General features: G+C 44.4%; 1 long non-coding RNA gene across 1 annotated transcript; it reads left to right on the top strand.

Moving 5' to 3' along the window:
* Positions 1-20,383: 20,383 nt before the first annotated feature.
* LOC308578638 lies at positions 20,384-26,335 on the top strand. Its single transcript, XR_014004056.1, has 3 exons — positions 20,384-20,601; positions 20,821-23,495; positions 24,550-26,335. It is a non-coding gene; the product is annotated as an uncharacterized lncRNA (long non-coding RNA).
* The last annotated feature ends 35,313 nt before the right edge of the window (positions 26,336-61,648 follow it).

Genomic DNA, 61,648 nt, shown 5'->3' with positions numbered 1-61,648 from the left:
TGTGGATAGATGGATAATAAAAACGTTTTAAAAGGGCTCAAATTGTCAACTGCGTGGAGCTAAAAGCATGTCATTTGTCAACAGTGATGACATGGCTACTAACCAATTGGCTCACAACAGTGAATCAGACACACTCCAAAATGTAAGAGGCATGCTAATTCAGAGGCGGGGGGTAGTTGGGGGAAGATATTTACATCTCTTGCAACAATGGACTGTGTATTTATTCAGCAATAAGGCCCCCATCTGCACTCAGAACCAGAGGACAACCCAGGAGTCTGGTGCAAGGAGCATAGCTCAGTGATACATCCATTGCTTTGCTTGCAGAAGGGTGCAGGTTCAATCCATGACATGTCCAGGTTGGCTTGGGAGAGACTCCTGCCTGAGTTACTGCCTGACAGTGTAGACAATACTGAGCTAGCGGGACCAATGGTCTGACTCATTATAAGGCAGCTTCCTGAGTCCATCTCCTCACTTCCACAGTCCCAGGGAAACTGGCAGCTCCTTCTGGCAGGGACAGGGTGGGAAGAAAGCTCCCTGTAGAAACATAGGCACATAGGAAGCTGCTGCCTTATACTGAGTCAGAGCAATAGTCAGTCTAAATCAACATTGTCTATACAGGCTCTCTAATAATTTGGACAAGGCTATCTCCCAGTGTGACTGGGAGCTGCTAGGGATTGAACCTGGGACCTTGTGCATGCAAAACTGATGCCCTACCACTGAGCTACAGCCCTTCTTCTAAAGGGAAAGGGTATTTTCTCCACCAAAATCCTCTGGCCCATGAATGAGTCCATGCATCTCCTAGATCTAGATTTCTTCTTCTAGCTGCTGCCTGGAAAGCACTTTTTTTTTTAAAGACTTTTTGTAGAAAGTGATGAATCAATGTAAGTAACACCACAGCAGCAGCAGCAGCAGCAGCAGCAGCAACAACAACAACAACAACAACAACAACAACAACAACAACAACAACCTGCCTGACCAGCAGGTCTTCCCTCTCTTTCTCTCTGGGGCGGCTGTTTATAGGCACTTTGCTGCATGAGCGACAGAGGAAGGAGCCACGGTGGCTGGAGTCTGAGAGGTCCTTTGTTTCCACATTTCAGCTCCTTCCGATGGTGCTAAACTCTGCTCTCTGGCGCATAAATCTACTCTCCAACACATTTCTCTCTCCTGCCCTCTGACACTCATAGTTCCCTCCTCTCGCATCTCTAACTTGCAGGCCTAATAATAACTTGTCAGTCCGTGGGCTCTTCCGGCTTTAAGTTCTGCCACTGAGCCAGAGGTGAGATAACTGACACATGGACTTGCTTCCTTTGCAGTCAGTCACACGCAGCTACAGCCTTGTGGGAGACCAGTTGGGCCCCGCTAGATTGCATTTGACCACTAGAGATGCTCAAGGAAGAGGCTTGGACAACTTCTGCATGTAGCCAAGGCACAGAAGGGGCCAATGTGTCTATTCCAGTTCTCTCAGTTTCTCATTTCCCCCATCATGTGTTCTCCACATTTCCACATCAGTTTGTGATTTTTTTTAAGTCCTCATGAAAATTCATCAGCACCTTAGTGTGAATTTCTACTAATACGTTTGTATGCAATTTTGCCTCATATACACATTTTTGCAAATTGATTTTACTAATAACATGATTTTGGGAGGAGGGATATGCTCTTTTCACCAGTAGATGCATTTTAATGTAAACTTTACCCCAATGCATACAATTTTGTACATACCAGTTGGTTGGAGAACTGCACTGTGAAATTCAGAGAAAAGGCATTTTTGAATGATGGCCGTGTTTTGGTTCACATTTTGTTTTGGCAAGTGCACATTAGGAAAGTTCACATTTATATGCTAATTGAATCAAAATTCTCCATCCTCCTTAAGCCAGACTGGTGGTGTCTATGGACCACTGAGAGATAGGGCTGCCACCTTTGTTCTGGCAAAATACAGAACAGGATGGGATTGGGGGCGATTTTTTTTCTACCTGGTGCTGAAACAACTTCAAAGCAGTCCATTACAGGCTAACAGGATGGTCCCGCTCAAATTTGACACACACACACACACTTTGTAAATCTGTCTGTGCTTTGCTACTCAGAGTTTTAAATACATGGGGAGGGCAAGCCTTGTGGGGATTCTCCTCCACTCTCATCTCTCAAATATCATGCAGATAACTATGTTCAGAAGTGGGGCTTCTGGGTTACAATGACACAGAAACGCTTGTTTCTAGAGCCCCAGAACCTGGTACTCTCTGAGAGACGAGGCCTGGCACTACCCAGGCTGCAGTTCTGCAGATGCGAACTAGAAGCAACAACATGAAAGCCTTGCCCTGGTTTGCTCCTCCTTGGGGGTGGGATGAAGAGATTGAGCGAGGAGAAAAATGGAAAGAAAAGAAGCAAGAGGCAGTTTCTCCAGCCAAGCCAGCAATGCCTTCCCTGTAGGAGTGAGGACGGGCATTTGGAGAGGATAGTGTCCTGTACCGAAGCATTTTACAGTGAAATATGGGATGATTCCTTATTATATGGGACAGGTGGCTGCCTCCCCTGCCTTCCAGCAAGATCAGCACAGCGGGGAGGGGGGAGGGGAGAAAGAGTAACCTGGCTCCATCCATCAGTCATTGAAGGGGCAGCTGTGAGCTTGTGCTGCCCCTTCACGCCAGAAAAAAAAGCCCCACTTTGCTTCATGTTATGGTTCCCCTGGGACTGCAAAGCTGAAGGAGAACACACTCTGGCCTCTGGCGTTGGTCAATGGACCCAGTGCCCATCACTACTGTGATGGACAAACCATCCAGCCACCATCTTGGAGACCATTAGGCAGTCATGGCAAGGAGGAGAAACAGCCAATCAAGAGAGAGAGAGAGAGAGTATGGTAAAGAGAGAATCTGACAAATAGGACCTGACTACAGAAGTAGTTGTGGGACGCGAGTGGCGCTGTGGGTTAAACCACAGAGCCTAGGACTTGTTGATCAGAAGGTTGGTGGTTCGAATTCCCACGACGGGGTGAGCTCCCGTTCGGTCCCAGCTCCTGCCAACCTAGCAGTTCGAAAGCATGTCAAAGTGCAAGTAGATAAATAGGTACCACTCTGGCGGGAAGGTAAACAGCATTTCTGTGTGCCTCTCTGGTTCGCCAGAAGCGGCTTAGTCATGCTGGCCACATGACCCGGAAGCTGTATGCCGGCTCCCTTGGCCAATAAAGCGAGATGAGCGCCGCAACCCCAGAGTCAGCCACGACTGGACCTAATGGTCAGGGGTCCCTTTACCTTTACCTTACAGAAGTAGTTAGGTGTGCTTAAGCCTTCATCAGGCAGAACAAACCTGTTTAATTTCCTCAGGTGGAGGAAAAAGCCCTAGAAAGGGGCTAAAGTTGCTTTTACAGGAGGAGAAAAATCAAACAGCCATTCTAGGAGGGGATAGCTTTAGCAGAAAAAGTTTTCTGGAGAATTGCAAGTAAAGTTTGTGTTTAAACCTGAAGCAATCTTTCTGACAGAAAACAAGGACTGTGCCTTTAATAGTGGAGGACTTCAACTTTATTTTTCTTTGAATGTTTGCTAATAAAAATAGAATCTTCAATTCCGTTGTGTATCATCTTTAATTTAATTCAATTCATATCAACTTAAGGAAATAAGTTATTGCAGGAATCCCAGATGTCAAGTGCCCTTACTGTGGGTTTCTATTACGCACCACCCGCATATAGAAAGTCCATTAATTCCTGGTATCTATAGATAGGGAGTGACCAAGGTTATACCATCCCACACTCGGTCACGGTGCCCTGTTCCCATCTTCACTGAGGGAGTATGTAGCAGCTGCTTCCCTTGACGTCCATGGAGGGAACAAAAGCTCTGCAGAGGAAAGACTGTATGTCCCCCTCCATTGGACAAAGAAGGAGCAGCCTCTTTTAGCCCAAGGACATAGCTCAGTGGTAAACAAATTGTTTTGCACACTGAAGGTTCATCCCACAGCATCTCTAGGTAGGCTTAGAATCTTGCCTGCCTCAGCCCCTGGTGAGTCACTGCCAGTCCATGTTCTATTATGCACTGAGCAATGGTTATGGAAAAGCCATAGCTCAGTGGGACAGCATTTGGTTTGCATGCAGAGATCCCAGGTTCAATCTCTGGCATTTTTGGGTGTAGGGATCTGAACTTCCCTTGCCTGAAACTCTGGAGACCTGCTGCTAGTAGACAATACAAAGCCAGACATCCTGATTCAAGATAAGACAGCTTCCTATGCTCCTACCAGAGAGCTTGTTTATCCCTTCCCCACCAGAAAGATGACAAGGAACCAATGGACAGTTGCCCTGGGACTACAGAGCTGAAAGGTAGAATGCTCTAGGCCAGGGGAGCAAGGTCCTCCAGGAGGCTACTGTCCCCTGCTTCCTAGGAAGAATATCAAGGCAAGGAGGAGACACATAAATCAGCCAAAGAAGGAGCACCTGCAGGAAGCTCCCCCCCCCCAAAAAAAAATAATGCTTATAAGAACTTTATAACTTGGAACTGGGGTGCAGTTTATTGTGGACTCAGCATCAAAGATTAAGCTGTGCATGTCTAAGTACATATCCTCAGTCTCAACCCCAATAATAATCATCAGCCTAAGTACTCAGAGTGTGTTGCAGATGTTTTAGCAGTATAGTGGTACCTCAGGTTAAGTACTTAATTCGTTCTGGAGGTCCGTTCTTAACCTGAAACTGTTCTTAACCTGAAGCACCACTTTAGCTAATGGGGCCTCCCGCTGCTGCCGCACCGCTGGAGCATGATTTCTGTTCTCATCCTGAAGCAAAGTTCTTAACCCGAGGTACTATTTCTGGGTTAGCGGAGTCTGTAACCTGAAGCGTATGTAACCTGAAGCGTATGTAACCCGAGGTACCACTGTAATCCTTATAATAGTCTTGTAAGGTAGACTAATATCGTCACCTCCATACTACAGGTGGCGGCCCAGGCTCCAAGAAATAATATTTAAACACACATTTCATATGGATTCTGTTTTTTTAAACAAAATGTTGAAACAGGACAGGATGGATATCAATCCCTGTTGTCTTCAGGTAGAGCTAAGAAAGACCCCTGCCTCAATCCCCAGAGAGGCACTGATAGGCTGGATCTAGACACATCAAAAAAGTTCTTCAGGAAAACGCATTGTAAACTTCATAATGGGAAATCACATTGACAAAAGACAGGACTCTACAGCGCCATCTGGTGTCTCAGTGTTACAACACATATAAAATGCTTTTTCTTTACTAATGTAGCTGAGTCCATAGTCAGTGTCAACAACACTGAGGTAGACGGACCAATGGTGTGCCTTGGGGGCAAGCAGCTTCTTGTGTTCCTGTCAAATAATGAATGAACACATACACAGTTGACATGGACCTGGGGAAAAGTGGGGTGCTGCAGGGTTCTGTCCTTGGCCTGTTGTTATTATGAAATCTTGTCAGAAGCTCTGGGGGTGGGGCAGAACCTTCCCATTGTGCCTCAGGCAGCAAAAAGGGATGGGCCACCCCTGTCCCTAGTCACTGTTAAGGAGCATTTGTGCTTCTGGAAGTTCATGGAACTCTGAACCTTTTAATTGGAAATAAGGCTAATCAAACCAGGGAACTTTCGCATGCAAAATTGGTATTCTGCCCCACAGCTACAGCTCCTCTCTGTCATTCCTTACAGCACAATCCTTGGTATTAAGAAGTAACAGTTGTGCAGAAGAGGGAATTTCAGTCATTGCAACCAGTTGTTGTGCAGGGCTAAGAGAAACTGCACCTCCCAAAATTATATTTTCTTCCACAACACACACTGGAAAGAGGTGCTTGATCAAAAAGGGTGTTTGATCTGAAGTTCTGCATGCTTCCCTGAGCTCCTGACAGGGGTGTCTTGCTGCTCTGCAGGCCTAGGTCCAGACTAGCAGCCAGGAGACTGTAATCATCTGGCCGCTGCTGCAGCTCCCCTGCAGCTATTTTCTTGCCTTATTAGACAGGGATTGTCTACCTTCCAGGAACAGCGGGGTTGTTAATGGGTTTATCAGGCGGAGGTTAGACTAAGCAAATTACCCTTCTATCCCTGAGCCAGCTTGAGTGCAATGGATTGCCATGGTGGATGGCGGGGTAGGGGGGGAGAGAAGAGGGAGGGAGAAGAGGGTGAGACTGCTTTTGTGGCCAGCCAGAGAGAGCTGTGCCTAAAGGGAGTCTGCTTCCACTGTGTATCGACCAGCTGTCAGGCCTTTAAGAACCACACTCCTTCCAGAGTTGGGATTCAAGGAGCCTGCATCAACCCAGGCTACTCACTGCATTTAAACACAGGGTGTTTAATCTCTTCTTCCAAATATGATGTCCCTCAGATCCCAGAAATTGGTGGGGAGACTCTTCTTCTATAATATTCCCAATGCTTTGTCTCAGTCCTGAGTGTATCATAGCTGAAGTTTTAAATCATTGCAAGGATAGCTCTTTTAAATTATGTAAAGTGATTTCAAGAAGTGCTCGTGTTAACAACAACAGTGACCCTCCCACCACATTCACAAAGAGCTGCACATGCCATGTGCTTATGTGTGAATTCCCCTATTGACTTGGAACTACAGCTGTGCACAAATGGCTTCTCAAAATACTCCATCTCATTTATGAGCGGAGAGGAAGAGGACACAATTTCACTGATTTTTTTTCTGGCCTATGGGCAGGGACGGGGGCTGAGCATTTCATAGTTTCTTGAGATTGGGGCTCTCCACTAGCAATGTCAGCAGCACAGATTATCTGTGCTGGTAAGGTAAAGGTAAAGGTACCCCTGCCCGAACGGGCCAGTCTTGACAGACTCTGGGGTTTGTGCGCCCATCTCACATCTATTGGCCGGGGGCCAGCGCTGTCCGGAGACACTTCCGGGTCACGTGGCCAGCGTGACAAAGCTGCATCTGGCGAGCCAGCGCAGCACACGGAACGCCGTTTACCTTCCCGCTGGTAAGCGGTACCTATTTATCTACTTGCACCCGGGGGTGCTTTCGAACTGCTAGGTTGGCAGGCGCTGGGACCGAGCAGCGGGAGCGCACCCCGCCGCGGGGATTCGAACCGCCGACCTTTCGATCGGCAAGCCCTAGGCGCTGAGGCTTTAGCCCACAGCGCCACCCGCGTCCCTATCTGTGCTGGTAGCCTCCACCAATTTGCATCCTCCACAAAAGAAAGGTCATTGCCCAGTGGTGGAGCATCTGCTTTGCATGCAGAAGGTCCTTGGTTCAATCCCCAGCATTTCCAGGTAGGGCTTGGAGAAAGCCCCACTGTTAACCCCAAAGAGTTGCTGCTAGTCAATGTGAGATGAGCTCTCCTTGGTCTTCAATGGTGGGTCACGTGGACTCCTCTCAAGGTCACAGCCTGATCTAAGATGTGTCACAACAACAGTGTCACCATCATATAAACACATTGCATACCAGCACATAACTCTGGTGCACAAAATCTTGCACAAGCTGCCTATACTGTACTAGACCAGCTCCAAACTTCTTGCATTAGTCTACAAGGCCCTTACCAACTTGAGTCCAGGATATGTCAAGGATACCTAATCCTTTGTATCCCTACCTGATCCCCAAGGTCTTGTAGTGGGACGCCGACTGTTGGTGGTCCCACATGGCCTTGATCCTGTTTTATGGGACTCCTTCCTGTTGAGATCAGTCAGCTCCCCTCCCTGTTGAACTTCCAATGCCTACTTAATACTTAAAAAAAAATACACAATCTAGCAGGAGTTTTAATTGAAGTCTGATTTTGTAGTTGTAACCAATTTTCACTTTTTCTATATTGTATTTCTTGTACACCACCTAGAGATTATTCTAGTTAAGTGGTATATTGTTCAAATGAATGAATAAATAAAACGGTAAAAATAAATGGTTCCTCACATTTATGAGTGGGTTCTGGGTCTGAAAAGGTCAGTGAGCTAGAAGGACCATTGGTCTGATTCAGTTTAAGGCAGCATCCTGGCATCATTCCAAGGCACCCTGTTCATGTGATTGGCTTCTGTGAAAAATAGATGGAGTGATCAGTGAGAATTCTGCAAAGCAGCATTCTTTTTCCCCAGCATTGTTTTGATCAGAAAAAAAATGCCTTGTGAGAAACTTCAGTTCATCTTTAGTTAGGATCTTCTTTGCCTAGCCTCCAAAATACTATCCTTTCCAGCTTCAGAAATGTACCTTCTTTGCTAGGTTAGACTGGCTACCACATTTCCAAGTGGGGATTGCAAGTAATGAATAGAGAAACTGGTGACTTTCTCACAGTCAACAAAAAAAATCTATTATCTTTTCACAAATCCGATGGTTCTATGTCTGTTTTATTGTCTATGATGAATAGTGTCTGTCCTGGCAATGAAATCTTCAACATGTATGTAAGGAAGCTCTGCCCCATGGGGATTGAACGCCATGGGACTTTCTTCCCAGTAAACTTGTGTAAGATTTCTCTGGAAGCCAAATTACTTGTGTATTCAACAGCAGCAACAAACTTTAAAAAAATAATAATAATGAGCCACTTCCTTAAATCAGCAACAGCACATTAAGTTACATAACAGCAAAGAAAACTGCCTTACTCTGAGGTCCCACCTTTGCTATACATTTGAAGCAGTTTCATACCACTGCTTCCCTCAAATAATCCTTGGGACTATTATAGTTTATTAAGGGTGCTAAGAGCTATTAGGAGACCCACCCACCCCAATTTCCTCCACAGAGCAACAATATCTAGATTTCATTAGGAAGAGAGATTAGCCATTAAACCACAGGACTCACATGAGGAATGCAAGGTGTTCCTGGCTGCGGGGGGGGGAGGGGGGGCATGCACACACACTATACATACTCAGAGGCGCTACTGTCGCCTCTTCATTACTTCACACATTACCGGGCAGGACCCTAGCACTGGGTACCAGCCCCCTTTTCCCTTCCCACACATCCTCTGCACTATTTTACTAGCTGCTCAAGACTCACCCACCACTGCTGCTGACTCCAACCTATACCTTGGCCCTTTAACGCCCGTGGCCATGCTCCCTCTGTCTCTCTGCCTCCAGCCCCTAGTGGTGCCTTTGCAAAAGACATCACCAGGCCATACCACTGAGCTCAGAGGCAGCCACATCGGGCAGAGAGGCAGGATCCGTGAGGATCAGATCCAAAGCAGCTACCTCAAAGAGTCCAGCCTATCACAGGGATGGCAAGTGAGCCTCAGGCGCCATGTGACCTTCGTGATCTGCTGCTGCTCTCTCACTCACTCGCCACCAGAGCAGTGCTGTGTGTGGGGAGAACAAAGCCTTTAAATTGGGATTCCCCAATTTCAAGTCAGAAGCTGTAATGCCTTTACCGATTCTGGGGCAGGGAGAGACACTGGAGGGATATGAAACCACTGTGAGAATTCTAGCTCTGTGAGGGGAATAGAGGTCTCCTCACAACTTCCAGCCATCTTAACAAACTACAGTTCCCAGGATTCTTCAGGGGGAACCATTACTGTTTGGAGCAATATGATATTGCTTTAAAAATGTATTGTGCACATAGGGCTTGAGTCTTCCTAGCTCAATATTGTTTACCCTCTCCAGGGTTTTGGACAGGCTCCCCCAGCCTTATTTGGAGATGCTGGGAGTTGAATTTGCACACAAAACAGAAGCTCTGTCATGGAGCAATGGCCCTTCCCCAGTGCTGCACCTTACTCCTTTTTAAGCAACCATCATGCATAATGTCCATAGTAGCTAAAACAAGAGTTTGTGCAGGACCTTGGTAGGTGATAGCATTCTTCAGTTAAATAAGGTGACACAAGGAAAACAGCTTTACTATAATTCCTAATAATACTAACAACAATAATATTTAGATTGTGTAGTTCCCCCAACAATCTCACAGTTAGGTGGACTGGGTTTTTGACCTCTCCCTTTGCTCTATTTTCATTTTGTTTTTTGGGAGGAATGCAGGAAAAAAGACAAAGCAGTAATTTTGGAGCCAGGAATCCTCCTTAGTTCCAAGTTCATTGTCAAACTAACAAGGGAAAAGGGGAGCCTAGAGCCATTTCCGAGACCCATTAGCCCTTTCAGATTGCAATCTTTTTTTAATTGTTATTTAAAAAAAGCTCTTCATGAGAATTTGTCAGTATGTTAGTATACCTTTTTGCTATTTTCTTCTGTGATTTTGCCTAATACGCACAGCATTTGTGAAGCATTTCCCCCTGATATAAATGCATTTTGGATGGCATTTTAACTACTATATGCATCTAGATGCATGCTTTACTCTAGTACAGTATTTGCATTTCTGTACACATTATTTGGCTGGAGAACCAGATTGCAAAATTTAGAGAAGTTCATCTGTGAATTGAAATTTTCAATTCAGAGAAAGAATGTTAGCTCTTTCAAAGCTCGCATCTTACTACCCTGAAGTCATTAGATGAAGAGAGGAACACTACCTTGTCCCTCCCTCTCTCTTAAAATTTGTTTCAGCAGCTCCTATATGATTTAACAGACAAGGTAAATCTGCCCTCACTTTCAAGAATGCTTTAAGTAGTGAGGTCCCAGGAAGTACAGAGAATCACTGAGGTTAGGTGCTGGGACATATCATCGTAAAAGCTGCAAGGGCCTCGGGCTGATCTGACCTTATCAACAGTGGAAGCAAACAGGAAGCCCCAATGCATTCCTGGCATATTCTTGCGCAGCACTAAGTGAAAAAGCAAAGCTTGAACAACAGGGGAATGCATTGTGCTTCTCTGCACTTAACCCTCCTCTGGTCTGTGTGCAATATGCTGCATCAGGAACCAAATGTAGCCCGGCCAGTGCTATAAAGGGAAGAATTTGATGGGCTGGCAATGGCTGGTATAGACAGACAGACTCTTTTTACATACTCTCATACACATATCCTGGGCTGTAGCCCAGTGGTGATAGTCACCTTTCCCAGTGTGTACTGCTGCATTGCCAGATGCTGCTGGTACCTTTAAGATGTCCATTCACTTGTTTTGTTATTTCATAATGCTTTCATTTTCATTCACTTATCATGTGTGTGTGAAAAAAGGCCATTCATGAAGATGTTCTGGTAAGCCATAGGGGGATGGGAATCTTTAACTCAGTTCATCTTGCAGCAATGAAATCATGGTCAGCACCAGCAGTTGAATTTCTTGGGCACCTATTGATGCCCATGTCCTAATAGAGGGGGCCCACAGATAATCCTCTGGAACTCCTTAGCCCTGCGGCTCCTTTCTCATGCTTCTGCTGCCTGTTCCCTCATCTTCTCAAAGTGAGAAGGCTATGGCAAGAAGAAGGAGAAATAGCAAGAGCTTCAATTTGCCTCTCCCCCTCCCGGGCAATGGTGCAATTTCAACCCAGAGAGAGGCCCTCATCAGATGTTACTGTCCTGCCAAGGGATTCTTTTGGATTCAGGCTGGTAATGAAAGAAATATCAATTGTGCACTTTAACAGGTTTTATTTGTTAGATTAAAGCATGAAGCACAAGCCATGGGGAAGCAGGTATCTTATAGCCCTTTCAGTTGCTAAGGACAACTGATGGAAAACTGACTTTTCCTGATAAAAAGAGTCATATCTTCTTAAGGCCTCTTCTTCTCAAGGTCCATGATGGGATCTTCAAGTGACTTGCCAATTGCCAAGGGAGGTAGCTCACCTCTCTTATGCTAGCTTAACATTTCTGGTGGCAGTCCATTGACATATCTTGGTTGCATTGACGTTGCTTGATTGATTCTGGGTGCAGCTGGCAGGGTGAGGGCACTGCTTGAGGCTGCGGAAGTCCCCAAGGTGGCACCTCTGTGGTGCCCTGCCTGCACCACCACCTCCATCATTTTGGTTGAGATTTCACCTCAAATTGGCACTAATGCCGGTGCTGCTTCACCACTGTTGTTGGAGGCAACAGGGCAGATGGGGCACATGGTGCAGGTGGCAGCAGCAGAGTGGAGGGTGTAGGTGGCAATGGCAGCCTCAGGTATGGTGAAGCTGCTGGTGGTTGACAGCAGTAGCAGTGGAGCAGCTGGGCAGGGGGGCACTTCCCATTTTGCCACAAGTGGCAGAATGGGCTGCAGTGCCCCTGCATCTGCTGGCTGTATCCTATTCTGCGGTGCCAGTTGTGCAAGCTGGTGCCATGTGTTTCTTGCCTTTGCACCGTCTGTTGCAACAACAAGCTTTTAAATATCACTGTCTCCAGGGATATTTATCAGTGACACAAAGGACTGGGGTTAACTGCATAATGTGATAGCCATCATGTGGTTGTCCTTAATATCCTCACTGACTTCTCTCAATTGCTGAACCATTTCTAGGATGGCATTCGGGTTAGTTTGCATATCTGCATCCTGTTTCAGCTTAATTGAATGCACTGTCCTCAAGAGGAACAACTATGCATTCAAAGTGGAATGCTGAGGTAAAGGACAGAGCGCATCTCAAACCTGTTTGGCATGTTGCAATCTTCTGTTATCCCATAGTTCAAATTAGCAGCTGGGCACAGTTTAACAACAGCCTGCCACAAATATTCCTCAGCTATGAATTTCTCTATTTTGAACTTTCACAGTTGAAAATTCTGAAAATTCACCTTGGGAAATTACTGCATTTGCAAACATTCAACCACTGTTCTCTGTCTCTCTGCAACTCCCAGTTCTCTGCAAACAATCTCCTTCTGGGGTTGGCTCTGGCTCTGCATAGTCTTGGCCTCCCTGCTTTCTTCCCTACAAGTCCAAATAGGCACTGGGCACCACTGGAGAGGGCAGTACAGTAAGAAGATGCCTAATAAATAGGAATGGACAAATCGGTCAATTTCAGTTTCTCAGTGTTTCTACTTTTTCTAATTTTAGGTTCAGTTCTCCACATTCCCACATCAGTTAGTGAATTGGTTGGTGTTTGTTTGCTTGTTTTAAAAAGTCCTTGTGAAAAGTCACCAGCATTTTTGTTTGAATTCCTTCTAACACATATTTGCATGCCGTATCCCCTAATACACACATTTTTTTTAACAAGTAATTTCCCATAACACAACACATTTTTGGCATGTTATTTTTACTAATATGTGCTCTTTTTTAATTCATTCCTTACCCTCTTGTGAGCATTTTTATATGTATTACTTGGCTGGAGAACTGTATTACAAAATTCATAGAAGTGCAAATTTCAAATGATAGCTGTGTTCTGGTTCATTTACTGTTTCAGAACGTTCAAATTAGTTATGTTTGCCTAATTGTCTTTCAATGCAAACTGAATCTAGTTTCTCCCCCCATCCCTACCAATGTGCTTCACAGTTCAACACCCATGTAATACGATGCTGATTTTTGTTTTCAGCGCTAGCAAGATTAGATCTAATATCATCTTCAGGAAAAGCAGTCAATTTTGATGCAATCACATTCCTTTCCAACTGGGGAGTGTTGGCTGAGATCCGAAGGCCTCTGTGCCAGCTATAACAACGCAGGTGAGCAGTGGCTCTAGCCTCCCTCTCAAGGAACTGATGCCTCCTTCTTAATTCCCTGCACAGTGCCTGGTGGGAGAAAAGGGAACAGAGCACGTTCTTTATTTAGCTGGAGCTTCCTGTTTCCGATTCACATTTTTCCAAAGAACGGGCAGCTTAAGCGGGATTTTTCTTCTTCGGTGTGTGTTTTGTTTTGTTATAGTTGTTCTGGGAAAAACCAGGCAGGATCTGCATTGTCAGAGCTTTGATGTCTTTCCTCTAGGCCGTTTCCTGTTCACTTGAGCACAGGTTAAAAATATGCATCTGCTGACATCATCACTGCCAACCTCCTCCTGCCTGATTTGAGCCACGCAAGTCCCCGAGCTGTTGCATTTCTGGATATGATTATGGGGAAAGTCTCAGTAGCCATTCCTGTGAACAGCTGAGTCCTCAGCTGCAAGAAATGTTGAGAAGCAGGCAAGTTGTTCAAGAGGAATAGGAGAAAATGGACCATCATCTTATTACTGCAGGCCATTTCTTTTACATCACCCAGTACCATTTCTATCATTACTGCCCTCCCCAGACCATTTGGGACAGATGAATCTGTCATTGTCAATTCCTTATATTCCCTTACCAAAACTCAGCTCATCAGATTTCCACAGCAGTCAATTATTATTATTTTTCAGTCCTCATAAAAATTCACCAACATTTTTACTGTGCATTTTAAAACATTTTAATAGACTTTTTTTAACAAATCCACATATTTTTGCAAGCAGCTTTTATCTAATACAAGGCCTTCCTAATAGTATTTTCAGTAATAAATGTATTTCTGTGCACACTTTTCCATACTAAAACACTTTTATACAGTGGTGCCCCACAAGACGAATGCCTTGCAAGACGGAAAACTCGCTAGACGAAAGAGTTTTCCGTTTTGAAGGTGCTTCACAAAACGAATCTCCTATGGGCTTGCTTCGCAAGACGAAAATGTCTTGCGAGTTCCTGCAGGTTTTTTCCCCTCCCCCCTTTTTCTAAGCCGCTAAGCCGCTTATCAGCTGATCCGATAAGCCGCTAAAAGCCGCTAAAAGCCGCTAAAAGCCGCTAAAAGCCGCTAAAAGCCGCTAAAAGCCGCTAAAAGCCGCTAAAAGTCGCTAAAAGCCGCTAATCCGCTAATCCGTCAATGGGCTTGCTTTGCAAGACGAAAAAACCGCTAGACGAAGAGAATCACAGAACGGATTCTTTTCGTCTTGCGAGGCACCACTGCACTCAGCTTTGGTTGGAGAACTGAATCTCATAATTTGAATAAGAGTGAATTTCAAAGGATGGCTGTGTTTTGGTTCACTTTTTTGGGGGGAAAGTGTTAATCAGATAGTTCTATACCAAATGTGAATCAGACCTAATTCATTCCCCCTCCCTGCCCATCACCACTGCCCTCAGACCACGGTCCTGCTACAAACTGAACACAGAAGTAGGCAATTCTATGCATGCTTACCTGGGAGCAGGGATGTAGTTTGCCATATGTTTTCATCCCAGGTGCTATCCAGTGGACCATTTATATTTCCCAGTCTGCAAAGCCATATCTTTACTGATCCACTGAGTTACAGTAGCAGAAACTAATGTTATTGCTTATGCCTAGCCTAACAGAAGTTTAACAGTCTTTTTGGTATGCCCCACAGAGGACCTTAAGGTCCACAAATGACAACATTTTGGAGGTCCCAGGTCGCAAGGTGGTTAGATTGGTCTCAACTAGGGCCAGGGCCTTTTCAGTACTGGCCCCGACTTGGTGGAACGCTCTGTCACAAAAGACTAGGGCCCTGCAGGACTTGACATCTTTCTGCAGGGCCTGCAAGATAGAGCTGTTCCACCTGGCCTTTGGTTTGGACTCAGTCTGACCCTTATGTTTCCCTCCCCTTATGGTCTTGATTTATCGGCTATTTTAAAATGAGGCTGTATTTTAAATTGCATTTTAACCTGTATTTTAAATTGTGTTTTTTCCCCTTCTTCTTTTCCCCCTATTATGTTTTTACTGTGATTTTATTGGTGTTGTTAGCTGCCCTGAGCCCGGCTCTGGCTGGGGAGGGCAGGGTATAAATAAAATTATTATTATTATTATTATTATTATTATTATTATTATTATTATTATTATTATTATTACACAGGAATCTAATGTACCGTAATTTTCTGTGTTTTTTCTTAAAAAATTAGCTTTAAAAATTTCCCTCATCTTATACATGGGTAGTGTGGGGTGGGGGTGGGGGACGGGGTTGGGTGATTTGTTGCATCTGCAAGCAGGAGATTTTCTGCGGCAACAGGGCAGGTGATTGGTGGTTGTGTGAAGGGCTGTTTGCGATTGGCTGTCTCTGTGTCAATAGCACAGATGATTGGCTTCTGCAGTTTTTCGGCGACGCGCGTGATTGTCAGTTGTGGGTGAGCGATTTTTGTCAATCCCCCCTAATAAAAACCCTGGGCAATCCTCTGCAAAAAAGGTAAATAACTCTGTGCCATCTCCCCCTATTTTCTTAAATTGGAGTCCCCCAAAATAGGGGGCATCTTATACATGGGGGGCATCCTATAGACGGAAAACTACGGTACCTTCCATACTGCTGATGTCATCTCCATATGTTTATTTTCACAAATTAATCAAGTTGTCATCTGACCACAGGGTTATTGTCTGTGACATGAATGATTGAAGTGCACAAATAACATGTTTGGGTCCCCGTCCCCCTGCAATCACTGTCATCTTCACTATTATCACTATGAAATGATGGGGCTTCCTGAACTAAACAGGATTGTTTTTAAGTGTTTTGAGATGGTGTAACTGAACGCAACGGCCAACCTCATAAGGTTGTGGTGTCCCTGAAAAGGGGACACATGGAAAGTTTACTCTGATTCCAAATTGATTATTATCAGCAGCAGTGCCCTGCTGAACTGTTCTGTTGTGTTTTCATGATTTCCCTAAACATATTGCTCAGTGTTTGGATTGCAATCCATGCACTCTGTTCTTCTGACCTGACTCTTAAGAGCATAAAAACATAAGAAACATAAGGCGAGCAGGATAAGGCCAATGGTCCACCTATTCTGTCCAGCATTCTGTTTACACAGTGGATGTCCAGATGTCCGTGGGATGAACTGCAAGCAGGAGCTGGACTCAAGAGTACTCTCCCCTTCTGCACTTCCCAGCAACTGGAATTTAGAAGCATTACTGACACCATCTGTTGAAGCAGAGCAATAGTCACCGATAGCCTTGTCCTCAGCCTTATCTTTATTGCTCAGTCCTCTTCTAAAGCCATCTCTTGGCCCACATCCTCTTAGCATGTGAACAAGATGTCCACGTATCTGACTGTGAGTGAAACATTCACTAGTCCTCAAGCATCCAGCAGCCACCACACATCCTTCACAACTCTGTGAGTTATTATGGCACACTTCGGGAGGTTTTAACCATCCCAAGGCCACAAGTTCCGCTTCAAGGTTGAATGTGCATTTATCAAAGGACATAAGCCACGGTAAAGGGACCCCTGACCATTAGGTCCAGGCGTGACTGACTCTGGGGTTGCGGCACTCATCTCACTTTATTGGCCGAGGGAGCCAGCGTACAGCTTCCAGGTCATGTGGCCAGCATGACTAAGCTGCTTCTGGCGAACCAGAACAGCGCACGGAAACACCATTTACCTTCCCGCCGGAGCGGTACCTATTTATCTACTTGCACTTTGATGTGCTTTCGAACTGCTAGGTTGGCAGGAGCAAGGACCAAGCAACGGGAGCTCACCCCGTTACGGGGATTTGAACCACCAACCTACAAGTCCTAGGCTCTGTGGTTTAACCCACAGCACCACCCGTGTCCCTCATCAAAGGACATAGCCTTTGTTAAAAACTGATTATTGCTGCAAAGCATACCTTGATTTGGACTTTGTTAAATAATGGAATATATAATTATCCATAATAGGGGCTCCCAATCTGTGGTCTGTGGACCATCAGCGGTCCACAAGTTTCATCCAGGTGGTCCGTGGCGTGTCTGCATTTAATATTCATATTGGTTTTAAAAAATAGAATTCAATTGCAATGTAAATAAGAACTTAAATGACTCAAAGATGATGAGTGGTGGTGGAGGAGAGTCAAATGGGTGTGGTACTTCATCCTTTTTTCTTTCTTACCCTTTCCTTTTACTCTCTTTGATTTTTGGAGTAAAGTGTTTGTAATTTATTGTTTGTTTGTTTGTTTGTTTGTTTGTCTGTCTGTCTGTTTGTTTGCCTGTCTGTCTGTTTGTAAATATGCTTAAATAAAACATTAAATAAAAAAATAGAATTTCAAATTGTAATATAATAAGATACAATGCATGGAATAAAAGAAGCAATGACAATACAATTAAATTAATGCAGCACCTAGCACAGTACATTACAATGGCTACTACAGGCCAAAAAATCATTGAGTGGTCTGCAAAGACTCACAGTAATTTTCATTTGGTGGTGGTGGGAGTTTGGGAATCACTGAGCTATAAGATAATTATCCCTCAAAATCTTTAAAAAATGTTTTTTTTCTTGAGAAGTAAACATTAATGAAGTGTGGTGTGGGCCAAGAGAATAAAATACAATTCAACCTGTAATTGTATGTAGGCTTACCTGGGAGTAAGCCCAAATGAAAACAATCCGGATTACTTTTGAGTACAGGATTGCTCTGTTAGCCATTCTGGCAGAATAGTAATGCCTGTGACTACAAACCAGAATGATAAGAAAAAATAATCTGTTGGTAGTGGATCCGCTGCCATTAATGAAATGTTGCTTGCCTTCACCTCTGTTCTTTTTGTAAACCAGCAAATATTTCAAAACACTATAACTCTCCAGTGCTCTCCTGAAAAAGAAACCAAATTTGAAGTGCTGTTGACCCTGGAAACTGCCGCCATTCAGGGAATGGTGAGTAGGAAACAATATATGTAGGCCAAGTTCAAAATCAATTAGTCTAAAACGAGTAACAAGAAAAACCAGGAATGTGTAAGGTTTAATGTAGTTCTGTTCTGCAGTTTTGGTTGACAGCGGAAGAAGGAACACTGGTGGTAGAAGATAGGTCAAAATACAGTGGTACCTCGGGTTACATACGCTTCAGGTTACATACGCTTCAGGTTACAGACTCCGCTAACCCAGAAATAGTGCTTCAGGTTAAGAACTTTGCTTCACGGTGAGAACAGAAATCGTGCTCTGGCGGCGCGGCTGCAGCGGGAGGCCCCATTAGCTAAAGTGGTCTTCAGGTTAAGAACAGACCTCCAGAACGAATTAAGTACTTAACCCGAGGTACCACTGTATACAGTATTTCTGGGTGATCTGCAGAATAGAAGCACCAGGGAGTTATGGGAAAGTAAAACTGCAAGTTAAATAATAATAATAATAACCAAGGTGTTTTTTTTCCCAGCCAGAACTCGCCAGAACTCAGTTCTGGCACTTCTCAGGTGGATGCCATTGCCAATCTAAGAGAAGAAGGGAGGTGTTAATGGAGAGTTCCAGAACCTCTTTTTTTTATAGAAAAATAGCACTGATGATGACATATCTCATTCTTAACCTGCAAAACATCCATATTGCTTGTGCCAAAAGTTCCTTTTTTATTTTTATATATTGTCTCTAACAGTAAACAATTTAATAGCGGAACCAGCCTAACCTAAGGATGTGTGAGAAAGGGAAGATGTCTTATTTCAGGCAAAGGGAGGGAAAGGAAATATATGAATATAGAACAGGAATGCAGATAACCATTTTTTAAAAATAAAAAACAATAATTGCTCAGGGATGCAGATTTGAAATAAGGAAATCTAAAATATAAAGAAACATTCAAACACATTGTGATGCATAGCATTTCCTGTTTTTCTTACCCCCCACAATTAGCTGTTAGACCAAGTTGGCAGTCCTTGAATTTCAGATTACTTAAGGATGCCAAGGTAGCCTCATCATCCAAATAATTGTTATGAATATACTGGGGTTAGACTCCCCTAAACCCAATAAATTAATGAATGTCAGAATCTAGATAATATTTGGGATACTGATGCAGAATAGAATGTCCTGACTCTCATCCGAGGAATTTTGGAGGGTACGTCACTGAGTTGTCGCCATGGTATATTAAAGCTGTTCTACTGTGGTGGCTATTTTATGTTGGGCAGATGGAGATATATCTATATTCTTGTATGAAGTTTGCATAACAATAAACAGCCATTACTTCATTTTGGGGTGGGGCTGGGGGGAAGGTAGGGTTTAGAAGCTTTAAAATTAATGCTTCTTTTGCTTAAGGATATCTTCAAACAACAACAACAACAACAACAACAACAACAACAACTGCAATCTCCTATTTTTAATATTTTTAAAATAAATTTTATTAGTATTTGCCACACAACAACAACATGAAAGATATCAGAAAATAACAATACACAACACACAAAAATAACATTCAAAAACTAAAAAAAGCAACAACAACAACAAACACCAAGAAAAAAACAAACAAATCCATATCTTACAAGTTAATATTATAAACACTAAAACAACAACCACAAGACATTGACTGCAATCTCCTTGTTCATGTTGCTATTTTCACGCACTGCTTGGATAGGATATGTGAATAGGTGGCAGCAGCAAGGATAACTCAATTGGTAGATCACGTGACACTTAATCAGAGTTGTGAGTTCAAGCCCCACGTTGGGCAAAAAGATTGCTGATTGCTGAGGGTTAGACTAGATAACCCTCGTGGTCCCTTCCAACTCCACAATTCTATTATTCTAAGGAGGGGAGGAACAGGATATCAACAGTAGGAACCTTTGCTTGCGTATGTAGGGTTGCCAGGTGTCCTCCTTTTTCAGGAGTAAAATTTCTGCCCAGGTAGATTTTTCAAATTTGCCAAAATGTCTCTGGCTATACTTTCTGGATGAGACATAGACATAACTGGTGGTTGAAGACTTGGTTTTTCTCTTCTCTTCTCCTGACCCCCTCAGCAATATATCACAGCTTCTATAGTGTGGGATACAAAGCTGTCAGTCAAGTCCAACATTCCGAGAGGACTAACTGCCTCTATGTGGCAAGCAGTTTTGTCAGTTGATTGGTTGATTGGTCGGTCAGTCAGTTGCTGCAAGGACTGGTCACTGGTAACTGCTCGGATGCAGTCTTCTCATGACTCACTTCTATCTAGTATATAGTTTGTCTGTTATGTAACCTAAGCCTGCCTTCAGGAACAACTGTGTAAACCTCAATGAATCGGATAGCAAAGTAGTTTATGTTAATATGATTCAGATTCATGTGTGTTTTCTTTAAGAGGGACAGAAAGGGATTATCAACCAGGAAGGTATAATTATTGAGAGGGTAAGGATTTGCTGAGCCAACAAATTGAACTGGAATACAAAAAAGGGAGGTATGAGGAGGTCCGGGAAACAAGATAAGGAAAATAAGTAATAGAAAAATGGAGTGGTTTTTAATCATTTTTATTTTGTATTTTTTTTCTTTTTCATTTTGTACTGTAATATCTTAAAAAAATCTTAATAAATATCTTATAAAAAAAAGGAAGGTATAATTATTGATAGGACTCAAATGACTTAGCAACCTGCTTGTCACTGCATAAACTCAAACGGAATCATTTAAACTCTGCTAAATTATATAAACGTTCCCACATATAGCCTACATATAGTAAAGGTAAAGGTAAAGGGACCCCTGACCATTAGGTCCAGTCATGGCCAACTCTGGGGTTGCGGCTCTCATCTCACTTTATTGGCCGAGGGAGCTAGCGTACAGCTTCCGGGTCATGTGGCCAGCATGACTAAGCCGCTTCTGGTGAACCAGAGCAGCGCACGGAAACACTGTTTACCTTTCCGATGGAGTGGTACCTATTTATCTACTTGCACTTTGATGTGCTTTCGAACTGCTAGGTTGGCAGGAGCAGGGACCGAGCAATGGGAGCTCACCCCATCACAGGGATTCGAACTGCCAACCTTCTGATTGGCAAGTCCTAGGCTCTGTAGAGGTATTTAAAATGAGAGTCGTAATAGTGTCCTCTTTTGTGCTCTTCAAAATATGGCAACCCTATGGTCATGGGCCTTGGCAGCTGTTGTCCTACAATGCTAACCTCTGATGCCAGCTTTGAGAGGAGAGACTGTGAGCGGTTTCTGGGAATGTGCTTATTCACAATGTGTGGAGGCAGGGTGACCGTGCAGTGTGACGTCCTGGAATTCCCACTGTTGCATCATGCTGATAGGTGCTTTCCCTACAGGGGAAAGTAGTCAGTGTGCAATGTTGGGTTTGGTGAGTAGGGGTAGAGTTTCTAAGGATGGGTTGACAGAGGGGTTGTCTATGCTAGCTTTTGCACCTACGTCATGTGCAGTTGACCGCACTGCTGGGTGAGCATGGGACCACGATGACATTGGCCAGCTTTGATGCCAGTGCAGTGGCCACATAGCACTGCAATGCTATAGAACAGGCATAGGCAAACTTGGCCCTCCAGATGTTTTGGGGCTACAACTCCCATCATCCCTAGCTAACAGGACCAGTGGTCAGGGATGATGGGAACTGTAGTCTCAAAACATCTGGAGGCGGAGTTTGCCTATGCTTGCCATAGAATTTCCATACAGTAAAAAAAAGGTGAAGGACTCCTGGAAGGTAAAGCCCAGTTAAAGGCGACTATGGGGTTGCAACGCTCATCTCTGCTTTCAGACTGAGGAAGCCAGCGTTTGTCCACAGACAACTTTCCGGGTCATGTGGCCAGCATGACTAAACCACTCCTGGTGCACAGAGGACAGTGACGGAAACCAGAGCGCATGGAAATGCCGTTTACCTTCCTGCTGCAGTGGTACCTATTTATCTACTCACGCTAGTATGCTTTCAAGCTGCTAGGTTGGCAGGAGGTGGGACAAAGCAACAGGAGCTCACCTCGTCATGGGGATTCAAACTGTCAACCTTATGATTGGCAAGCCCAAGAGACTCGGCGGTTTAGACCACAGAGCTACCCATGTGCCGTATGCAATGCCATAGAATTGCCATACCCAACAAGTGCAAACAATAGGCCCCTTCCTTGCCTGCCTCTTTGTGTGTGTGCATGTGTGCACATGCATAAGTTTGAATGGGTATGTGTCTAGATATATTGGGATTTAAGCTGAACTGAATTTCTTCCTCAAGGCTTCTCAAGCCACAATACTGTAAGTACTGTATTGTATAACAAGTGGCAGGGAAGGCACTCCCTCTTGTGGCCTAAGAGGGAAATGGGATTTGAGAGCCCAGTCATTCATGGGGTTTGGGGCAGCAACTACCTGACAGGAGATCCTACTGAGGTTATTATATTGAATTGTTGCAGTATCATATCAGCCAATTGTTGCAGTATCATATCAGCCAACAATGCACCATGTACTTGATTGTATTTGGTGTTTTTGGTTGTTATTTACCAAGAGTTAATTTGAATATGGGAATATGGAAATGGAATGATATTGGGTAACTAATATGTAGGACCAAGTTTTTTAGTATTGAGTGTTACCAGTCCCTGTTTATATAAGATGTACAGATTAACTAAATTGTTCCCCTTGGTTACAAATTTCGATAGAAAGTACATATAATTTACATGTATACATACATTTAATAATAAAAAAGTTTGTGTGTGTGTGTGTGTAAATGCATCTGTAGAGACTATCCCACCCCCATTCAGATTGGCTTTGGGAGAGATGACTCACCCTTTCCTTCTACTGTCCCCACTTTGATCAGAATAGCTCTGCTCCATCTCCGGCTCCTTTATTTACCCCCCAGGACAAAACAAACAGGTATTATATGGGCAAGGGAGAAAGCAGCCTAGAGCTTTCTTCAGGGTAGGAGCAACAGCGTCACAAACCAAGGACCCAGAGAAATTGAGTCCTCTTTGCTCCCGCAAGTGAACAATAACAAGGCTTTCACTGTTGGGACAAATAAAGATGAAGAAGGTTAAAGAATGAGAAAAGCAATCAAGCAGATGCTAGATAGCTTTTTATTTTGCTTGATGATGTTCTGTGCCCACATCTGAAATAGTAACTCTTATTTGCAAGGTTTCCCCCCCCCTGCCCCTTTCTTTTCATTTTTATCAAAAGCTAAAGGTTTCGCTTGAAAGATCTTTCATTAAAGGTCAACGGTTGCGCAACTCGAACATATTTCAATAGAGCTTACAAGCCACTCCAAGGAAACTATGCACAGGACCGCTGTCATGTTGATACTAATAAATTGGGTATTATGGTATGTACCGCTGTCATTTGGCTTGTGTCCTCATGTCCTTATGTGTAGTTATAAATATATTGATGACATTTAGAGATTTGAGAAAGCAGCAGCTGTACACAGAATGCCTCTTGCATGTAAACATGCTGAGGCTCCGGAAGATAAGAAAGTTAATTAAAGGAAATATATTGCTCATAGGAAAGTTCCAAGTTCTGTCCAACTTGCTCTTTGTTGTCAGCAGGATGGGCATACAAAGATGGCAGTTCTTCCAAGGTGAGGATGAAGAAGAAAAAGAAGGGGAGGAGTAGGCAATGAAGTCAGCATCCCTGAGAGTCTTACTCTAGCACCTAAGGCAGTGGTTCTCAAAGGGTGTGGTGCACCACACTGGTGTGGTAGGAGAGGATAGGAATTGTGGCAGAGGTCCCATTATCACATTAGAACATGTTCTATGTTCTAAATCAAGCACCAGTGTTTTCCAGTGCATCTTTTTTATTATCAAAATAATAATAATAATCAGCTTGGCACAAGCAAATTTTTATTCTTGAAAGCGTGGCCCTGAGAAAAAAGTTGGAGAACCTCTGACCTAAGGGAAGGTCAGCACAGGTTAAAGGACAGTATAGTAAATTTGGAATGTAAAATTTGTTGTTGGAGCGGCATACAAAGGATGAACAAGTTAAATCGGTTATGATTGATTGGGCAAGAGATGTGGGACATAAAATAATGATGGAGGATTGGGAGAGGCTATGGAAGAAAGGGGTTAAGTTCACTGCATGTACGATGTTAAAGGAAAATATTATGAAGATGATGTATAGATGGTACTTAACCCCTGTAAAACTAGCAAAGATTTATCACAATAGTGATAACCTTTGTTGGAAATGTAAAGAAAAAGAAGTTACTTTTTTCCATATGTGGTGGACTTGTCCCAAGGTGAAAGACTTCTGGGAGAAGATATATAATGAACTGAAAAAAATGTTGAAATATACATTTATTAAGAAACCAGAGGCCTTTCTTCTTGGAATAAGAGGTTTGGAATTGCCCAAGAAAGATGTTAAATTATTTTTGTATGCCACAACAGCCGCTCGAATATTACTTGATAAAAATTGGAAAACACAAGAACTACCAACAGTGGAAGACTGGCAGATGAAGATGATGGACTTTTTGGAGCTAGCTGACCTGATTGGAAGAATCCGCAACCAGAAAAAAGAGGAGTTTCAAGAAGACTGGAGGAAATTTAAGGACTATTTGAACAAATATTGTAATATATTATATTATATTGTAATATAAAATATTATATTGTAATATAAAATATATTGTAATATAAAAAATTAGAAATTACTTGAAAGAAAGAAATAGGCCTAGGATTAGCTATAATTAACTAAGCTATAATTAAATAAATGGGATTTAGAATATTAAGAAATGTGAATAAGATGGACTATAATTGAAAATTGTTTTAGTTTAATAATGATATTGGAAATCTGTTACCTTCAGTTACAAGGAAACTCAGAAGGGAGGGACTAGAGGAAGTCAACCAAGATGTTTAAAAGGTTGGATTTGTAAAGAATTAAGTTTGTTGTTATTGTTTATCTGTTTATTGTTCCTTTTTTCTTTTCCTTTTTTCCTTTTTTCATTCATTGATGTATTTTTCTTTTTTTCTGTTTTTGTGTATCATTCTGCTTTGTGGTTTTTGTTTTCATTGTGGAAAATCTAATATATATTTATTTTTTTAAAAAAAAGTATAGTAAATTTGGAGGTTCCTCTCATCATCTACTTTCTCCCTGTGCAGACCTACCCTCCTCTAGACAAGCTGAGTTGTATCCCAGCATGTCAAACACATATCTCAACACAGCTGCCTGCATTTTTGGACTTTCCTTCAGCTGTGGGGACTTCAGAATTTACCACAGTGCCCCTAACCACCACTCAGAAAGGAGAATACTGCTGATCTGCAGCATACAATGAACCTATGAAACACCTTTAAACCTCTTCTGGTCACTTGTGTATCTATTTAATTATGTCCTTCCCGCTGGAAACTTTAGCGGCTGAGGGTTCTTCAAGATGAGCAAAATTCACACTAAATTTTTGTTGCTATCTTGCCCTTCCAGTGCAACTATCCCATCACTTTTCTAGCTACAAATAAGAAAGGGATGGAAAATTGCACTGCAAAGTGAGGGATAACAATCCCTACCTGGCACAAACATATCAGGATCAATGTTCAGTATACAGGCAACATTTTAAGACCTCTGCACAAGTTTTGAGTGAACCTATCAGCATGAATCCTCAGTAGAACACTGGTTTGGAAGCTCCCTGAACCATGGGATACATGTGGGGTTAAACCTAGATCAAATGGCGCTACAGCACCATTGGTACTCCCCCTCCAAGCATATTGGACATTTAAGCATATTGGCAGGGACCACAGGGACTGAAGGGGGTTGCCCCCTTAGTACTAATTTCATGGCATTGGTACATCATTTATCCCTCTTGCATAAGACATTTGCACACACAGAACTGATCACAGTCACTTTCACCGTTTGTGTACCATTTGTTAAAAACAGGCACCAGTGTTCGGCATTTTCCTGTGAATATTAAACACAAGTATAGTAACACAGAGATAACCATGCAAGTCAGCACTGCCCACTTTACAAGTGAAAATAATTTGCTTGTTTCAGCTGTTGAGTAACCAAAGGTGCCCTTTAATGTTGGGTTCTCCCAGCACCCAGGCAGTCCTATGGGTGGGGAGAGGAAAACTCATACATGACTATATAACAAGTGTCTAAAAGCAGCTGACATATTTTATTTCAAGTTATTTTAATATAATTTTATTTGTACCCCACCCATCTGACTGGGTTGCCCCAGGCACTCTGGGCTGCTTCCAACATATATAAAATCAATAAAACATTAACAAAAAACTTCCCTATACGGGACTTCCTTCAGATGTCTTCTAAAGGTTGTATAGTTACTTATTTCCTTGACCTTTGATGGGACAGCATACCACAGGGAGGGTGCCACTACTGAAAAGTAAGGCTACAGCGAGCCCTCTGCCTGGTTCCCTGTAACCTCATTTCTCGAAGGGATACAGGGCCAAGGCCATTTAGGGCTTTAAAGGTCAGCACCAACATTTTGAATTGCGCTCAGAAGTGTACTGGGAGCCAATGTAAGTCTTTCAGGACTGGTGTCATATGGTCCCAGAGGCACCAATCTGTTGCTTCAGTTTGCTGTATGGCAGGACCAGCTCAGCTGCAGGAGCTGAAGGTGGGGAAAGGTCACAGATCAGTGGCAAAGAAACTGTTTTGAATGCAGAAGGTCTCAGGTTCAGTCCCCAACATATCCATTTAGGATTGGGAATGTCCTCAGTCTGAAACCCTGGAGAGCCTCAACGAGTCCCTGAGGGTAGTACTCAACTATGATTGACTGATGGTCTAACTCAGTATAAGGGTTCCAGTTACAGATAGGTAGCCGTGTTGGTCTGCCATAGTCAAAATAAAAAAAATCCTTCCAGTAGCACCTTAAAGACCAACTAAGTTAGTTCTTGGTATGAGCTTTCGTGTGCATGCACACTTCTTCAGATACACTGAACATGCACACTTCTTCAGATACACTGAAGTGTATCTGAAGAAGTGTGCATGCACACGAAAGCTCATACCAAGAACTAACTTAGTTGGTCTTTAAAGTGCTACTGGAAGGAATTTCAGTATAAGGGCTCATCCATACTTTTGCTTGACCTGTATTTCAATCATATTATGTACCAATTAATTCCCCTGGGTCCAATAGACTTTCTCGTTGTTTTGCAGTTGTGCATTGTAAAAATCTTATCTTACAGGCTGAATCAGATGAGCAGAAAATCCAAAGAGATTTTGCTTAAACAAGTTTCTGCAGCAGGTAAGATTGTTGTTTTGTTTTGTTTTGTTTTTTTGCAAGGCACAGTCCTGGAACAAGAAGAAAAGACCTTGGTCATGGGGGAATTAATCAGTACAAAATACAATCAAAATACGGGTTGAGTGAAAGTGTAGATGTTTCTATGTGGGGAACAGCTTAGCTTCGAATGCCTTTCCACAATTGGATGCAAAGAAAAATGAAACCAGCAGAGGGCAGCTAAGTCCAGCAGAAAAGGCAAGCAGCTGCTGTGTGTGCAAAACCAGTAGATCCCACTCCTAATACAATTTGACTGACCCTTCAAGTTCCATACTTAATGACTGATTTGAATGGTGATTAATGCCCGTGCAGGTAGTGATTAGAATGTCAGAAAGGGACTTCAGCTGTGGCTGCATGGTTAGGGAGCCAATCCATGAAGTTTGTGGTCTGGGGCCTAGCCCTGGGAAGCACCCCTCCCATTCTTTGAGAGGAAAAGTGCAGCTCAGTGGTGGAACACATGCTTTGCATACAGAATGTCCTAGGTCCAATCCCTAGCGGAGGGACAGGTTGCTCCGGACCTTTACCAGACTGCTGACTCGCCTACATGGAGTTCCAGGGCACCTATGGTAACTAGGTAAAGGTAAAGGTAAAGGGATCCCTGACCATTAGGTTCAGTCGTGGCCGACTCTGGGGTTGCAGTACTCATCTCGCTTTATTGGCTGAGGGAGCCGGTGTGCAGCTTCCGGGTCATGTGGCCAGCATGACTAAGAACCAGAGCAGCGCACAGAAACGCCGTTTGTCTTCCCGCCAGAGTGGTACCTATTTATCTACTTGCACTTTGACATGCTTTCGAACTGCTAGGTTGGCAGGAGCAGGGACCGAGCAATGGGAGCTCACCCCCTCGTGGGGATTCAAACCGCTGACCTTCTGATTGGCAAGTCCTAGGCTCTGTGGTTTAACCCACAGCGCCACCCTCGTCCCATAACTAGGCAAATGCTTAAATACAAGGCTGTAAATGAGCCTCCTTCTTTAAAGGTCAGGCTGATGGTGACTTGTTATTTGGTTTATTTTCTGATGTAATGCTTATGGGACTCTCTTCCAAGGGAAACCAAGCAGACACTGTCTCTGGGGAATTTTTAAATTAAAAAAAGGCCAACAGACTTTTTTTTCTGCCAGAAAGCAAGCTAATATGCTTCCATGTTTCTAGTTTACAAACTGTTTTATGGGTATCACCGTGTTGTTCTAAGGCAAGGATGGGGAACCTTTGCCTTGGCAGATGTTGCTGGACTACAGCTCCTATCACCCTTGACCTTTGGCAAAACTGGATGAGGCTGATGGGAGTTGGAGTCCATTGAGATCTGGAGGGCCACATGTTCCCCACACCCCTTCTAAAGTTTTTTTTAAAAAAAAAAAAACACACAACGCTGTTGGTTACCTGCTTTGGGTTCTCATTTAATAACAATACTTCAAAAGTACATGTGTCAAAACTCAGTGGCAGAACTGCTGGTTTCCTTGCAAAAGGTCCCAGATTCGCTCTCCAGCATCTTCATCTAGCAATGCAAATTTCCCCCTACCCCAGAGACACGACGCCCCTTGTTATAGAACTAAAGTATCCAGCTTGAACCACACTTTTTTGTTTGTCTGTGTTTAATTTTTCTGTGGTGGGTGCTGTTGTTTTGCCTCCTCTTTTTTCTGGCAGGGGGAGGCAGTTCTGAGGACCACATCACCCCCCCCCCCATGAAATGCATGATTTGTGGTGCCAGTGACATTTTCTTTAATTTCCCAATGTGCCCATGGAGGCTAAATTAGACAGCAATGAGGTAAATGGACTAGGAGTCTGACTTGGTATAAGGCAGCTTCTTATGTTTGGGGAGAGCAAGAATCAAACCCCCCCCCCCGGCTGCCTCAGCTACAGGTAGGTGACCAAATTTTCTAAAGGCCTGAATATACTTTGCATTCAAGACTCAGTTGTGTGTGATCATATTTACCTTGATTGTTTTGTAAAACATTAGGAGATGAGGGGGAGCAATCAGGTTGGGGGCTTTGGTGTGTAGGATGATGTACCTAATCTGCCCTGCAAGGTGAGCAAGGTGAACATTTTATTGTTCAGGGAAGGAGAACCTCAGCTCCAGGATCCGAATGTGGCCCTGCAGGCCTTCAGTCTGGCCCTTGGGACATTCCCCAGCCCCACACGGCCTCTGACAGTGGAGGTGGATCATAGCCCTCATCTGTTTAGCCCAGCATCCTTTAATGCTTCCCCCTAGTCCACGGTTCTGCTTGAACCCCTTTTCTCAAATGGCCAGGAGGCAGATTTCTTCCTGCTGCAAAAAGCAACATGGCTGAGGAGGGGGGGGGATAATCACTGGGACCATGAGGTAGGACTTTGGGGAGCAAAAGTCCATCATTTCTCTCAGCAATATGAGCAAAGCGGGGTGGGAGGTGGGGTAGGTGGGTGGGTGGAAAATAGGCAAAGACATCAGAACAAGTCTTCCCCTCCCCTCTCATTTTGAAGTAAAGTGAGCAGGATAGCACCTAAAGAGGAAGGGGGCCTGTTAACCCTAAAATTACCTAATTACATAGTATGGCGCTAATTCTGATCATTGCCCCATTTTCTTTTTCGAAGCATACAGTTTGGTCCTAAGCTATACCCGGTGAAAGTGATGACGCTTCTTCCAGGTAGGGCCAGGCTGCATTAAGCTAGAGGTGGAGAACCTGTGAGCCTTTAGATGTTGCTGGACCCCAGCTCCCATCAGTCAAAGCTACCAGGGCCAATGGCGAGGGATGATGGGAGATGTAGTCCAGCAACAACTGGAAGGCTGCAGGGTTCCTCGTTTCTTGCATAAGTGGACTAGGCAGCTGTTTGCCACCATTCATGAAGCACCAGTCCTGTTGCAGTCAATGCACACTGATAGAGATCCCCATGCAAAGTGGGAGGGAATTCTTTGACATCTTTTGCAAAGTCAGGGGGGAATTGAGGGCTCCCTAATTTACCTAAGGCAGGAAAAACCTGGGCCTGGCCAGCAGGCTCATTTGCTCAAGTAAGAATTGATGTCCCTTACAGGGCACCACCTCCAGCACAGGACATAAGCTCAGTCTCTCGGATTGACAACGAGCATCTTTGGCATTGCTTTCAAGCAGGCCATTAAAGTGGAAGAAGAAGGCGGAGGGGTGGAAAAGAAGAGAGACCCCAATGGGAGGGGCACATCTCTGGGAAAATGGACAGCCGTCTCTGTGCTATAGATCACACTGAGGCATCCCTCCCTGAAGAGACGCAAAATGGAAACCATTTACGAGAAAACTCTGCCTCGGATGATTTATGGCCCTCGGCTCTCTGGAGCCACGTCTCGGAGAAGGTCAGCACTGCAGTGTGGCTGGCAATTCCTCCCTGCCTTCCCCCCTCCTTCCCTTCCTCCCTCATCTTGACTCTGAAAAAAAGAGTCAGTCAGGGGAAATGGGTCATCATACCCAGGCCAAACTGAAACGGGTTTAGCCCCTGAGCGTGTACTCAGTATTAAGGGTCAGTCCTCCTGGAGTAAGTGGAGAGATGATGAAGAACATGCCAGTTCCTCTGCGTATACAGAGAAGGGATGGATGAATCTGGTGGTTTGAATTTCTCTTAGGTTCTGGTTTTTCCTATCACCTCCACATCACTTTGAAGTTGTTGCTGTTTTAAATTCTACGTGAGATTTCCTAAGTATTTTGGTTTGTGTTTCTCTTTTTGGCAAACTATTTATTTTCCAAAACAAATGCAATCATGTATGCTGTTTTCATCGATATATAAGCCTTTGCACACTATTCACCTATTTTGAATGTTGTTGGTTTTTACCTATTCACACTTATTTTGCATGTTGTTGGTTTTTACATTGCAAAATTCAGAGAAATGCCCACTGCCCCTGGCAATAGCAGTGGAATATACTCATGACTATTAGCCATTGATATCCTCATGCATCTGTCTACATCCTACCCAAGGCCAGCCTACGCATGAGGCCAGTGAGGTAACCATCTCAGGCAACAGGGTCTCTCCTACCCCACTCTTGTTCCTGATGTAGATCTTCACTTACCCCTTCTTCCCTGGAGGGGAGGGTGAGGGACATAATTTTGGGGTTTGCCTTGGGTGGCAAAATGTCTTGGGCCAGCCCTGATCCTTCCTCTGTCATGAAGCTTCCTAAAATTGTTTGTGAGAGGCAGAGCCATGTCTGTTGAAGTGGTATAGGAGTGTCTTAGATGTATGCATATAGCTAAACTATGGAACTCACACCCAAAGGAGGCAGTGGTGGTCACCAACTTTGAAAAGAGGATGAGGCGAATTCATGGAAGACACAACTATCAATGTCGACTATGCACAATGGCTATGTTGTACTTTCAAGGCCAGAGGCAGCAATGCTTTTGAAAACCAGTTGCTGGGAATCACAGGTGGGCAGAGTGCTCCTGCACTCATGTCCAGCTTGCTGGCTTCCCCTGAGCATCTGGATGGTTGCTGTGAGAACAAGAGGCTGGATTAGATGTGCCATTGGCCTAATTCAGCAGGCTCGTTTTATGTCCTTCTGGTGTGGATGTGGCATAAGTTAGTTGAACTTGGGTCACACTGAAATCAGTGGGGCAACTTGATAATCACATAACTCAAAGGCCCCATTGATTGCAATGCAAACTAAGTGCCACTAACAAAGTCTGTATCCAGCACATTCAACTTGTTCAAGAACACCTGAGTAGTCATGCATAAGACTGTGCTGTAAGTCTTTCTAACCTGTCAGTCACACAACAACAAAAAACGTTGCGTTTTCTCAAAGGAGTTTTTAGGGAAACAGTTGATTGCAGACTTGCTGATCCTCCTATTGCCTCTGTTTTTGAGATGGGAAACATTGTTCCAGTAAGTGATGGGAGTCCTGTGGGGGCTCTGCAGAGCAGAAGAGGCACCGATGCAGAAAACACACTGGTGTCACCGAGCAGGAGAACATGGCACAACTCATGAATCACAGGCCAGAATGCCGTTCCTCTTATTGAGATAAATGGGGCAGCAAGCCCTTGGGATTGCAGGACGTCACTTTCACTTAGGAACTTGGCGCCAAAGCTGGAGTCCAATGGACAGGAACCCATCACCCTTTGACCTAGGCAGAAGGGAGATTTGGAGACTGAAAGCAGCCGCTGAGGGTCACTGGCCATGTTGAGAAACTTCTGCAGGACAAATGTAGATGTGAGCGGATCATTCTTATAAAGGTAAAGGGACCCCTGACCATTAGGTCCAGTCGTGACTGACTCTGGCATTGCAGCGCTCATCTTGCTTTATTGGCCGAGGGAGCCGGCGTACAGCTTCCAGGTCATGTGGCCAGCATAACTAAGTCACTTCTGGTGAACCAAAGCAGCGCACAGAAATGCCGTTTACCTTCCTGCCAGAGCGGTACCTATTGATCTACTTGCACTTTGACATGCTTTTGAACTGCTAGGTTGGCAGGAGCAGGGACCGAGCAACAGGAACTCACCCTGTCGCGGGGATTCGAACTGCCGACCTTCTGATCGGCAAGTCCTAGGCTCTGTGGTTTAACCCACAGCGCCACCCACGTTCCCATCATTCTTATAGGCTGCCACTAATTCACTCACTTAATTGCACTTTGAATACGCACTCCACTGAGGCCACTTGCCGCAGACCCAGGAACCTGATCTAGTTACATCACAGGTGGGGGGACCTTTTACAACCCAGGGCCCACATTCCTTTCTGGGCAACCCATCGAAGGGCCACACACCCGTGGTGGGTGGGACCAGAGGCAAAAGGGGCAGAGCAATGAGTGCAAATTCTATCCTTGTACCACTGGCTAGTTTCTGCACACACAACATTTAACATTTCCCACAGTGCCCCAGAGTAATGGAAAGTGTGGTGCTGTGCAGCATTGTGGGAAGTTTAGAACCAAGGTTTCCCATCCATCTGGCAGTGCTGCCATACGGTGAGCAATGTGTTTGTTGGGAGGCACCAAACAGCACTTTGTTTGAGGTAGATTTATTGGTAGAACTTGAGTTATTTGGTTTTCAAGATCAATCCATGGGCATGGCACATTTCGCTGAGACTCAGTGTTCTCTGGCTGTAAAATAGGACTTTATGCTTAGGATGACGACGACGACAACAACAACAACAACAACAGTTTTTCAACTTTCTTAATAGCAATTTGGGTCAGCTATGAACCCCAAAGCATAGGAGGATTAAGCAAACTTGCATACAAACAGGTAGTTTTAGGGCACTGCAACCAATTCCTCTGCGCTGGGCGCCAAGCAGAGAGGGCATCCAGTAAGCACTTGCCAGGCTACAAGAAGAAGGTGTGAGGGTTCTGACAAGGCCCTAGAGTCCTACCTCTTCCTTCCTAAAGCCTAGTTAGCACTTGCTCAGCTTTGAGAAGGAGGGCTCTAGGACCCAGCCAGAGCATCACGTCTCCTTTCAAAAGTTCAGCATGGCACGAGGGTTGGGGGTGTGCGCGCCAAATTTTGGCCTAGCTCAGGGCACCATAGTAGTAGAAGAAGAAGAGTTTGGATTTGATATCCCGCTTTATCACTACCCGAAGGAGTCTCAAAGCGGCTAACATTCTCCTTTCCCTTCCTCCCCCACAACAAACACTCTGTGAGGTGAACAAGGCAGAGAGACTTCAGAGAAGCGTGACTAGCCCAAGGTCACCCAGCAGCTGCATGTGGAGGAGCGGAGACATGAAACCGGTTCCCCAGATTACGAGTCTATCGCTCTTAACCACTACACCACACTGGCTCTCAGTATCAATAGTACCAATGTCTGCCCATGACATAAAGCTGTTTTATACAGAATCAGATCCCTGTTTCAGTCTGTAGCAGCTTTCTGTAATGCCTTCACCAGAAGACTTTCCTAGTCCTGCTAATATCATTTTCACGTAAAGATTGCCTTCTGTATAGCAAAGAATTTTGCTCTCTTATAAGTTTCATGATTATATTCAGTCCAGAGAGCTGTTGGCACTCTATCATTTATTTATATATAGGCAGGTAGCATTGACTATAGTACTATTAGGTAAAGGTAAAGGGACCCCTGACTATTAGGTCCAGTCGTGACCGACTCTGGGGTTGCGGCGCTCATCTCCCTTTACTGGCCGAGGGAGCCGGCATACAGCTTCTGGGTCATGTGGTCAGCGTGACTAAGCCGCTTCTAGCAAACCAGAGCAGCGCACGGAAACGCCGTTTACTTTCCCGCTGGAACGGTACCTATTTATCTACTTGCACTTTGACATGCTTTCGAACTGCTAGGTTGGCAGGAGCTGGGACCGAGCAACGGGAGCTCACCCTGTCGCGGGGATTCAAACTGCCGACCTTCTGATTGGCAAGTCCTAGGCTCTGTGGTTTAACCCACAATGCCATTCGCGTCCCTATAGTACTATTACCAATCTTTTTAAAAACCACTGCGAGGTTTGTTTCGAAAGGTGTACAATTTTTATGAAATAAATAATAATAAATAATATTATATGTACTTAGGATGCCCTAGGGAGCAGCCTAGAAGTGTAAATTAATTCACAATTCAGCACAAAATCAAAAATTCAAAGTGGGCCTTATGTTTAGAATCTCGTTAAGTTTCAAGGTGTTAAATTATTTTGTTTTCCTCCCCCCTTACTGAAATGTCTAAATCCAACAGTATTTTGGGGAGGTAGGGTGGGGATCAAATTAGGAGAATGTGAATATTAGGTTTAGCAAGCAAATTTGATGTAGGATAAGTTGCTGGGGGATTTTTACCCCTCCCTGAGTGCATTTCAGCTCAAGTTTCTGTTTACTTTTTTGGGCCACACTCAGCTCACGTCTCTTTGGAGGTGATAGGAGAAGATTCCTTGAACATTTCAGCTGATGGCAGACTCTAATGAGGATATATGGCCAGCCACCAAGAACATGTATATTTAATGATCTCTGTTAAGGAAGTTTTAGAAGTGCTTTCCCCATAGACTCAGTGATGGCTTCTTTGTTTATGTGCATAATCCACTTTTCCTGACACCACAAGTAACAAATTCTCAGTTCCCCAGTGCCACTGTTGGACAATCCTGGTGATGTGCTGATTGACTGACTGACTGATTGTGCATTGGGCTATTGCCTATTTTGCAACTCACTCATGCCAAAAGAGAAAATGAATGGAAAAGAAGAGAAATTGCGGAAGAATTTGGAGCAAACAGGAGGAAGGAAAAGTGTGGATTGTGAGAGTATGTGTGGCCCTCCTTATGTTGTTGGACTCCCACCTCATCGAGCCCTTTCTGAGCAAGCTGACTGGGTTCGCTAGGTTCGCTCTCTGGGACTTCCACAGGAAAAATGGAGACGAAATCTATCCACTGCAGCCTATGGACTCCCAGAGAGAGTAAGGTGAAGCAACATTGCCTTCTTGTTCTCCCTCTGGAAAGTTGTTTCCAGAAAGAATGGCTGGGGGCCTTTGTTTGAAGCGTAGTGATTGGAGCTGAGCCCAATCAGACAGACCCAATGAGGGCAACTTTCCTCAGAGTCCACCAAAACCTGGAGCTGGTCCTGGAGTCTATGAGACCTTGATCCCTGGAGAGATATTCAGGATTCTTTCTCTGAATTTGCCACTTGTCATTAAAAACAAACCTGTGGGTGCCATCCAGTGCTGGTCCTACTCACAGAAAGCCTATTAAGTTAATACATATGGATAGCTTTGGTTTTCTTAATTTCAAAGGGTCTACTCTACATAGGACTCGGTTGGCTACAACCCCAATAAGTCTCACAACTTTTTACAATTGTTTGTGTTGTAGCCAGTTACTCAAGAAAAGGGTCAGACTGTGCTCACCTCCTCAGGGCTCTGGAGAATGAGTACAAAGGCATTGGAATAACTGATGAGAACAAGCAACTTTAAAAAAAACCCAACAACAGCATGCTATTTTTTTAATATTGAAATCAACATACTGTGCAACTTGTATTTCAGATCTGACTAGATTGCATGACTCTATCTATACCTCTCTCACCCTTTTAGGTATAGATGAATCCAGTGCTTTTTAAAAAGGAAAAGGGAAAGAAAGGTGCCAGTGTTCACTCTGAACACTGTTATACTAAGTTATACTAAGTGCCACACTTTTAACCTTTGGAAAAATGGTGCAAGGACTGTGGACCCTTGCGTACTGCCATAAGAAACAAACTACAGTGGAACTTTGGGTTGCAAACGTGATCTGTGCGGGAGGCACGTTCGCAACCAGCAGCGTTCACAACCTGCAGCGCTGTGTCTGCGCACATGCGGGTCGCGTTTCGGCACTTCTGCGCATGCACAAAGCGTGATTTAGCACTTCTGTGCATGCGCGAGTGCTGAAACCCGGAAGTAACCCGTTTTGGTACTTCCGGGTTCAGCGCGGTGTGCAACCCGAAAATGCGTAATCTGAAGCATCTGTAACCCGAGGTACCACTGTAGATAAATCTGTTATTGATGGTATCTCTTAGTTTCTCATTTTCCAAATTTTAAGTTCAGTACATATCTCTATCAGCAATTTTTTAAATTTAGAAACGTACTCACAAAAGTTCATATTCATTAATTCATTTGCTGTTAATGCTAAATTTATATCCTGTCCTGCCTTCTAAAGGAGCCCACAGTGGGAAACACATCAGTGTGATAAAACATTACAATTAATTTTTTTTTTTAAATAAACACGAGAGATAATTTAAAATAATTCGAGCACAAATGTGGGCTGGAAAAAAGGTATTTTACTTAAAGGGCTTGTTGAAAGAATGAGGTCTTCAGAAGGTGTAGAAAGGACGATAGAGACGGTCCCTGACTAATATTTAATGTGAGGGAATTCCAAATGGAACATTTTACTGAGCATTTTTCCAAAAACAACTTTCATACATAATTTTGGTGAGCAATTTAGCATAAGAAAATACATGGTGCATGTATGTTGTTGTTGTTTTTTAATGCGTATTTCCCCCTAACATAGACATTTTTTTGCTTGGAGAACCGCACTGCAAAATTCATAAAAGTATGACTTTCAAAGGATAGTTGTATTTTGGCTCATGTATAGTTTGGGGGAAGTGTGAGTTAGGTAATTTTAAATTAAAATGAGAAATGTAACTGGTAAACTGGTCCCAGGTTGCTAAGGGCTTTCTGTGCTAATAGCAACACCTTGAACCTGGCCAGTACAAATCTCGGAGCACAAGTGTTATATGCTGACAACGCCTCAGTCTTGTCAGCAGTTATTCTGCAGCTTTCTGCACTAACTGCAGCTTCTGGATCAAATGCAAGGGAAGCCTCACACAGAGTGCATTGCAATAATCCAGCTAGATTGACCCATGGGGTAAGGCAGTTTCTTGCGTTCCTTAGAATTACAAAATAGTAGAGTTGGAAGGGACCACGAGCGTCATCTAGTCCAACCCCCTGCAATGCTGAAATCTTTTGCCTAATGTAGGGCTCGAACCCACAACCCTGAGGTTAAGAGTCTTATGCTTTACCAACTGAGCCAGCTCAGCCTAAATGAAACACGAAAATAAACAAACAGAAGAAACCTGAGACATTCTACATGCAAAACATGTGTGCACAGCTGCAGCTCCTTCTCACTATGCACCAAATTTATTACTGCTTCTAGGACAGTAGTAAAAGGAGCAGCCCTGAGCAAAGTTTTCCGTCTCCAGTTGCAAAGCCCTAGTTGAGAGGGATAAAGGGCGCAAGGAGTGTAGTCTCCCGAGAGAAGCTATATGTTCACCTCTCTGCTCTCTACTGCTGCTGCCAAGCCTGCTTTGGAAAGAGTCATGCCATTCGGCAGGCAGGGGAAGTTGTGCACTGAAGCTAATGGCACAGGGGAAAGCCATTAAAGGAGGAAGAGTTGAGGTTACAGAAAACTTTATTGCTGCCTATAGAGACATCAGGTCTGTGATTCCAGGATTAGTCAGTGCTTTAATGGCGAGCCACTGGCCCATTAATTGTGCCGGGAAGCCCATTTGGGGTTCTTCCAAAATGGAAAGGGGGGAAAAAGAGAGAGAGAGAGAAAGGGGATGGGAGAGGAAGGGATATCCTAACGCACATGCTTATTCACCAGACCAAATGGCCCAACACAATAAAGGCAACCTGACAGATCTCCAGGTGGAGGAAAAGCAGAGGTGGCTGAGGGACAGATTAAATCTTATAACAATATTGACAACCTGATTCTAATGTTCAGTGAAGATGGACTCTGCCTCAAAAATCAGGAGACGCTGCTTTATACATTGAATCAAATCCATCAAGTTCTGGGTGGTCTACACTGCCTGGCAGCATCTTTCCAGAGTATCAGGCAAGGCTCTCCCAGTCCTACCTGGCACTTTTGGGGACTGAACCTAGGACCTTCTGCATGCAAAGCAGATGCTGTCTCACTGAGTTGCAGCCCCTTCCAGCTACACCATTGTATTTAGATGGGCTCTGATATTTCTCCTATTCCCTGGCACATGCAGCAATGCCAATATTATAATAATACCAGTAGGAAAACACACACACTATTCTTGCAGTGATGACTGTCACAGCCAATCTCTGGCAACTAAGCTGCTCCCCTCTACCAGCTTTGACAATGCTGGCTGATTATGTGTCCACATTAGCCATGCGCGGAAGGCACCCATCACTACACTGCGTCATTGGGATCCCCATAATTACTTCATGGAAGCAACTCTCTTGTCTTTTCCTAACCACAATGCAAGAAGTGGGCTGTCATAGATAGACAATAGTACCTCTTCTGTTATTGAGTCAGTAGAATTCCAAGGTGGTTGGGGAGCTTCCCCAGCATTGGCATGTTGTATTTATTAAAACATTTGCATGCCCTTTCTAGGGTAGAAACACCACTCAAAGTTGGTTTACCACATTGCACATGGCATTAGGTTATATAGAGAGAGAGGTAAAGGACCCCTGGATAGTTAAGTCCAGTCCAAGGCAACTGTGGGATGCGGTACTCATCTCACTTCAGGCTGAGGCAGCCAGTGTTTGTCTACAGACACACATGGCATCACAATTTCATAAAGCAACAGAAAGCAATTGAAGAGAGAGAATAATTTTTTAGAAGGCTCTTCAACAACCAGCAAAATAACAACAACAGAGAGTGGAGCAACTATGCTTCATTGAGCAAAGTGTTTAATAATCTGCAGGTAGCCACCAGTGGAGGTTGGTCAGTTAGGATGAAAGAGGCATTGTCCCACCAACCTCAGCTCTACCTCTTCCTCTGCCTACCCTCTTACAGAGGGTGATGCTATCAGCCTTCTCCTCCTTAGGGTCAATGTGCACCTCCACAGACATCCCACCCACCACCAGAGAAGTGAGGAGAAGTGGCTGCAGCAACGGGTTCTGGGTTCCAAAGAGATCCCATGGACCTCTCGTGAGAACTTGCTAAAATCCAGAACCCACTGCCCACAACCCTAGTAAGCAAGGCTTGGGCAGGGTAGCAGCAGCTGGTGATGACACCTTCCTGTTTTGCCTCAGGCAGTAAAACAGGACAGGAAGCCCTGAACTACCTGTCCCAATGAGCACCAGCCACCAACAGCAGCCACGAACACTGAGGAGGACCTCTCTCTCTCTTTCTCTCTTCTTGTCCCACCCAGCTGGGCTTCCACTTTAAGCAGGACACATTCATTGCTCACCTCTGGCAGCATCTAGTACCAAGCTGCTACCATAAAGCGCTTCCTTTACAAATGGACTCCCCACCTTTCATTTATTGGAGTATGACCGCACTTTAAAACCAGCCATTTCCTCTTCCACACTCAAACACTTGTTGCCACTCACTGCTGGTTTCTGACTTGAGAATGTAGACTTACAGTCCGGGCAGGTCTGTTTCCCTCCCCAACCCCAACACTTTTAATTCCAATCAATGCAGGTTAACTGAGAGCAGCTTATTTTTACTTCTGCTAGCCTCTTGTCGGCCAGAATCAATACCAGTCATTTCCACTTAAACCATTGTGCCTTTACTGGAATTGTGATCGCATCCTGCCTTCCAAACCAGCATATTGCTATTGTCTTGTGTGTGTGGTTTCTTCTGCATTAAAGCTGAAACCAGGAGTCTTTTCATCCTTGCTACAAAAATCTCTCCTTGCATATGGAAATGTGCTTATTTAATTACCCTAAACTGGTAGATGGATTAAATAAAAAATGAACACAGAAGGTGGAGATGCAAGTGGGAGGGAGGGAGGGAGAAATCACCCTGAAAATATTCTACCCATTGATCTCTTTAGTTTTAACAGGACCCTAGAGAGGTTGTTGGTATTACTCCTTTCTACCACTAGATGGGGCAGCATGAGCAGTGAGTGACAATATCGAAAAGCAGCAACCAGTTGAGTAAAAACCACATACTTCACAACCATGTCATAATCCAAGAAGGGAATCAGTTAGGGCACTTTCCCCTGTTCCAGAATGATTATTCACTGCTTGGCATGGGAGCTTGGTTGATGGCTAGAGCAAACCCAGTTCTCTCTCTCTGAGAGAACTGGGTTTGCTCTCTTGGTCTGCTTTGAGTCTTTAGTGCACTGGCTCTTGCAAGTTTGGTCAAAATGGCTCACAAACAGGACTGTCAATTGACTAAAGAGTGTGTGGGGTTGATTGCTCACCTGCCTTTTAACTGATTCATTGAACTGAAGTAACTAAATTTCATTATTTGCATTATTAACAAAACCTCAATGGAAGGTGCTTCTTTGGGACACTGAAAAAAGTATAGTCATGTTGTTGTTTAGTTGTTTAGTCGTGTCCGACTCTTTGTGACCCCATGGACCAGAGCACGCCAGGCACTCCTGTCTTCCACTGCCTCCCGCAGTTTGGTCAAACTCATGCTGGTAGCTTCGAGAACACTGTCCAACCATCTCGTCCTCTGCCATCCCCTTCTTCTTGTGCCCTCAATCTTTCCCAACATCAGGGTCTTTTCCAGGGAGTCTTCTCTTCTCATGAGGTGGCCAAAGTATTGGAGCCTCAGCTTCAGGATCTGTCCTTCCAGTGAGCACTCAGGGCTGATTTCCTTCAGAATGGAGAGGTTTGATCTTCTTGCAGTCCATGGGACTCTCAAGAGTCTCCTCCAGCACCATAATTCAAAAACATCAATTCTTCGGCGATCAGCCTTCTTTATGGCCCAGCTCTCACTTCCATACATCACTACTGGGGAAAACATAGCTTGAAATATACGGACCTTTTACAGTCCGGACCTTTTACAGTACAGTCATATCTCAGGTTATACCTTGGGTTAAATATGCTTCAGGTTGAGCATTTTCAGGTTACGCTCCACAGTGACCCGGAAGTAACGGAACACGTTACTTCTGGGTTTCACCGCTCGCGCAGGCGCAGGCGCTCAAAATGACATCACACGCATGCGCAGAAGCGGCGAATCGTGACCCGCGCACGCGCAGACGCAGGTTGCGTTCTACTCAGGATGCGAAGGGGGCTCCGGAATGGATCCCATTCGCATCCAGAGGTACCACTGTACAAGGACAACTTAAGTTAACAAGCAAAGGTTCCCACATGCCTGTAGAAGAAAAGGATGTCTTTCTCACTTCTTATTACAGCAATGCAAGAGAACCAAGAAATTATCAGGTTCAAACAAAGCTGCCCTTAGCTTGCAGCCCTACCTGGGTTGATACACCTGCCAACCAGACCAGTGGGGTGGCACTGGCTGTCAGATCCCCCAGTCTCAGTTTCGACCTTGTCAGACTCAGCAGGAGGATGCAGATAAAACTAGAATTAGTTGGTACTGCCTGACATTGGCTATGGCTCTTCCTACTGTTGGCCTCCCTGCATTCTGCCCAACTTGTCCAAATAGGCACTAGGCCCCATGGACCTTCACCAAGCCCACTGCAAAGAAGACCGATGGGTGGAGGTGGGAGAATCTGCCACTTTTGTTTTCTCCCCATTTCTCATTTTTCCAAGCTTAAGTTCAGTTCTCCACACTCCTGTGTTAGTTTTCCTTTTTTTAAAAAAAAAAGTCCCCACACAAAAAATAATAATCAGTGTACATTCATTTCTGTGCACCTTGGCCTAACAAACACACATTTTTGCAGGCATTTCTCCCTAATACAGTGTGCTTGCATGTTATTTTTTTGCAAAAATGTATGCACACTTTCCACTACTGTACACAGCTTTTTTCTACAAAAAAATCACACAAAACAGCAAACACTTGGAGGGTGAATCTTGAAGAATAGCTGCATTTCAGGCTGCATGCTGTTTTGTAGAGTGTCAGGTAGGTTCCCTTTAAAATCACACTGGTTGAAAATGCCCCCATTTGATTAATCAGCTGAAACTTCAGCTGACAGTGATCAACCTCTCAGTCAAACCAGGCAGGAGTGACGGGGGGTGCCCAGGACCATGGGTGCCCATGCAGCATGCATGGCCTTGGCATTGAAATTTGTGGGAGACTGGAGCCTCCGTGAAGAATTTTGTGGGTGCTTTGGCATCCTGGGCCCCAGGGAGTTGGCACCTAATGAAACCAGGGGTGGGAAAATGTAGAATAGCTTCTTCACAGAAATGCACTCCTCTCTGCCCTCTATCCAGGCAAGCAAAAGGCATTATCAGAGCTCAAGTACACATTCTAGAAAGATAAAAATATTTAGGCTGTGAAGAAGGGTCAATGAGGGGTGTCTCTGCTGCCTTTGTAGAACTCAGCAGGGGGGGGCAAAGATAAGGACAAAATCAGAATGAGTTGGCTCTGCCTGTCATAGGCTCTGGCTCCACTTACTCTTGGGCTTCTTGCCTTCTGGTTTTCTAGCCCCAATGGGCAGCAGCCTCCATTGTCTGCAAAATGCCTCCACCTCTCTGTGGTTACCTGTTTCTGTAAAGTCTAGCAAAGTAACAGGTTGCTCTGCCTGCCCCAGCCTCCTGGCCCCCACCAGCAAACCCACTTAGGCAAGGAATGCCATTACCTATTGAAATTAAACAATGTTCTATGTAAAAGCGAGCTTTTGAAGTGGGGGAAGTGGGCAGGGGGGCAGGCAGAAGGAGCAACAACAGAATCCTTGTAACAGCTCTGTCTGTATTGCGTTGCACTACTTATCTTCCCTTGGTCGTTTTATATTTGCCCTGTGGGTATACGCGGTGAAAGCAGGTAATTGCAGAAGGATCTCCTCCCTGCTTGACAGCTGACACTCTGTCATGTGACCTCACAGGTCCAAGCATGACATGCCCAGCCATCTATCTTCCCTCCCCACATGTCTGACATTTACTGTTGTGGCTCCAGCCCGGGTAGTGGTGTGTGTGTGTGTGTGTGTGTGTGTGTGTGTGTGTGTGTGCGTGCGCGCGCATGATTTGCCTCCAGCAAAACTGGCTGAGGGATACTTTTCATCTCCTTTTCTGAGAAGGGCAGGGCTAGCTGCCGGCTGTCAGGGTGTTGTCTGTGGAGAATAGCTCTACGGAGTGAGTTTGGGCAGTGAAATGCTGGGTTAGAACTGCCTGCAAGATGGTAGACGTGTCCAGGCCTAGCCCCCACCACATGCTGGCAAGCAGATGGGAATCCTGACTGGGGGAAAGGCCACAGATCAGTGGTAGAGCATCTGCTTTGCACACAGAAGGTACAGGGTTCAATCCCAGGCATCTCCAGGTAGGTCTAAGAAAGATTTGCCATCTCAAACCCTGGAGAGATGCTACTAGTCAGTGCAGGCAATACTGACCTAGATGAAGGGAGGGTGGCGTTGTGGTCTAAACAACTGAGCCTGTTGGACTTGCCAATCAGAAGGTCACCGGTTCAAATCCCCATGACAGGGTGAGCTCCCATTGCTCTGTCCCATCTCCTGCCAATCTAGCAGTTTGAAAGCACACCAGTGCAAGTAGATAAATAGGTACTGCTGCAGTGGGAAGGTAAACAGCGTTTCCATGTACTCTGGCTTCCGTTACGGTGTCCCGTTGTGCCACAAGTGGCTTAGTCATGCTGGCCACATGACCCAGAAGGCTGTCTGCGGACAAATGCTGGCTCCCTTGGCCTGAAAAGCGAGATGAATGCCGCAACCCCATAGTTGCCTTTGACGCGACTTAACTGTCCAGGGGCCTTTTACCTTTGCTTTACTGACCTAGATAGACTGATGAACTGGCTCATTGTAAGACAGCCTCTTATGTTTCTGAATCCATTACATAGTGCTAGGGGAGAGGGGTAGGGTACCAAGGCCTGATAACCATTTAAATCACAAGGTTTTATTATCAGAGACACCTTCATTCAATATTATTTGAGGGGGGGTGGAGAGAGGAAAGAGAATGGACGAGGAAGTACAATATCAAATAAGTAAATTGATGGAGAAAGATGCAACGCCAAGCACGGCACTAGCAAGAGCTAGAATGACCCTCGCTTGGAAGAATGATCTTTGTCATTAAAACACCCTCTGATTAGCTCCTGCCCCCTTGGGACATGACCCCTTTCTTCCCATTTCTGCCACTGGTGCTGATTCTTATTCCAAGCTCATTGAACCTTATCCCTCTGGACTCGGAGGCGATCAGCTCCAGCGGTGAGAGCTGCTTTCTTAAACATCGCTGGTTGTGACTGGCATACAGCGTTGTGATGGTGACATGCAAAAACCACTCACTGCCTTACACTATTGATGGGCATGCTGTGGTGGCAAGGGCAGGCCCTGGCAAGGATACTTTGCTGGATCTGCAATGCACCCAGCTGCTGGGGAGTGCTTGATTTTTGTGATGGAAGGCACCATTAAAATGCAAAGGGAAGTCCCCGACTTCTGAGGCTGTCTGCTCACTATTGAACAGCTTGTACAACAGGAAGTTTTTCCTAATGTTCAGTCAAAATCCTTTTCTTGCCATTTGAATCTGTTAACTGGGGTCCTAGCCTCTGGTGTAAGAGGAATAAATCAGTTCCATTATCCATGTGACAGTCTTTCAAGTACAGTGGTACCTCGGGTTACATACTCTTCAGGTTACAGACGTTTCAGGTTACAGACTCCGCTAACCCAGAAATAGTACCTCAGGTTAAGAACTTCACTTCAGGATGAAAACAGAAATTGTGCGATGGTGGTGCGGCAGCAGCAGGAGGCCCCATTAGCTAAAGTGGTGCTTCAGGTTAAGAACAGTTTCAGGTTAAGAACGGACCACTGGAATGAATTAAGTATGTAACCAGAAGTACCACTGTATCCCTTCCTCAGGCTAAACACACCCAACTCCACTAACCTTTCCTCCTTGGACCTTGAGACCACTCACCATATTGTTCGATGTAGTCAGGGCATGATCCAGTTTGTCTAAGGATGGAGGAGGAATGTGTCCTATTCCAATTCCAAAGTGGACTCAACTGATCTGATAAATGGTCTACTTCAGAATGGGCAATCTGGTGGATTCTATTAGGAGATGCCGTGAGGTCTGCATGCCCTTGTGTTTGATACTGTATTGTGTTTTTACTATTTTTTGTTGAGAGCTACCCAGAGTGGCTGGGGCAACCCAGTCAAATAGGTGGATGATGGTGATGGTGATGATTCCTCCACCCCCTACCCATTTTCCCCACCCCCTTACCCATTTCCCCCCACTTTAAAACTTCAGCAAGTTTTATCCTGCTGCCCACAGGGCCCTTGGGGTAGTCATGTTCCTTGCCCTCCCATACTGTTCCAACTGGGAGCAATGGAATGTCATAATCAATGCTGCATTCACATAGCACTTTACTTTCATTTTCATGACATTTCCACACCTGTCAATTTCCGCATTATATCTGAGCTTTCACACAATGCAAAAGTTACTTCTAGAAGTATAGTGGAATATAGTGCAATTTTCCCCACACTCGCTTCCATGTTATTTGCAAACTGGAAGCAAACAATACACAAATGAGTGCTAAACTTGTGACATATTCCACTGTGTTTTTTATTTTTGTCTTTTGAAGTGGCTTTTATGTTGTGTGAAAGCTTAGATATAATGTGGATTTAATCTTTGGGGAAATGTTGCGGGAACGCAATAAACTGCCATGTGAATGCAGTCCGAGTCCTGCCAGCTCCCAGAAGGACTTGCTCTATGTGCATTGAAAAACATGTAAGAAACAGTAGGAAACCCCATGCACTAGCTGCTCTGGCTGTGTGTGGCTTGATACTCTCTTTCTGAAGTCTGGAGGGAGAAAATAGGGGTAGGGGGAATGGAAGCAGTGTGCAGCTTGTAATTCACAAATACTTTTAACACTGTCTTTCTGGGTGGATTATTAGGGATTCTCCATTTAAAATCTACCTGGAAGTAGAGGAAGGAAGATTTAGCGTCCTCTGAGAACTGGGACAGACTGAACTGCATGTCAATACCCTTCTTAAAGTGTGGTGGCCAGAACCGGATGCTGTACTCAGTGTATCCTATTTAAAGGCGAACCTACCACATCTGCATTTTCTGAAGCAAGTTGCGAACTGAAACACAGACGCTGCCCTTAGAAACTCTCCCTTCTCCTAATTCTACAGTGTAGTTCTCCAAACAAGTAAGGTAAAGCATGCATACAAATGCATATATTAGTAGCATACAAAAAAAAATGCATTAAGGAAAATGGTTATGCAAAGCTGTGTATATTAGGTTAGGGAAAGATTCATAACAATGAGAAATTCACACAGAGCTGCTGGCAAATTTTCATGAGGGCTTTTTTGTTTTTTAACTGCAAACTGGCACAGAAATGTGGAGAACTCTACTTAATATGGGTGGAGCACAGGAATGAGAAAGTGAGAGCATTCCTCATCTCAGACTACAGGTGTGGTCTGACCAAAGCAGAATAGACTGGAGCTATTACTTCTCATGATCCAGAAAGGGCACTGAGGTTTGAAATTTCCCTCTGAATTAAAAACAATAAATGCTAATGCAGGTCATTATGGCCAGCTGTCTGCAACATTTATTTTTTTCCCAGGTATGGAGTGTATAATCGAGTCAATAGCTGCCAGGTGCCTTCCCCAGGCCCTGTGACCCCCCCACCCACCCCACCCCCCATACACACTGGCATAACCCGAGGCAATTGCCTGAGTCTTCTGCCCCTAAATCAGCCCTGATGGGAGAAAGGGGTACAAGCTGACATCCCTGCTGCCTTCTTTTGTGCAACAGCCTTCTGGGCAAAGGGGTATGTGCATGTCTGTCCCAGCGCTATTCTCTTGAGGCTTGGGTTTCCATTTCTTCCTTGTCACAGGCCCCTTTGGACGCACACCAGCTTGCATTCAAGGGACGGCCTTAGGCTGTATCAAGTGACTGTGCCTGGCATTGTTGGGTGGCTGCTCTCCCCCCCCTTTGAGCCCCCCTGGGCTGCATCTCTGCCCATGTGTCTCTGGGCTGGAGATCACGTTACACAGTCCTTCGCAAAAGCAGCCCAGCATCTATTATTCAGCCATTGTGTACTTCCTCCTCTACTGTATTTCCCAAGACACAGGTTGCACCCGCTCAGAGCGAGCTGTGTGTGTGTGTGTGTGTGAAGGTGAGTAGATGACACACACATTGCTGGGCAGAACTGGGCATTAATCAAAGGGAAAGCTGCATAAATCACTCTTGGTGAATCATTAGGGTCTGGGCAGGACACAAGCGGAAACCACTCCGAGACTCCCTCTTACTCCCGTAATGCTTTATATAGTGGCAGCAAAAAAACCAGAAACACCAATTCCCGTCAGAGGAAATCTAAAGGGGCATTAAACCAACCTATTTCCTGAAACACACGGAGAGAGAGGCAAAGGGAACCTCTTGCAGAATAAACTCCCAGGTTCCCAGTGAAAACACAGAAGAACGTCGGAGGTCTGCAAGTAGCAGGGCTGTTTATTTCATTCTTGCGGTTCGATCCCACTTTCTTGCCAAGCTATTATGTGTGGTTCTCTCCATTTTATGCTCATGGCAACCCTGTGAGGTAGGTAAGGCTGAGGCAGAGAGTGACTGGCTGAAGAGTTTGATGGCTGAGAGGGAATATATCTGTGGGTGTCTAAGGTCCTAGTCTGACACCCAGACTTCCACATTGGACTTAGAGCTCTTCATTCCTAACTTGACTCTACAGAAGGGTATCGTTTGGAGAAGCTTCTTAAAAGGAATTTCAAATTGACAATATCTTGTCTCAGTTTATTAATATTACCATTATCCTCCTCCTCACCACCACCACCACCACCATCATTATCATCAGAACAGCCTGCTGGAACAGGCCTATGGCCTGTTTAGCATCCTGTTCTTACAGTGCCCAACCAGAGGCCTATGAGAAATCCCCAAGCAGGATCTGAGCACAAGGCCACACTCCCCTCCCATCGCATTTCTACCCCCAGCTTTGGAAGCACAGCATTGCCATCATGGCTAGTGGCTAGTGATAGTCTTCTCCTCCTTGATCTTTTTCTAATCCTCTTTTAAAACCGTCCAAGTTGGTGGCTTCCTGTGCGAATGAGTTCCATAGTTTAACTATGCACTGCATGATAGGAAGATGCCTTGTCCTATCAGACCATCTGCTCCCACATACGTAATGTCTTCGCTGATTGGTAGCGGTTCTCCAAGGTTTTGGGCAGGGATCCTTTCCCCTACCTGGAGTTGCTGCAGATTGGACCTGGCATGGGCTCTGCCACTGAGCTTTGTGGCACAAAAGCATGTGCCTGGAATGCTATGGGTGGAGATTGTGATGATGAAATCTTCCTATTTAATTTCAATCTTCCCTTTCGGCACAGAAGGATATCCAAAACAGCTGAAATAGAACAATATAGTATAAATACATTACCGCTATTTCTACTTTCTCCAACATAGCATTGCTCCAGGGATAGCGTCTCTGCCATCCCAAAACCCACTTACTAGGTTGCTAGATAAGATAGCCATTTTCCTACCTGGAATGCATACCATACATTTAAAGCACCATAATATCAGTGGAGATTCTGGGGAACTGTAGTTGAGTGCTGGTCTCTCAGAACTATAATTCCCAGCATGCTTAATTTTGTAAGTTATGCCATTTCAACACAGTGGACGGCTGTTTTTGGTGGAAAATGAACTGCAGTAGAAACTGCTGCATGTGATGAATGCAGGGCAGAACCAAAAGCAACACCAACTTAAGTCCCTAATGCAGTGTTATACACATGGATGCAACAGATTAACGCAGCTACCCCTCTGGAACTGAATATTCATTATACTTTTACAGTAAAATGTAGGCAAAAATCACAGTTCTCCTTCCATTAAACAGCTTAGAATCTAAATTTCTGCCATAGAAGAGAGAACAAAGGAAATGAAGAGGAGGAAGAAAAAGGCAGATAGCCAAGGCAGCATGCAGTATGCAGGTTGGTGTTTGCTGGGGTTTCCCTTTTGGAATATCCTTCATCTTTATCTTCTCATGGAAGAGAGAAATGGTGAGCCCTTGGCTTTTAAAAATAGTTAACATTTAAATATTAATTGAATCGTTTAGTTACATCAGAGCCCATGAACAAAAAACAGCCATGCATGATTCATGGAGGCCAATGGTGAGCGTCTCTAATCATTTACAAACAGGGGTGGGCATTTCCCATTCTATTGAAGGGAGGGAGGGAGGGAGGTTGTGTGAAAGCTTGAAAAGAAGCGCACAGACATGTGATAGTCTGGACAGGTGAATCCATCCACTTCAGTTTTTCAGTTTCTCACTTTTCTATGCTTATGTTCAGTTCTCCACATTTCCATCTGCTTCCATTTTCTTCTTCTTTAAAAGTCCTCATTAAAATTCGTCAGGATTTTAGTGTGAATTTCTGCCTAGACATACATCTTTAGGTATGTTTGCCTAACGTGCAGATTTCTGCAAAGCAAATTTTGCATGCTATTTCCACAAATATACACATTTTGATGCATAACACATCACATAGCTGGATGATTTCCATTGCAAAGTTCGGAAAAGTGCAAATTCTGAAGGATAGCTGTGTTCAAATTCATATATTGTTTTGGAAAGTGTGAATTAAATGAGAAGTTAATTCAATTTCTTTCCCATCCCTAGTGATAGAGCACCCAAGTAAGAACATATTGCCAACAGGCTACCCTTCATAAGGTATTTGATATCCTCCAAGCTGAGGCCAGCCCAACTCAATTGGAGGGAGTTTTTACTACAAAAACAGTCTTTGGATAAAGCAAGTGAGACCTGCAAAACATTTTATGTTGTTTTGTTTTAATATTGCTGCTTTACTAAGAGATGGTTACATTCTAAATGTTGCAAGGCACTCCAAATAATAGAAATCATCAGAAGGACAGGATATAAGTATTTGAATGAAATGGTTGAATGAATGAATGAAAAACACCTGCAGGACACATTTCAATCTGAGGGCCATATTTGCCTTCTGAGGGCCACATGACAATGGTGGGCAGGGCCAGAGGGTAAGGTGGGTAGAGCGATCAATGTGAATTTTATCTTTGTACAGCATGCTAATTTATGCACACTCCTGCACCTTACTTGCTATTCTCTGCCCAGAGAGAGCAAGAGGCATTATCAGAGTTCTTCTAGCCAGGCAAAAATATTTAAGGAGGGTGCAAAGGGAGGATGATAAGAGATGTGGCCTGGGGAGTGGGTATAGATTGGAGAGAGTCTGAGGGGCCAGACAGAGAGTCCCAGAGGGCTACATTAGCCCCAGACCTGAGGTTCTTCATGCCTGATTTAAAAGCATTCAAATATATTTTGTTGTTCTTCTTGTTGTTGTTAGTATATAAAGCTGTAATAGTTGGCGGTCTGCTTTGATACAGCTTAGCTTAATATCTCAAGCAGGAAACCTCCAGCTTTGTATATAACAATAAGCAATTTGAAGTACAGAGGCTAAAAGAGGGCTTGGGCAAGCCAATAGATTAAAAACCTCACTTACCACAGCAGTTTCCTGCATGCAATAGACAGGAGTGCAAGAAATGCACATGCACACAAAATTAATATCCTTGGGTATTGAAACCCATGGTCCATGTTGGCCTTTTCTTTTGTGCGGCAGAAGAATCACTATCTGTCTTCATCACCATAACTTGCATCTTGGGCAGAACATTGTGTTAGCTCCCCTGGAAGTATTTAGAAGCAACCAGCAGGAGATAGCATGGGCCAATCACTTGCATCAGGGGAGAAGCCATGCATAGTGGCAATGCTGTCACATCACAGTGCCCCCTGCAGGAGCAAGTCTGCTGCTGAAATGGCACCACCCTGCAAAAGCTTCCCAAACTTTTATTTTTATCTCATCAATTTTGTCTAGGGGAGAAGGAGGATAGGAAAAAATTCATATTTGAGATAGAAGAAGTGGGGCATAGGTTACCTGCAGATGCATGCAACATCATCCAGATACCCTTTATTAAACTGGGATAATTGCTTTTACAGAATCACTTAGCAATGAGAAATGTGGGAGAGGAGGAGGTATGCTTAACCCTTAACCAACTTGCTGTTTTCCTCATTTCAAATTACTTCCTCAAAGCTGACAGTCATTTACACATACAGACCAAACTGTATATGCTACATTGACAAATATATAGGCCCTCTGGGCCTCCCTACCCTTTCCCTAGGACCATGCCTCACCAACTCTGCTCCAGCCCCTCTTCAGTTGTTTTTGCCTGGCTGGAATATGCTCTTTCACTTTGATAACAGTTTTGTATGTCTGAATGGAGAAGGAAGATATATGTGCATGGCTGGAGTTCAATATACCGTACAAAGGTAATATTTATTGCTCCACCCACGTTTGCTTCTGACCAACTCATTTTTGCCTTTGGCCACATCCACTCCTCACATGCAGCCCCCCCATGCTCCCCATGAGGAATGCAGCCCACCAGTTGGGGGGGGGAGTTACCCACCCTTGGTATGCACATTCATTAACTTATGTGCAGTGCCCCATTCCAAACTCAAACACGCCTACAAGAACCCTTCTGTATGGCATTTCTGAATTAACCAAAATGACGCAAATCCACATAACTAGCTAGCCTTGCTCCTAATGCTTTCAATTTGTTCTAATAGACGTTTAATGAATACTTTATAAAGCTTTGAGTGGGGGTATTTTAAAATCAATGGTGCTATTTTATTGCCATTTGTATTATCTTTAGCTGGATAGTGTCTTGGCTCCCTGGTGCCCATTGATTGAAAGCTCTGATCAATGGGCCAAGTTCAGATCTGCAGTATATGTGCATAGCGAAGGCTCGGTGAAATCTCGGCCCAGTGGTGGCATTGGCAGTGGGGCAGTGGGCAGGTGTTGCACTGGCAGTGGAGGCTGGTGCTCATTGGGACTGGCAGGGTGAGAGGCAACGAGGACAATGGTTGTTGGAGTCGGAGCCAATGAAATTCAGAGCCAAATAACTCTAGTTTTGAGTTCTGTTTTGCTTTTGAGAGGAGGCTGACAGCCAGTGCCCACCTTCCTGGTACTGATTGCAAGTAAGGAATCAGGCTTAGGGCAAAGAGAGATGTCTATATTCATTCTTCTTGCTTGGGACATTTTTTTTACAATGAACTCAGGATTTCCAGAAAAACATTCAACCCGATGGAGAAAGGAAGACCCACCTTCCCAAGGGAAGGGATAACATTTTCTGAGAGGCTGGATGGGGGATGATAGAATTGGTGAGGAAGGTGGTTGTATTGCTGTCAGTGCATTTTTTGTTTGTTTGTTTGTTTCAGTAAGTGCCACACTTTTTAACAACAGCAAAAAAATAGGTGCTGGTACTGCGTACCCTTGAGTACCCCTAGAAAAAAGGATTGATTGATGTTTATGGAATCATAAGCATTGTGTTTATTTACTGCTCCTTTTCCCTGTGAAAAAAGGGCTCCCTTTTCTTTCGGAGTGTAGCCTTACACTGATTCAGATCATTCTTCCATCTTGATCAAGTTTGTCTACACTGACTGGCAGCAGCTCTCCAGGGTTTCAACGCAGAGCTTAGCTCTCCACCCTGCTTGCGCCATTGAGGCAAAGACTCCAGGCTGCTCTTTCCCACCAGGAAGCAACAGCTGTTAAGAAAATGAAAATATTCCAGACAAGCTTGGATTCTGTCCCCACCCACCTTTTAAATGGAACAAAGGAAGGGAAGGGATGGCACATTGCATACTATTAAAAATTGGACTGGCGAACTTGGAACGGCAGAAGAGTCTAGAAACATAAAGAGTCTTGCTGGACTTGACTGATACCCTAGCCAAGTCCAACTTCTTGTTCCCTATATTCAATAAGTAGAAGCCTCTGAAAAATCCACAGGCAAGGCATGAAGGCAATTGTGCTCTCCTATTGCTTTCCAGCAGTTGGTACCAAAAATGCACATTGCCTCTGATCCAGGAGGTAGACTGGGTGGGTGGGATTAGTCCAGAGCCTGCAGATACAACAGTATTCCAAGAGCTGCAACTTGCCATTCGGCATCTCACCACATGGGGCAGCCATTCCCAATACGAAATCTAGTTCAAGCAAAGGCAGGTCCTGATTAAAAAGAAAAACCACAGCTCAATGTAGTTGGCCACAGATGGTGCCAGCTCCATGTGGCCTCCACATATATGTGTGAGTCCCTGGGCTGGAAACATGCAGCAAATGCTAATTTATACTTTCTTGTTTAATATGCTGTATGATGCTTGGGAGCATTTTGCATTAGTAACCTGTGAATTCTCATAAGTGAATTAAATGACGCGGCAGCTAAAAAAGCCAATGCAATTCTGGGCCTCATCAATAGGAGTATAGCATCTAGATCAAGGGAAGTAATAGTGCCACTGTATTCTGCTCTGGTCAGACCTCACCTGGAGTACTGTGTCCAGTTCTGGGCACCACAATTCAAGAAGGACACTGACAAACTGGAACGTGTCCAGAAGAGGGCAACCAAAATGGTCAAAGGCCTGGAAACGATGCCTTATGAAGAACGGTTAAGGGAGCTGGGCATGTTTAGCCTGGAGAAGAGGAGGTTAAGGGGTGATATGATAGCCATGTTCAAATATATAAAAGGGTGTCACATAGAGGAGGGAGAAAGGTTGTTTTCTGCTGCTCCAGAGAAGCGGACACGGAGCAATGGATCCAAACTACAAGAAAGAAGATTCCACCTAAACATTAGGAAGAACTTCCTGACAGTAAGAGCTGTTCGACAGTGGAATTTGCTGCCAAGGAGTGTGGTGGAGTCTCCTACTTTGGAGGTCTTTAAGCAGAGGCTTGACAACCATATGTCAGGAGTGCTCTGATGGTGTTTCCTGCTTGGCAGGGGGTTGGACTTGATGGCCCTTGTGGTCTCTTCCAACTCTATGATTCTATGATTCTATGATTCTATTCTATGATTCTATGAAATGAAATGCACCAGATAGCTTGCAGTTGTTGACTGTGTAGCTTTAGTGTATACAGTCATACCTCGGGTTACAGAGGCTTCAGGTTGGGTTTTTTTGGGTTACGGACTGCCAAAACCGGAACGGGTTACTTCCGGGTTTCGATGGTCACGCATGTGCAGAAGTGCCAAATCGCAACCCGCGCATGCGCAGACATGCCGCTGTGGGTTGTGGATGCTGCAGGTTGTGAACGTGCATCCCACATGGATCACGTTCGCAACCCGAGCGTCCACTGTACTGGGGGCCTTGTCAGTGGTGGTGGTTTGGCCGTGTTGGGGTTGTAGGGGCGCCTGCTCCCTGACCTATCTTTCAATATTGGTTCTAGGAAGCTGCCTGATACTCTGTCAGACCATTGGTCTGTCTAGCTCAATACTGTCTACATTAATTGGCAGTGGTTCTACTGGATTTCAAGCGGGTGTTCTCTCCCAGTCCTACCTGGAGATACTGGGGACTGAACCTGGGACATTCTGCATACAAACAGATTAGCACTGAGCTACAGTCCTTTCCTTGATAGTGGCAGGTATTCTGTGAGCCAAATTAAATACTTGGCTGCTTAAAGGAATGTCCCTTTTCTCTAATTGGCTGGCAGTGGATGCATTCATATGGCAATTTAATCCTTTCCCCTGAACTTTTCCTACCTGTTGATTTCAGCATTATATTTGAGATTTTACACAAAGTAAAAGGCACTTCTGGAAAACTACTCAATGAAATGCATGTTTAGTGCTCATTTTCATGTTATTTGACTCCACACACACACACATACAAAATATGTTTTCTGTCCTTTTAACACAGAATAGCTCAGGGGTAGAGTGATGAAATTTGGGGGTGTTAGACTGGCATACATCTCCTCCTCACACAGTGGGGTTATCATGGGGGAACAGAAGCACACATGTGCGGAAAGGTTGGGGGCTGTGTGTGCCCCCCAGGCGTGTTCCGACAGTAGCAACATTGTCCAGTGATGTTTGTTGGTGGGTCCCACCATGCTTACTGGTGTGAATGGAAATTAGTGTGACATGCTGGTATATTGGTCAAAACCCTACAATTCCAAAACACAACAGGTACTGCAATGCAAAAGGAACCTTAGAAAATGAGTCAGAAGTGCCAGTGATTATAATCAAGAAAACTAACTCAGTATTCATCATGTCTGAATGCAATCAGCGTTTCATTGGAACAGGTTCTTTGAGTAGTGCTTGGTACTTCAGAAGCCAACTATGATTGGCATGTCCATCATGACTGCCCAGTTACCTGTGTGACTTCACCCTAATCACTTGGGAGCAGAACCAGCACTCTTGCATGTTATTTATTTATTTCATTTATCAATTGCTTCCACGACACATCCTGAAGCAGTTTTGCAATGAAAACATCAACCATAATAAAAACAATTTCAAATTTAATACAGTGGTACCTCTACTTATGGATGCAATCCGTTCTGGGGTGCCATTTGCACCCCAAAAAGTCTGTAAGTAGAGCTTCTGCATGTGCGCATGACGCAAAAGAGTGCTCCTGCGCATGCATGAAGCGGCGAACCCGGAAGTAAACACTGCAACGTGAAGCAAACGCAACTCAAGGTATGACTGTACAGACTAGGATAACAAACTTGACTTAAAGGACTTGTTAGTGATAGTGAAGACCTGCGATAGGAACCAGAAGGCTAATGGAGACAGCACTTGTCTGATATAAAATGGGAAGGAGCTCCAAAGTATATGTGCCAACCAGATTGAAGGCCTGATTCCTACACCATATAGAAAGAAACTCCTGGTGAGATGGTAACTGTGGGAGTCAGCTCCTGCAATGTACAGTGTTTGGCAGGGTATATATAGGGTGAGATTATTGTTTAGGGCTTGGGCAGCAGTACAAAGTGCTTTGAACTTAGCCCACTAGGTAATTGGCTCTTTGCTGGGAATACTGTGGTACTGCTAGCATGCCCATTTGCTCCACAGTTCTGTACACTGTTTTCGAACTCTTATGAATTTTGTAAATCCTTTTGGAGTCAAATATGATGAAGGGTAGTATACAAATAAAATATCATTTCAGAATACTGGAATACTGGATTCCTTCCATAGCGACCCTCACAAGTGTCCCTCTTTTCCAGAGACAGTCCTGGATTTACAGAAGCTGCCCCAGTTTCTGATTTGATCCCAGAATATCCCATTTTTTTCCTTAGGACGTCCCTATTTTCACTGGAGAAATGTTTGTGGGCTTGGAGTTATGTGACTCCCAAGCCAAGGAGATAAGTAACTATAGAACCTTTAGAAGATACCTGAAGGCAGCCCTACATAGGGAAGTTTTTTTAATGTTTAATGTTTTATTATGTTTTTATATATGTTGGAAGCTGCCCAGGCTGGGGAAACGTGGGCAGGATATAAATATTATTCTTATTCTTATTATTTGGGACATCCCTATTTTCACTGGAGAAATATTGGAGGGCTTGAAAGTAGCTGGAACCACTTTGCCTTCACCGCAGGAACTGGCCTGTGCCTCCACAGTTGATTAATCTATGGGCTCAGTTTAATCAATTGAACCCATGTGTATACATTCTGATGAATAAATAAACATATATAAACAGTGGTTCTACTCCCTGCTCCCCTGGAGAAAGAGAAGGTACATCTCCCAGCCCTCATGTAGAAAGCTTAACTATTTTGGAATTCAAAGAGCAACTTTCTCTTGTCCCTCCCTGAAGGACCTGAGGGTCACACTCAGGGTTAATCTGCTGGTTGGTAATCTCCCTAGTGAGTGGGGGAAAGAAAGCAGAGAATATGGAGAAAGTCCCAGGGTCAGCTCATGGCCTAGGGTGCTCTTAACCCCTTCCCACCTGCAGCTGACTTTCCACTGCGTCTTAATTGGGAGAATTCTGTCTGTGAACTAGGAAAGCTGGGCTTTCTCTCATCTCCAGGCAAAAATGCTCCATCTCATGCAGCTGTCTGGAACAGAAGGTATTTGGTATTGTGTCTGCAGAAATGCTAAACAGCTGAGGAGCTCTGCTAGATAACTTGCATATTCCACATTCATGCTGATTTGCTTATCCAAAGCTCAGTATTGCAGCGCAGTTCTCCAGTTCTCCAGTCAAGTAACATGTACAAGACTGCATATTTATTAGCATATACGTGCATTAGGAATCTGTATTAATGAAAATAACATAGAAAAATGCTTCACATATTGGGGAGAATTGCTCTGCAAAACAGTGTAAGGCAAAATTGCACACAGCTGTGTTTCTTAGGAAAAAATTGCACTAAAGTGAGGACATATTTTCATTAGGATTTCTTCTTTTTTTAATTAACAGGGCAAAATGACTGGCCTTCCTGAATATGAGGGAAGTTCTAAGGTGCACTGTGTTGTCTTCTGAAACTGACTAATTTTAACACAGATCTGAAGTCCGGTTTCTGACAGTGAAACCATTAAGAATCCTCTTCATGGTTTAGTCCTGCATTCAGGGCTGGCTGATTTTTGTCCCCAAAACCACAGAGCATTTCCTATCAGAAGAAGGGTGGGTGCCACTACCACTTAAACAATGGACACAGCCCACACACCCTCCACCATCTGAAGAAAACCCATTAATCCCAAATTTAATCTAAGTTTATTCTACGGTAGAATTACAAAACACACACACACACATCCATATTTAGAAAGCGGCAATGTTAGATGTGGACACACAACACATTTTTTTTTAAAAAAAAATAAAGACTCCTTGCACTCCATTCCCGCCCCCCTTTCTTCCTGACCATGGCGGGCCTGCCCCCCTCTCCCCCTTCTTGCCTGCTCTCCAGCAGCTACTCCAAGCTGCGCAAAGGAGGCGGCCAGCAGTGGCAGCCATGGAGAGGCAACAGGGTGTTCCTTCACAGCCACCGTGGCTGCCGCCATTCAGGACAAGCACCAGATCCAACTCCTCTCTGAGCTCAGCTATGGTGGTGCTGGCGTGAGAAATAGGAACATTCCAGGATCAAATCAGAAGCTGGAGTGGCTTTCATAAATCTTGGACTGTCCTTTGGCGGGGGGGGGGGGAGCACTTGGAGGGTGTTATGTACTAAGCCTGGATCCTAGAACAATAGGCAGGTAGGATCCTAGAATGCAACAACTGATTGGCTTGCAGGAGAAGACCAATCAGCCTCCAGGGGGGAAGCAGAATCAGCCAATCAGACGGGACTCATTGTGTAAATAATGTATACAAAAGCCTGAGGGTTGGGGGGGGGGGGAATTCAATCACTGTTTTACAAGCTGCAATAAAGAGCATGAAATCACTGCAGGGCTCTGAGTATATTTCAGAGGGTATGATGCTCAAGCAGTCTCCTTGATTTAGTGCGGTGTGTGAACCAGGACACTAGGTAGTGATAGTTCTGCAGGCCTGTACACTCCTAAAACAGCACAAGCGCTTGCCTTTTTTAAAATCTCTAAGTCATTTTATTTTTTGCTGTTTCAGAGACAAACTAAATATGCTAAACTCATCGCTGCCTGTTGCATTCCTTTCTCTCATTTATAAAACAATTACTAGCAGGAAGAGAGGGGGGCATTATATTATTTTATTTGCTAAATTTCTATACCACCCTTCTTCTAAGGATCACAGTTTACAATACAAAAGCACAAAAATACATAACAAGAAGGCCATGGGTTGTTTAAATCATGAAAGGCCTGGGAGAAGAAGGTTAACACCCGCCTCCATACTCCTCACAGTCCTCACAACCTCCAGGCCCTGAAATCATCATCTGAAGCCCTTCTTCATGTGCCCTGTCTGGGGGTTGGGTGGCAACACGATAATGGGCCTTTCCTGTGATGGCTCCCCATTTGGGGTGTGCTTTCCCTAGGGACATTTGTCTGGTGCCTTCATTGCATATATTTATGTGCCAGGCAAAAACATTCCTCTTCTCCACTGTGGCCCTGCTGGAAACAGACCCTCCAAGTGTCTCTATTTTCCAGGGACATCCCTGATTTAGGGAAGCTATCTTGGTTTCTGATTTGATCCTGGAATGTCCCACGTTGGTGGGTATGGGGTTATCTAATCCCTGAGCTGTCTGGAGGCAATCCTGTATAGAGAAGGTTTTTTAATGTTTAATTATGTTTTATATATATATATATATATATATATATATATATATATATATATATATATATGTTGGAAGCTGCCCAGAGTGGCTGGGGCAACCCAGTAAGATGTGTGGGGTATAAATAGGAAAATTATCATTATGGAATGAGACGTCCCTGTTTTAATTGGAAAAATGTTGGAGTGTATGGCTGGAAATTGTATCCCTGCACCCACTGTAAAGGGTATGGCAAGCTGCCTAGAAATCTGAACAGGAGCATTTGCCATTGCAGCATTTTGTTCCAAGGCCCACTTGCTAATACACAGTATTAAATTAAAGAAAACACCTTCAAACACATTGCTCTACCCAGGGCCAGATTAAGAGCTTTAGAAGTTCTGAGCACTATATATGGTGCCCCTATCATAAATAGGCAAACTAAAAACAATACTAAACCATAAAACAATACTGTTTTTTGAAATGACACAAAATTTAAGAGTTATGCTGCAATGTCCATGCATGTGTGGCATGTGCAACACAAGACAAGATCTGATCTCCTTGCATTATTTTGATCTATATGATTAAAACAGGTGGGGATAAGTAATAAAAAGAGAACAGGAAAATGGGGGAAGAGCCTATAGTGGAGTGCAAGGAAGTCTAACAAACTTCTGATTTTCCCCATGATGGCTACAGTGGTACCTCAGGTTACATACGCTTCAGGTTACATACGCTTCAGGTTACAGACTCCGCTAACCCAGAAATAGTGCTTCAGGTTAAGAACTTTGCTTCAGGATGAGAACAGAAATCGTGCTCCGGTGGCTTGGCGGCAGCAGGAGGCCCCATTAGCTAAAGTGGTGCTTCAGGTTAAGAACAGTTTCAGGTTAAGAACGGACCTCTGGAATGAATTAAGTACTCAAACTGAGGTACCACTGTACTTTGATGCCAGAAAGAAAGAAAGAAAGAGGGATCAAATGTGAAATTCTTTCCAAAAAAAATCTATTTGTGTATGTGTGCCTCTACTTAGCTGGTGCCCTAAGCCTGTCTTTAGGTCCTAGCTTTTTTGGTATTGATCTCCCTATTTTCCTCCCACCCACATGGCATGTACTTTCAGTCACCCTCCCCAGAAGAAAAAAAAACTCTCAATAAGACAGAACTGCATGTGAAGACTTGAGTGTAGTCTTGAGTGAAGGCCTGAGATAATATATGTGATTTACAGCCCACTCCTAAACATGTTTACTCGGAAATAAATTATGCATTATTATACACCACTCTTTCTCCGAGGACCCCAGCTTGGCTTACATATAGTTCCCAAGTGGCTTCTGCCCGGGCTACTTACAGGGTCAGGCAAGCTTTGCTTCAGCAGAACCCCTCCTCCCCACACACCGCAAGCAACAACTTCTCTCAAACTGGTCTCTTGAATGCTGAGTTACAAGGGACTCAGTCTCCAGTAAAGATTAGCCTTTGGGGCAATATTTTCACTTGTGTGTCTCTGAGACCTGGGTAAAAGTTGGGATGTGTGCAGCAGTGGTTCATATCAGACTAGGACCTGGAGAGACCCAGGTTCAAATCCCGACTTGGCCATGAAGCTCCATGGGTGACCCCTGAGCTGGTTGCTGCCTTTCAGCTGTGGCTGCTTCACAGGGTTGTTGCGAGGATAAAACGGGCAGGTGGAGAAAAATGCACACCGTCTTGAGCTACTTTGAGAAAAGGTATGGTATAAATGCACTGAATGAATAATAGGTAAAGGTAAAGGGACCCCTGACCATTAGGTCCAGTCGTGACTGACTCTGGGGTTGCGCGCTCATCTCACTCTATAGGCCGAGGGAGCCGGCGTACAGCTTCCAGGTCATGTGGCCAGCATGACTAAGCCGCTTCTGGTGAACCAGAGCAGCGCACGGAAACTCCGTTTACCTTCCTGCCAGAGCAGTACCTGTCTACTTGCACTTTGACATGCTTTCGAACCTGTTAGGTGGGCAGGAGCAGGGACCGAGCAACCGGAGCTCACCCCGTCTCAGGGTTTTGAACCGCCGACCTTCTGATCGGCAAGTCCTAGGCTCTGTGGTTTAACCCACAGCGCCACCCGCATCCCTAGAATGAATAATAGGCCAACCTAAAATTAAATGGTTCCTCTTCATCCTGGAGAAGAGTGACTAGTGGGGTGCCACAGGGTTCTGTCTTGGGCCCGGTCTTATTCAACATCTTTATCAACGACTTGGATGATGGACTCAAGGGCATCCTGATCAAA

The sequence above is a fragment of the Podarcis bocagei genome, assembly GCF_964188305.1.
Source record: "Podarcis bocagei genome assembly, chromosome: Z".
In the NCBI taxonomy this organism is placed as follows: domain Eukaryota; kingdom Metazoa; phylum Chordata; class Lepidosauria; order Squamata; family Lacertidae; genus Podarcis; species Podarcis bocagei.
This window is presented reverse-complemented; position numbering and strand designations above follow the sequence as displayed.